The sequence below is a fragment of the Oncorhynchus mykiss genome, chromosome 13 (genome assembly GCF_013265735.2).
Source record: "Oncorhynchus mykiss isolate Arlee chromosome 13, USDA_OmykA_1.1, whole genome shotgun sequence".
Taxonomy (NCBI): Eukaryota; Metazoa; Chordata; class Actinopteri; order Salmoniformes; family Salmonidae; genus Oncorhynchus; species Oncorhynchus mykiss.
This window is the reverse complement of record NC_048577.1, coordinates 37558310-37619257: the sequence shown is the minus strand read 5'-3', so window position 1 is coordinate 37619257 and position 60948 is coordinate 37558310. Positions and strand designations below refer to the sequence as shown.

The 60948-nt window shown below is 43.8% G+C and overlaps 5 protein-coding genes across 8 annotated transcripts; 2 read left to right on the top strand and 3 right to left on the bottom strand.

The window, feature by feature from the left end:
• Positions 1–241: 241 nt before the first annotated feature.
• Positions 242–1171, bottom strand: LOC110485165 (CD63 antigen-like). The gene is made up of 4 exons (XM_021556229.1): positions 1034–1171; positions 801–875; positions 585–674; positions 242–502 (listed from the first exon to the last, which is right to left on the bottom strand). Exons 1-4 carry the CDS (start codon positions 1169–1171, stop codon positions 242–244), a joined length of 564 nt encoding a protein of 187 aa, XP_021411904.1.
• Positions 1172–1998: 827 nt separating this feature from the next.
• LOC110486268 lies at positions 1999–9994 on the top strand. 3 transcript variants are annotated; one of them, XM_036940967.1, is made up of 11 exons: positions 1999–2752; positions 2978–3153; positions 4062–5113; positions 5224–5294; positions 7395–7538; positions 7795–7869; positions 8224–8341; positions 8608–8723; positions 8913–9097; positions 9186–9311; positions 9396–9994. In XM_036940967.1, exons 2-11 carry the CDS (start codon positions 3127–3129, stop codon positions 9705–9707), a joined length of 2226 nt encoding a protein of 741 aa, XP_036796862.1. In that variant the 5' UTR covers positions 1999–2752; positions 2978–3126; the 3' UTR covers positions 9708–9994. The 3 variants fall into 3 exon arrangements, with proteins under 3 accessions (XP_036796862.1, XP_021413401.2, XP_021413402.2); XM_021557726.2 differs by having other exon boundaries at positions 2273–2752; positions 8608–8756; XM_021557727.2 differs by having other exon boundaries at positions 2274–2752; positions 8230–8341; positions 8608–8756.
• A 4735-nt stretch (positions 9995–14729) lies between these two features.
• On the top strand, positions 14730–30310 carry LOC110486267 (myosin light chain kinase, smooth muscle). 2 transcript variants are annotated; one of them, XM_021557724.2, is made up of 17 exons: positions 14730–15085; positions 18665–18820; positions 19434–19586; positions 19851–20030; positions 21982–22026; positions 23458–23582; positions 23721–23874; positions 23954–24271; positions 24673–24775; positions 26920–27123; positions 27292–27509; positions 27851–27974; positions 28159–28311; positions 28453–28582; positions 28705–28792; positions 29110–29250; positions 29546–30310. In XM_021557724.2, exons 1-17 carry the CDS (start codon positions 14926–14928, stop codon positions 29749–29751), a joined length of 2658 nt encoding a protein of 885 aa, XP_021413399.2. In that variant the 5' UTR covers positions 14730–14925; the 3' UTR covers positions 29752–30310. The 2 variants fall into 2 exon arrangements, with proteins under 2 accessions (XP_021413399.2, XP_021413400.2); XM_021557725.2 differs by lacking the exons at positions 14730–15085; positions 18665–18820 and adding an exon at positions 18899–18910.
• Positions 30311–33095: 2785 nt separating this feature from the next.
• Positions 33096–38510, bottom strand: LOC110486266 (coenzyme Q-binding protein COQ10 homolog, mitochondrial-like). The gene is made up of 5 exons (XM_036940966.1): positions 38062–38510; positions 36588–36740; positions 36126–36318; positions 34373–34474; positions 33096–33674 (listed from the first exon to the last, which is right to left on the bottom strand). The coding sequence occupies exons 1-5, from the start codon at positions 38163–38165 to the stop codon at positions 33510–33512; spliced, it is 717 nt and encodes a 238-aa protein (XP_036796861.1). The 5' UTR covers positions 38166–38510; the 3' UTR covers positions 33096–33509.
• A 13020-nt stretch (positions 38511–51530) lies between these two features.
• On the bottom strand, positions 51531–53627 carry LOC110487538 (estradiol 17-beta-dehydrogenase 1-like). Its single transcript, XM_021559452.2, has 6 exons — positions 53396–53627; positions 52859–53020; positions 52494–52673; positions 52257–52350; positions 51964–52147; positions 51531–51777 (listed from the first exon to the last, which is right to left on the bottom strand). The coding sequence occupies exons 1-6, from the start codon at positions 53490–53492 to the stop codon at positions 51610–51612; spliced, it is 885 nt and encodes a 294-aa protein (XP_021415127.2). The 5' UTR covers positions 53493–53627; the 3' UTR covers positions 51531–51609.
• Positions 53628–60948: the final 7321 nt, after the last annotated feature.

Genomic DNA, 60948 nt, shown 5'->3' with positions numbered 1-60948 from the left:
TCTCTTCCTGTGACTAAATGAGCTGTTAATGAACTGTCTGTCCTCCGGGGCCACAGTGTCTGCAGTCAGTCACTCAGAGAACCAGCTGATATATATTGACCGTGTTTAACTTTATCCCCTCAAGCCCCTGCTCGTCTTACTTGCTGAATTGCAGACCTCCAGGATCTGAGCTAAGCATGACTAAAAGCTTGTTATTATAGGTTTTAGTGAAAAGACTCAGGGCATTTTAGATAAAGCCTCATTACTCTTTAGGGCCCTTAAAACCTCTCATCATTGTCACAGAAATTTCCATGTAGGGAATCATGATCACCTTTCTGTTAACCTCATCTAAGGCCTTTGTAACCCCCTCGCACTTCCCTGTGCTGGTTAACATGTCTGTGGTGACGACATTCACACAGGCCACAGAATCCGCATGGCAACAGGAGTGTGACACAAAACTAATATTCTCATGAGAGCCCTGCAGGAGCCAGTCAGTGTAGTTCTCTGCACCACAACAACGAAACTGAAACACACATAAACAAACTTTGATAGTGTATCTCACAGAGGCCATTCCCCTGGTAAGGAGTGAATAGCACGCTACTCACTGCATGTTGTAGGTCATCGATGGCAACCTTATCTCTGGGGCTGTGCTGCATGATCGCCTCGTTAACTTTCAGGGTGATCCTTCTCTCCACCTGCAGAGGGTGCAGAGGACACAAAACGCATTTTCACCCTTGTCAATCAAGCAATACTAGTTGAATTCCCTGGAAAACATACCGTCTGCAGTAGATTGAGACAGCTGGGCAAAGAGTCATATTTACCTGGTTTCTGAAGACATAGAAAAGAATCCCAGACACTATCTGCAGGCTGAGGATCAGCATTAGGAAGTGTGTGAACTACAGAGTACAAACAACCAAGATGTTACTCTCCAAAAGCAAAAGGCAAATGTGGCAGACAGGTTATGATTTAGTATGTGAAGATGGAACACGGCATATTGACTGTTCTCCAAAACATAAAGCCCCCAAGTTACCATATCTCACATTGTACTACCCACCAATCCAAGGAGCAGACGGCTGTCAGACCACGCCCCAATGCTACCCAGGAAGGCCAGCAGGGAGACTATGATGCCCACCACTATGAGGAGGATGGAGGTGTGAGACAGGCCCTGGGATATGTGGGTGAAAGACTCCATTTCTGTGTAGGTTGGCCCCGACCAGGTCCAGGGCCAGCCAGACACCTGGTGGAACATTAACACATGCCATATAAATCACAGGTTAGTCAAACAATATAACCTTTAAACCTTTTTAATGGTTCACTCTAGAGCAATTGGAGTAAGCCAGGCACATATGAGTCAGCGGTCTAAATACCAGAGCACCTGCCCAAATTTGTTTTATGAAAGTGTCCAGGACAGGTAGTGGTGTATATTTGTGCGTGTAAGAGGTTAATTTTTTTAAACATTTATTTAACTAGGCAAGTCAGTTAAGAACAAATTATTATTTTCAATGATGGCCTAGTGGATTAACTGCCTGTTCAGGGGTAGAACAACAGAACACCTTGTCAGCTCTGGGATTTGAACTTGCAAACTTCCGGTTACTAGTCCAACACGCTAACCACTAGGCTACCCTGCCGCCCCAGATTAGAGTTTAGGAGGATAAAGAAGAACTTAACCATTCTTCAGAAATATTTTCTTCCAAACTGAAAAGTATACAGGAATTTTGAAGTCCACGTTCGATATTTCTCATTTTATAGTCACTTCTCGATATTTGTACAACTTTGCCTATACCTATATATTTTTCTGTACTATATCAGTTCGGTTAGGTACACGGGAACATTTTGGACTTCTTTGAATCGTTTTGACCAATATGCAGATCTAACTCTCCTGAAATTTGTACAAACACCTGGAATTCTTGAATAGGCGGCTCAATTAACACAGCATTTCTATAGCTCCAAATGTCAATATTACTTGTCAGAGCGAGAGAGACGCAAAATAAGTAGCAACACAAATCAGCAACACGATTTGGATCAAGCAAGTGGACTGTATCAGCTAGGCCTATCCTTGAAATGATCCGGTTGACATCACTACAATGAACTGTAAAACATACTGGATATGATGGGGATAGTTTCATGAGTTCATCCAGTTGTTGGGATACTGTAACCCTGTTACATGTCAGAGAGAGCTGAGTCTCGAGACGTTGATCTAATTGAATTGAATAGAAATAGAAGCAAACGGGAGCTGGGAAGGGTATTCAGGGTTCCCCTCGCTCTCATTTTTTCTCGGACTGTTATTTATGACGGACTTGTTTTTGTCAACGGTCCAACACTCGGACTGTCGAAACAAACAGTTTAGACCTGGTAAAGTTGACCCTAGACGTTGATCTTGGGTCAGTTTCGCATTTCCCCTGCTAATGATTAATGTTAGGACTGGGGAAGGGGGAGCTGTTGATCCTACACCAGCCACGTAGCCTACTGAGCGATGCAAAGAGCTTTTAAACAGTTTCACCCGGCAGTAAGTAAATCTGACTAAAACGGCAGAAAATAGCCGTACGAGATGCGGTGCGTCATTGTTGCTACTTGGGTCACAGTTGTTGCGCGTCATATTCCACACACACGGAGCAGTACTATTGGTTACATTTACACTTCGAAATTCCATCCTTTGTCCATTTGGTACATGGTGGAATTCGGGATCAGAGGCCCTGCCACCTCTGGTGCCTGAGGCTTGGCTCTTTTTCCATCTCTAGCCTATGGCCAATTGAGGATCATGCTCTTTTAAGAGGTTGGTTAAATCTATTTATTGTTTAACAATAATCTCCCTTGTTCCACAATAACATATTCGTTTACCATCTCCAAACATGTCTTCAAAGTATTATTTTGGTAAATTCAGGAATTTGTTTGGTAGTGGTATTGGGTTATGTGAGATTTTAATAAATTAGATCTCCCCCCCTCTTGTTTTACACCCATCTGACTGGATCCACCACCACTGTCTGGGTTACCAACTCAGTTCTTGATGCCTTCTTGCTTCATACCTATTCTCCAAGGGCACCACCTGAAGCCTTCCAGTTTAGTATAGGCCTATCACTTTTTTAGTCCAGCCCTCAGAGGCAGGTGCAGCTCACCTTTTTTTCTGCCAAGCAGTCATATCATCAAACAATGGAGGAAGACTGGAGCTGGAAAGAGGCAAGTCAAGTCACATACACCTGTAGGGCATGATAAATCACAAAGCTATGTAATAAGGATACAGTCACCATGATGTTTTCTACGTAATATCTCAATACCTTATTCTGGTATGGTTCTTACATTTACTTCTATCACCCATCTCCCTCGGCTATATTGATATATCAATGTTGTGTTTGGGTACATTTGACCAGTTGTGGAAAAAGTACTCAATTGTCATACTTGTGTAAAAGTAAAGATAAACCTAATAGAAAATTACTCAAGTAAAAGTGAAAGTCACCCAGTAAAATACTACTTGAGTAAAAGTCTAAAAGTATTTGGTTTTAAATATACTTAAGTGTCAAAAGTAAATGTAATTGCAAAAAAATATACTTAAGTATCAAAAGTAAAAGTCTAAAAGTATTTGGTTTTAAATATACTTAAGTGTCAAAAGTAAATGTAATTGCTCAAATATACTTAAGTATCAAAAGTAAAAGTATACATCGCTTCAAATTCCTTATAGTAAGCAAACCAGACGGCACCATTTTTGTTTTTAATTTTTTTAATTTACGGACAGCAAGGCGCACTCTCCAACACTCAGACATCATTTACAAACCAAGCATGTGTTTAATGAGTTCAGAAGCATTAGGGATGACCAGGCATGTTCTCTTGATAAGTGTGTGAATTAGACCATTTTCCTGTCCTGCTAAGCATTCAAAATGTAACGAGTACTTTAAGGTTTTAGGGAAAATGTATGGAGTAAAAAGCACATTATTTTCTTTAGGAATGTAGAGAAGTAAAAGTTGTCAAAAATATAAAGTACATTTACCTCAAAAAACGACATAGTATGTTCAAGTATTTTTACTTCAGTACTTTACACCACTGAGGTTTACTTTGCTAGTGACATTTATTGAAGGGGTTTGTTCTCTCAGGAGACCCAGAAGAAGGTGTCAAGGTTCCTAGTGAAGCTGAGGCTGAAGAATCCTTTGCAGATTACTGATAACAGGTACAGTTCGGAGTCAGAGCGAGCTAACGCTGAAGTTCGCCAGGGGGCAGTCATGCAGTCTTCAGTAGAGGGCAAAGCTCTCCGCAGCGCGCAAGGAATTATCCATAATAACTCACCTCAGCACTCCCCACCCACTGGCACTGATAAGAGTTGCAGAGGGGCAGAGGGATCTACATCCCCAGATAACATTGACAGCGACAGGAAGAAGATCAAGTTCCCACTCCTCTTCACCAAGACAGCCGTGGCTGGGACCACCACCAACCCCCTTCTCACTGAGAATGACCGGCCCAGCGGGAAGCTTTCTGCCAAGGCAGAAAAGGCCCATAAGACTGTGATGGTGGCCGGTATCCCAGAGGAGATTGGTGTTGGAGCTAAGGTCATGCAGAAGACCTTACCGGCCATATCCAAGTTCAGCTGGTCACGGCCCAGTCCAAGTGAAGAAGATGACAAAGTCCAGGGCAAAGTCGAAGACTTCCGCAAGACCAAACTAGGTGAACAGAAAGAAGATAACGTCCCGCCAATAGCCAAAGAACCCCGGAGAAAAGGGTCCTCCCATGGAGCAGAGCAAGGCAGAGGCAGGGACTATAGCAGGAGGAAGGCGCCCCTCTCCTACGACATACAGCACAGACTCAACCAAGCCATGACAGATTCAGACAGACTCAAAGCTAGAGAGATCACCAAGAGAAGCGGAACCATCCCCTGCGAGAATCTCCAGCAAAGGCCCAACCGACAGAAGCCAGAGTTGGAGCGATTCAAACCCAGGGATATCACCAAGAAGAGGGCCATCATTCCATGTGATGAGCTGCAGCAAAGGCCCCATCAGCCAATGCCAAAGCCAGATAAAGCTGCCCTGGTTAAACTCCCAGCGATTCCACGGTGGACGGGCTCCATCTCATATGAGGAGTACCAGAAGCTGAACCAGAAGATGCCAGACAAAACCATCAACACAGAGGACCTGGAGAAGTTCTTAAACTCACTGTCAGTACCTGCCCTCTGCTCCATACTTACCATTCATACCTATTCTGTTCCCCACAAATGTCACCGTTATCCCCTAACACCACTATCTGCTTGTGCCTGTTTGCCTGTAGGGGCATTACTCATATTGAAGACCTGGCAACTACGGTGCCTGACGATCCCCTGATCGATGCCCAGTCTGATGGTAAGTAGCATGCATACTGTTAGCCTGTCTTATATTGTCAACTAATATTACCTACCAATACAAACATTTTTTGTAATGAATTAATTGACGATCTTCTATTGTACATGCATTTTGAAGTTATGTTATGATCTTCTGTTGAATCTGACAATTAATCTTAATGGTTGTACAGTCGTCTCAAATAAAACTGTGAAGGACCTCGGCGTTACTCTGGACCCTGATCTCTCTTTTGAAGAACATATCAAGACCATTTCAAGGACAGCTTTTTTCCATCTACGTAACATTGCAAAAATCAGAAACTTTCTGTCCAAAAATGATGCAGAAAAATTAATCCATGCTTTTGTCACTTCTAGGTTAGACTACTGCAATGCTCTACTTTCCGGCTACCCGGATAAAGCACTAAATAAACTTCAGTTAGTGCTAAATACGGCTGCTAGAATCCTGACTAGAACCAAAAAGATTGATCATATTACTCCAGTGCTAGCCTCTCTACACTGGCTTCCTGTCAAAGCAAGGGCTGATTTCAAGGTTTTACTGCTAACCTACAAAGCATTACATGGGCTTGCTCCTACCTATCTCTCTGATTTGGTCCTGCCGTACATACCTACACGTACGCTACGGTCACAAGACGCAGGCCTCCTAATTGTCCCTAGAATTTCTAAGCAAACAGCTGGAGGCAGGGCTTTCTCCTATAGAGCTTCATTTTTATGGAACGGTCTGCCTACCCATGTCAGAGACGCAAACTCGGTCTCAACATTTAAGTCTCTACTGAAGACTCATCTCTTCAGTGGGTCATATGATTGAGTGTAGTCTGGCCCAGGAGTGGGAGGGTGAACGGAAAGGCTCTGGAGCAACGAACCGCCCTTGCTGTCTCTGCCTGGCCGGTTCCCCTCTTTCCACTGGGATTCTCTGCCTCTAACCCTATTACAGGGGCTGGGTCACTGGCTTACTGGGGCTCTCTCATGCTGTCCCTGGAGGGGGTGCGTCACCTGAGTGGGTTGAGTCACTGATGTGGTCCCCCCCCCCATGGGTTGTGCCGTGGCGGAGGTCTTTGTGGGCTATACTCAGCCTTGTCTCAGGATGGTAAGTTGGTGGTTGAAGATATCCCTCTAGTGGTGTGGGGGCTGTGCTTTGGCAAAGTGGGTGGGGTTATATCCTTCCTGTTTGGCCCTGTCCGGGGGTGTCCTCGGAGTGGGCCACAGTGTCTCCTGACCCCTCCTGTCTCAGCCTCCAGTATTTATGCTGCAGTAGTAGTTTATGTGTCGGGGGGCTAGGGTCAGTTTGTTATATCTGGAGTACTTCTCCTGTCCTATTCGGTGTCCTGTGTGAATCTAGGTGTGCGTTCTCTAATTCTCTCCTTCTCTAATTCTCTCCTTCTCTCTTTCTCTCTCTCGGAGGACCTGAGCCCTAGGACCATGCCCCAGGACTACCTGACATGATGACTCCTTGCTGTCCCCAGTCCACCTGGCTGTGCTGCTGCTCCAGTTTCAACTGTTCTGCCTTAATATTATTTGACCATGCTGGTCATTTATGAACATTTGAACATCTTGGCCATGTTCTGTTATAATCTCCACCCGGCACAGCCAGAAGAGGACTGGCCATCCCACATATGCTCTCTCTAATTCTCTCTTTCTTTCTCTCTCTCGGAGGACCTGAGCCCTAGGACCATGCCCCAGGAATACCTGACATGATGACTCCTTGCTGTCCCCAGTCCACCTGACTGTGCTGCTGCTCCAGTTTCAACTGTTCTGCCTTATTATTATTCGACCATGCTGGTCATTTATGAACATTTGAACATCTTGACCATGTTTCGTTATAATCTCCACCCGGCACTGCCAGAAGAGGACTGGCCACCCCACATAGCCTGGTTCCTCTCTAGGTTTCTTCCTAGGTTTTGGCCTTTCTAGGGAGTTTTTCCTAGCCACCGTGCTTCTACACCTGCATTGCTTGCTGTTTGGGGTTTTAGGCTGGGTTTCTGTACAGCACTTTGAGATATCAGCTGATGTACGAAGGGCTATATAAATACATTTGATTTGACTTGATTTGATTTTGATTTATGTTATGGGCAACAATCATATCTATTGTCTTTTCTGCCCCATGTAGCCTTCAAAGAAGTCTTTGAGCAGTTTGCAAAGAACAGCGATGGCTCTCTCAACGAGGAGGGCCTGGCGTCCACGCTGGACAGAGTGGGTATCAGTATCAGCCCAGAGGAGGTGAAGAAAGCCCTGCAGAAGGCTGACTACGATGGTATGTTTCTGCCTCAGTATCTGGAATTACCCCAAAATATAATAACGTGCTTTCCATCACAAACATGTTAGAACAGAATACATACAAATTGTTTGTGTCCCAAAATGACCCCCTGTTCCCTATATAGGGCGTGACATTTGTACCCATATAGGGCTCTGGTCAAAAGTAGTGCAAAAAAGTATAGATTGCCATTTGGGGTGCAGCCATACACATTCCCTTAGTTGACAGGCTGGCTGTTTTTGTTTCTTGGCTTCAGAGGACGGAGAGGTGGGGTTTCAAGATTTCCTGCATGTGATGGCGGACAGCCAGCGCTTCTCCAAGTGCTTGAAAGGTGAAGATCCCCGACTAATTTATTTTATTTGACCTTTATTTAACTAGGCAAGTCAGTTAAGAACAAATTCTTATTTTCAATGACGGCCTAGGAACAGTGGGTTAACTGCCTGTTCAGGGGCAGAACGACAGATTTGTACCTTGTCAGCTCGGGGATTTGAATTTGCAACCTTTTGGTTACTAGTCCAACTCTCTAACCACTAGGCTTCCCTGCCGCCCCAACTAAGATGTTGCCTTCACTAAACTTATCTGGATTCACATGTAAATATGAACATACGACTCACAGAGCTGCCATAGCGCTTGTGAGACTGTATTAAGATGGTGCTTCCTGTCCTCTCTCTCACTCCTTTCTGAGCTGAAGGAGCGGACCCATCCCAGTCTGTTGAGGTGTGTGAGACAGTGTTTTACAAGGCCCTGACCAGGATGCTGGCTGCTGGTATCCTGTCCAGTGGTACTACAACGGAGATCGTACAGTAAGCCATTCTAAGTCATGCTACTTTCTTCTCGTGTATGAATAGCCGGCCGACATCATGTGAAGCTACACATGAGTGTGTACTAACTGGATGTCGTCAAAGGTTATGTAGGGTTAACAAGACATTTTCAGGGATAAAACAAAGAAACAACTTTTCATTGCAGTGTCTTATGAATTTTCAATAAACGTTATCTGTTTACACAGAAATAATACATTCTTGTGGTCAGCTGTGTCAGCCATATTTGACTGTCCCCTACCTCTGACCAGGTACTACCATAAAAAGACTCTGAGGCTGATCCGGCGGGCCGTGCGACCAGACAGGGAGGACGGGGACCATGTTCTCACCTACTACACCAAGGGAGCTCATCTCATAGGCCTGAAGAGTAAGCAGCTCCTCAAGTACATCCAGCCAGTGGGTGAGCGAACACATGATAACACCCAGCACATACATTACTCCTTTCTCCCTCATCCTTATATTCATATTGAACTGCTTCAGCTTTCATACTCTCCTAGTCAAATTTATATTGATTGGCAGAGGAGTGATGAGGGACTGTTGTTGTTTTGATGTGCAGAGACAATTGCCCAGAGCCAGAAGGTGAAGGATAGCCCGTACTTGAGGTGTCCCAGCCTGAACGTGGCCTACACCTCCTGGGACCCCCGGCGCATGACCCTGAACCCTGCGCAGAGGGCCAAAATGGGCCGCGTGAAGTCTGTCAAGACCTGGAAGACCGCTGAGATCGAGGATCGCATCAGACAAGTAATTTTCGAAAAACATATGGAATTATGTGAGGAAATATAGAAAGGCAGCGAAAATATGTTTGCTAATCTTCTTGTATTTGTACCAGCTGTCAATCAAGCACCCCGGGATGGAGAAAATGGAGATGATCACGCCTGTGAAGATGAAGGTGAACATGTCCATGAAGGAGAGGGACCACCTCACTTACAATGAGATCTACCAGATAAAGCAGATGGTAAGACAGGATTTGAACTGAATGTCTGACAATATTGATGCAGTCAGTCCCACATTGAAGCTCTCTCTGTCTCCGTCTGTCCAGTCCAAATCAAGTCTGAAGGAGTACCTGAAGGACCTGACCCAGCTGAAGCGCAGGGACATGTGGAACTCCTGGGGCTCCCTTCAGTGTTACTGCGCCCTCCACAGCCGAAAGGACTTCCCCAAAACCTTCACCACCTACTCCTGGTCCTGGAGCGGCTGTCGCAACATGATGGAGACTGGAGACCTGGACGCTCCCTGTAGGTCCGCCCTACGCCCCCATGTAGCCAACCACTGGAGCCCTTCGCCAGGAAGCGGCGTGCCTCGTCCAATCAGGGAGGCTAAAAAGAGAAGACCCTGGCGGCAACCCCGTTGACAGGAAGAGCAGTACACTGTAGAAAAGAGGAATAACACCAATAGCAATCATAACAATACTGATACGATCAATTACTTTAACCACAAAGATCCCAGCCACTCCCACTTCCTCTGACCACAGTCTCCACTCCCCCACCCCTCCTGATCCCAGTCTTCGACCAGAGCGGCTGTAGTTATGAGTGCAACAACCCCCCATGTTATGTGTACAAACAGGACCGGCCCCCTAGCTGATCTGTTGCTCTGGGCCTAACTTACATTAGCCCGCCCCTGAGGCCCCATGAGAGGGGGGGGGGGGGGGGGGGGGTGGGGGGGGGGGGGGGGGGGGGGTGGAGGAGAGGACATGCAGTGTCTCCCTGCTCAGCAGAAATAAACCCATCATCCCTGAAAAAAATAGCAGAATGAGTCAAACGAGTGTCACTGGTTTGTTTGAAAACTGCACCGTGCAAAAGTGAGGAGGAGGGATAGGTAGGGAGGGATCTGGGGTCGATCTGCATGAAACCATGAAGGGAACCTAAAGAGTGTTATGGAAAGGGGGAAGTGGCAGTGCTTTATATGTTAAATAGAGCTAAATATATAAATAAATATATGTTGCCTGGATGATGTGTCCAAACAGTTATTTCCAATAACTCCCACATCAAAGAGCCACTTCTCCACTCTAGACAACCCATATTAACATCAGTCTATGAATAAATCTAAGGGTCCTACAAGGCCAAGGCATGGAGCCTAGGAGGAGAGCCAGGACTACTCATCCCCTTGGCCTGCTCCAACTGGCTGGGTTACACTATAGTCTGCCGATTAAGTCCCTGACTGGACCAGGTCCTGATAGGGTCCTCAACCCTGATATCAGGCCCAATTGAGGAAGGGATCAGCACCGGTCTGATCCATTCATTATGAACAGTCTCAGTCTGATGTTAACCAGACATGCCTGAGCACACACACACACACACACAAACACAGCGTACGTTAGCCCTCCGCCTGGCTCCCATTAAGAAGATGACAGGTAATAAAATAAACCACAGTGAAACAGGGAGCTCTGTTGTTAAAGCTGTTGTGCTTGCATGTGTCTGTGCATTTGGCGACAGTGAAACTGTTTACTCAGACTACGAGTACTTGGCCTGATGGCCCCTGTCATCCTGTAAACCAGATGCTTGAGCAGTTTCCTTCTCCTCTCTCGTGTTTACTGTATGCCGAGACCAGAGAAGCGCTATTATGGCAAACACAACAGTTTGGGCTCAATATTTTCTCAGCTAATTGGATAGTAGGACAATGGTCCTGTCTGGGAATCTCACCATCTTTTTCTCCAAACAAATCGATCATTGTTTGGAAATGTTAAACTAGGTAAGGCTGGCCTGTGTCTGTTTCTCTGGATGCCATGGGGAAAGAGAGAGGCCCCCCCTAGTGCCTTTGACTGGTTCCTAAAGGATTATTGTTGTTTGACTGAGACCGCCTCTCCAGATGGTTTACCACAAGGTGGTGCCAGTGTATCAGCCCTTATTGTCTGGTTCAGTCGCTTCACTTCCTCAGATCAGCTCGTTGACTTGATAATGACTTGAATTTGTCTCCGTCTTGTGATAAAGAAGACATATATTTGATGGTCTAATGAATCTACCCTTTAGTATAGTAGTTTATTACTGTTGATGTGAAGTTATAATATAAGTCATAATATACTGTAGTGGTCTTTAAAATGTTACGCTTCAAATTCCTGATGTCAGATCTGTCAATATCATGTCTGTAACATGATCGGAATGTTGTCAATGATGTTCACACCGGGCTTTTGGCTTCTGAAACCACTTCCTTATCCTCACCAGATCTTATTTCCACAGAGGAAACTTCTATTGATGTGTTGTTCACTAAATCAGAGGTGAAGTCCAAGCAACAGCAGCATTGTGCCGGGCTTCCGCCTATTCATCGGTCCTCTCTCAGCTTTCATTATTACATTCTGTATCTCCGATCTTTAGTATTAGTCTGTTTCTCTCATTCTCAGTTCTCTCTCTGTACCTATTTAGCGAGATCATTCTCTTTCAGTGGGTGTTCCATGACTTAGTAAATGGCGACGACGTATATCAGGTACACATTTCCAAAAATGTGAAAATGGCATGAAGGCCATTACCAGATTCTTAAACCTTCAGCTGCCGATCTGGCTTCTGTCTTTAGAGACGTTCCTTTCAAAGTGACCGAAAGCAGCTCCAGCTGCATGTTTATCTCCAGACACATCTAGATGATGTTTAGACAAAAGAGTCACACTCAGCCACCCCAGGGGAGATATAAAGGCCCTTTAGACATATCACTGGAACCGTACATTTAGATAGAGTGAACGTTAAGACCCCGCATGCCAGCTGGGTGAGAGAGAGTAGGCCTCACTAAGGACAGACAACAAATGTAAACCGTTTCAAAGTCATTAAGTCAATTGGTGTCATTGGTGCTGTAAAGTTTAGATTGTCTGTATGGATGCGGCTCCCTCCCATAAATTACCCAGGAGCCTCTCTGTCCTGTCTGTCGTTAGAGGCTCCCGCTGATGAATGAAGAATTATCACCCTCTTTCCTCGTAACGAGCTGCTTCCAGCATGACTTGCCAAATGTTTCCCCAACTCTGTACTGTATACTGTCCGTCTGTCAACACCGCTCTGATTCAAACTCCTGTGCAGGCTTTTGTTCGGAAGACAAATTTGGTTTGGGAGTACAAATTGTTTTTTTTTGTTTCCTGCATAATAGGGCCTATATGAATGGTCCTGTGTATTAGCAAAATTGAGCACTTCTCGCTCTAGCGTCTATTTCGGATGCCAAATTAGATGTGTGCACGGTCTACTCCGTGTGTGTGTGTGTGTGTGTTGTAGCTGTGTTGTTGGACGAGGTAATAGGTTTAGGCATGAGGTTATCTTATGGATTTATCAAAGAGCCCCTATTACCTGGTTGACTCACACTCTGGAATCTGCCTGCAATCTGGACTCAGGGGTAGACGTTACATAGTAAATGAAAATCCGGGACCCTCAAATGAATATGATATGTTACATTTGGTATGGTACGTATTCATTTGTGGATGTCCATCATCCATTTCGTATTGCATGTTACGAATTACATACAATTCATAATATATGTTACGGATTACAATTTGTGTGATGTGTTACGAATTGCAATTTGTATGATATGCTATGAATTGCAATTTGTACAATATGTTCAGAATTTGCCATACGTATATGTTATGAATTCCAATTGGTTGTGGCTAACGTTAGCTAGGTGGGTAGGTGGCTTACGCTAATGTTAGCTAGGCTAGGGTTAAGGTTAGGAGTTATGTTAAGGGTTAGCTAACATGCTAAGTAGTTGCAAAGTAGCTAAAATACTAATGTCCGTGATGAGATTCAAACACGCAACCTTTGGGTTACTAGGCGTCAGCGGTGTATACCAATCCATCCACCCCTATCAACCACCCTCCTTTCGTTTTTGCCTTAAGTAACCTTCCGTCTTATTTAGCCACACCAAACGTAACAAATCATACTAATTCTAGTGTCCCGGATATTCATTTACTATGTTACATCTAGTCTATTAGACCAGCCTGGGAATCTTTAGTGTCCTTCTAGTCAAGCGACAAAGCTTCATCCTCAAGTTGTCTTGTGAAATAAAACGACAGACTGCCTTATCTATGAGGACTGAGGACACAGTGTTGAGTAATGCCATTCATATTCATCTGGTAAAAGTCTAAATCCTAGTGGATCCCACTAGAAGGAATTCTAGGGAATCTACCTGCCTGTACACATGGTCTGTTTTTATTACATCACTGTCATTCTAGTAGAAATGTGATGGTTAACAGAGTAGTTTAGCATGCACCTCCTAGCAGCACACCTTGACACATGCAGACCATCCATAGTCTCTGCTTTATTTCAGTTACTGAACCAAGGGGTTGCACGCGGTGTAATTCCAATTTGTCTTAGGTTGTCAAAGTGTAATCTAGCAAAAATGTACTTATATCACAACATGGTAGCTAAACAACACCACCTCGCAATGTTTCTCTCTCTCTAATGCATTTGCTTTGATAATTCTTATCCCAGATTCTACAGAAACCCAAACAGCCCATCTCATCACAGACCTTGAACATGGCAGTCGTTCTGTGTGGTTAATGATGTGGAATTTGGGAGGGCTGGAGCAGGGATGGAAAGTGAGGGGAGCAGAGTGATATTGAGTGAATGATCTACTACAGTATCACTGCATAATGGTACCTGAAATCAGGGCAGTGAAACACAAATGCTCTGTGTGTGAGAGGGATGCAGAGGCATTAAGCTAGGTATTAATAAGTAACTCTATCCGTAAAGGTATCAACAGTTCAGTGAACAGTTTCAAGAACTACGATAGGCAAACGTCTAGTGTATTTGTTGGTGCCAGTGCAGCACACTGCGTCACAAGACTGGAACACAAGACTTACTGTCGCCGGGTTGACATAATGTGCTGTAGTGTACTGGCTTACTGTGCTGTGTGAGAGAACTGACTAGACCTACATAGGTCATACTACTATTACCAGGGATGCTCATAGTAATAGTGTGTACAGTAAATGTACTGTAAGGCTTCTTCTCTACTGAGCCTGAGGGAAGGGAACGCACCCACAGAGCTGCTGGTTGCTGCAGCAGCAGCCACTCGTTCTACGGTCTGTGTTACCATGGACACGGCTCACTGTGGAAAGATCTCTAGTGGCTGTCTCTCTCTGGGATTTATGTTAACTGTTATGGGGGCTTGGCTGTTGTGTTCAATGCTCTCACCCACCGGTGTGAAATTATACACACAGTACGTAACAGAGATGTCACACACATCCAAAGTTCAGTCTCTACACTGATAAGTGAACACTCAAACAGTAAGACAGGTGAATGTGAACAAATCAAACACTTGACAAAGCAACCTTTGGCTGTGTTTGTGCATGGATAAGCTCTCTCTTTCTGTATAAGTGTGTGTGTGTGTGTGTGTGTTTCTATTAGCTGTGGGGTTAGTGAGCATAGGGGGTGGGTGGGTGTGAGAAGGGGACAGAGATACACAGACACACTGATAGGGACAAAGTGAAAGGGAGAAAGAGAGAGCGAGGGGCATGAGGGAGGAGACTAACTATGACTGAACTATGAGTTGGCTGTGAGCATGAGAGAGCAACAGTGACCGAGATAGGGAGAGGATGTTTGATAAGCGGCTTGGGAAATGACTGTTTAAGTTTGTGCGTTGAATGCAGAGACATTGTGGAGCCGGACATGAGCAGTGACAGCAGCTCCAAGAAGCGCTATGTATCAACCCTCAGGATGTACATCGGCCCCACCAACACTTCCCCTGGGCAGGGAAAAAACATCCTGGCAGCCAGTATCACTTCTGCTACTGCCACTAGGACTGGGATAGACACAGCCTCTAGTACAGGTAAGAGTGTGTGTGTGTGTGTGTGTGTGTGTGTGTGTGTGTGTGTGTGTGTGTGTGTGTGTGTGTGTGTGTGTGTGTGTGTGTGTGTGTGTGTGTGTGTGTGTGTGTGTGTGTGTGTGTGTGTGTGTGTGTGTGTGTGTGTGTGTGTGTGTGTGTGTGCGTAATGTCTGTCAGTGTGTAGTGGTGTAGTATGTGGCAGTGATGGAGGGGTCTAGGAGTGTTGGCACTATTGGCATTGTTTTCTAGTTGTTCAGGTCAACATTGTAATAGACAAGTTAGAACAGACATTTATCCCAGTGGCTGCATAGCTGAGTGAACCCTAACCACACACCATGACAAAGCACTTCGCTTTCATTTACAGACAGTATATTTGCTTGTTTTACATGACAATGATAGTTATTGCTTTGGTTTCTGCTTGCCAGTTTGATATTGTAGATAACATGTTGTATTGTGTTTGGACTCTGTACTTCTTGACCACTGGCTTTTGTTTTGGCGTCGTTTATAGTTACCGTGTAAAACGTCCGCTGCCATCCTCCTAACAAAACACTTCAACTTGTATGTATCGAGATTTATTGTGTGTACTTCCTCGTACGTGCACCATCAAAGCGCACAGCATGTACAGCATTTCATGTATTTCCAGATTGCCCTAATTAGCATTGGCTTCATGCCCATTTACCAGAGAAGTGAAGGGTGCAGGAATCTACATGTCCAGTGGTTGTTTGTGAGTGCACTTAAAAGGCCATGTGGTTCTTGTTTTGAACAGCCTGAGGAAGGGGTTTGGAGAAAATAACATTAGTCCCCCCGCCCTCAGCCTCCTTTGTACATGTTTTGTGACTGTGTTTCTCTCAGAGTGCAGTATCCTAAACACCTGTAGTGTAGGATGACATTACTGTGACAGTTCCATCCGCACTGGAAAGTTAAAGAGGCGTGTAAAAGCAGAGTGAATTATATCGTGACGTTAGGGGGGGGGCTAACATTTTTACTTTACATTCATGAATCACGTGATAATCACAGCTAAATCAGTTCTAGAAGGCAGAAGGAGTTTGGAGGATCTGGAAGAGCTCACCAAATGGTCCAGAATGGAGTTCAAGCCTGAAAAAAGGGAAGTGTCCAGGAACGGTACCGATTCAAGATTGGAGAGGAGACCATCCCCACAGTCAGGATGGGTATGGTCCAGGGGAAGTGCTAAAGTTCTCTGGTCTAGAGTTACCAAGGTGGTCCACCTCGAGCCTGGGGAAGTGGGAAGAGCCTGGGGAAGTGGGAAGAGCCTGGGGAAGTGGGAAGAGCCTGGGGAAGTGGGAAGAGCCTGGGGAAGTGGGAAGAGCCTGGGGAAGTGGGAAGAGCCTGGGGAAGTGGGAAGAGCCTGGGGAAGTGGTACAGGGCTGAGCTCAATGACAGAGAGTGTGAAGGAGATGCTCTTGCAAGCTGACACGTGGATGACATCTCTGAAGAAGAGCGGCCTGCCAGGAAAGTTTAAGGGATGTGGCTACCAACACAGAGTACTTCCCAGACTCCTCTGGCCACTGCTTGCCTATGAGGTACCTCTTTCAACAGTGGAGGCACCAGAGGAAAATTAACAACTTCCTCGGGAGATGGCTGGCGGTCCCAAGAAGCTACTCCTTCATCTGCCTGTACAGCACAGACAGCAAGCTGCAGCTGCCAATAAAACATTTTTTTTGTAGAGGAGCACAAGGCAACAAAAGCACGTTAGGCTATGATGCTATGGGACAGCAAGGATGAGAGGGTTTGCCAGGCAGAGATCGAGGTCAGGAAAAAACAGGGCAGCTGGACATGCTGGAAGAGCGTGCAAGAGAGGGCACTCACCTGGCAAGACATCTGGAACATGGAAGTTTCTGCTTTTCTCTGTGTATGATGTGTTGCCCACACCAACAAACCTCCACACATGGGGGTTGGCAGAGAGCCCCAGCTGCACACTATGTGGATGACCAGCCAACCTGGAGCACGTGTCCTCTTGACAAACAGCTCTGACCAATGGAAAGTTCAGGTGTCAGCATTACCAAATACTGACTTGGGACTGGCCGCGGGACTGGAGCAAGCAGGGAGAAAGCCCAAACATCTCACCTAGGCCCCCTTTTTCATCCACTTCCTCAGGCCAGGAGAAAGCGCAGCAAAGGGAACAAGGACCAAAGGGATCCTTTTCACAGTAGGTGACTGGGAGATGTCGGCCAAGAGAAGATAGCCAGCACAAGCCTCAGACCAGATATCGTTCTCTGGTCTAGAGGACCAAGCAGGTGGTCCTCATCGAGCTCACAGTGCCCTGGGAGGAGAGGATAGAGGAGGCACATGAGTGGAAGCTCGAGAAATACCATGAGGTATTCTTGAGTCAGCAGAATGGATGGAGAGCCTGGAATCTGTCAGTTGAGGTCGGCTGCAGGAGCTTCGCAGGCCAATCACTCTAGAGAACCCAGGGGGTGCTCAGCATTGATGGAGACGCAAGGGAGAAGCTAGTGGCTGACGTCAGCAAGCAGACAGTGTCATCCTGTTGCATCTGGCTGAAGATTAATGCCAGGGATCAATGTTAAGATGCAAATAAAGATAGAAGTTTATTGTTGTCAATAAATATGTATTGTTGCATAACAAACAGATTTACAATTCAGATACTGTGAGATGTTTTAGTGCCAAGATGTTGGCTGTGTGCTACTGCACTCTTTATACTAATTTGGTGATCTGGTGGAGAAACAGAGGAAGTGTCTCAGTGTTTCTGCTGCAGATGTTTTGGTTCAGGCTTATTTTCCCAATATACATGTGTGGGTTTGGGCTATTTGTGTCTGTGTTGTAGACAATATAGTAGGTGTCACGGTATGCTGGAGTCTTTCCTGTAACAGGGAGAGCTGATAAATACTCTGCTAGATGAGAGATGTGGTTAGCACATTTAGAGCAGAGGAAGAACAGAAATACAAAAGCAGCGATAAGGAAACGTTGTCAGTAATGCAAGATGACAGGCCAGGCTGAACACCCCGCTGTTAGTGCCGGTAGGCTGACCAAAAGTGTTTTAGCAGTTGTTTTCCCCCAGGGTGAGAAAACAGAGTGGCCAAATTCCACCCAAAGTAGTAGTTCTACCGGTATCCAAGTGCTACAGTACATGTACAAATTACCTCGACTAACCTGCACCTCCGCACATTGACTCGGTACCGGTACCCCTTGTATATAGCCTCGCTATTGTTACTTTTTATAATTTTTTACTTTAGTTTGTTTGGTAAATATTTTCTTAACTCTTCTTGAACTACACTGTTAGTTAAGGGCTTGTAAAGTAAGCATTTCACGGTAAGGTCTACACTTGTTGTATTCGGCGCATGTGACAAATAAAGTTGGATTTGAGTGTTGATTGATTGATTAACTTCAGAGCACATGCACAAAGACGTTATATGTACGTGTGGTTGTTTCACATGCCAAAGCCACACAGCTATAGGAGCCTGCGTATACGGCTGTCATAGAACAGATGGCCTGCTGTATGAATTTCAAATGTCTTATGATACTCTCTGTCCCCTGACCCCTGACCCCCGTCCCACTCACCCCCTGTTACCCTGTCTCTCACCCCACCTGCACCATCTCATCCAGGGAGCAGCTGCCCCACACCTACCCCTCTCAGAGGTCTGGATCCACCCCTGTTCACAGAGCCATTGGAGGACTGCTCGGCGGATGAAGGAAGTGACATCACACTCCGAGGGGTTATCACAGGAAGTCAGCCAATCAGTGTGTCCTGGCTGCACAATGGTGAGCTGAGGACTGGCCTTATTCTCCATGTCTTGCACAGTTTGGCTCTATGCCATTTAGAATTCAGCATTATGTCCTGGCTGCACAATGGTGAGCTGAGGACAGGCCTTATTCTCCATGTCCTGCACAGTTTGGCTCTATGCCATTTAGAATTCAACACTATGAATTTGAATAGAAAATGTCTTCATTAAAATCAATTTCCACTATGACATTTTATATCCATTGCTTTATATCCATTGCCAAATGGACTTGAACGCCCAAACAACAAGGTAAATAAAAAGCACATTTGTGTCACTCTGCTGCCTATATTGAAAATTAGTACTACCTTGTGATGTTTTTTAGTTCCTTATATATCACCACGTTAGAAGGATAAGAAACTGCTTTCAAGTGATACTGCTCACGCTCCTCCGTTAACGCCTTAATTCAATTTTCATTTCAGGGTAGTGGGTGTTCACCCTCCCACACACTCAGTTTTTCTCCCTTTATGCCGGTCTCTCTCTTTCACATTCACACTCTCTGAGACACACACACACACTGAAGCTGAGGACCAGTGTCAGTGGCCTGAGCTCTGAGAGAGTTTCATGTGGCTGTATATGGGTGTTCCCGTGGGCAGGTGAGGCAGTGTTTTTTGGGGAGCCCCTCTTCGATGGCAGTGAGACGAGGCTGGTGGTGAGGGAATGCCTACCTGAGGACGCGGGCGCCTACACCTGTGTGGCAGAGAACCGAGCGGGCAAGACCTCCAGCAGCGCAGCTGTGTGTGTGAGAGGTAAGACGACACACACACACACAATGCTGAAGTGAGCTCAGATCACTGGTGTACCACACACAGGTCAGCGAAACTTTAGGATGTCACTTGCTCAGATGATACAGCCTGTGGCTTTATTTTGCATGAACACCAACAACACAAAGGGTTAATTAACTGCACTCCAGTAAAAGTTTAGATTCTGATTGTTGTGTTTTTTTTTTCTTCTTTTGTCCCTTCTGTTACGGGATACGAAACTGAAATTGTCCCCTGATGGAAACAATGCAGACTTCGAGACTATCTGCGGAGTCCTGAACGCAACTTCACACACTTCCCCTCCCCTCAACAACAGCATTATGGAGAACAGAGGCTCAAAGTTACTACTGTCATCCAACAATGACAGTGTGTTCAGACAACCCAGCTCCCCAAGAAGCTCTAACACCCCGAGCCCAGGAGGACCCCGAAAAGGTAGAACATGAACTCATTATAGACTATCTCTTATACCCTGAGTGTACAAAACATTAGGAACACCTTCCTAAAATTGAGTTGCACCCCCTTTTGCTCTCAGAACTGCCTCAGTTTGTTGGGGCATGGACTCTATAAGGTTTTGAAAGCGTTCCACAGAAATGCCGGCCCGTGTTGACTCAAATGCGTCCAACAGTTGTGTCAAGTTAACTGGTGGACCATTCTTGATACACCCGGGAAACTGTTGAGCGTGAAAAACCCAGCAGTGTTGCAGTTCTTGACACATTCAAACTGGTGCACCTACTACCATACCATGTTCAAAGGCACTCAAATATTTTGTCTTGCCCAGTCACCCTCTGAATGGCACACACACACAATCCATGTCTCAAGGCTTAAAAATCATTCTTTAACCTGCCTCCTCCCCTTCCTCTACACTGATTGAAGTGGATTTAGCACGTGGCATCAATAAGGGATCATAGCTTTCACCGGGATTCACCTGGTTAGTCTATGTCATGAAAAGAGCAGGTGTTTTTAATGTTTTGGACACTCAGTGTATATCTATTTCATATTGTATACAACTCTTTAAAGCAGGCAAGGTTATTTCTGCAAAAATGATCAATTTACTTTTGGCTCATTTCCAAAGACATTAATATGTTTTCTGTCCAGCACACTATGGGTTATTATGGACACCTGGTTATTTTCTCGTCATTCAGATGAACCACATCAGTCATATTTGGCATTAATCACTTCAACCAATCAAGGCTTAGTTCAACAACGGGAGTGTCTGCATGGACGTCTCATCCTGCTGACTGCCTTTGTACCGTGTCCCTTGTTCTGTAGATGAATGCTGCTTTGTTCTGCTCTCTGTCCAGCACCATGTATGGGAAGACACAGTCCACAGTAGCATAGCTAAACCTAGAGACAGGTGGGTGTGTCCAAATACCCATACTAGCGTACTACAAAGTAAAACTGCATAGTCATTTTGGCATTTCAACTAGTAGGCAGGTAGCCTAGTGGTTAGCGTGTTGGACTAGTAACCGAAAGGTTGCAAGATCAAATCCCTGCGCTGACAAGGAACAACTCTGTCAGTCTGCCCCTGAACAAGGCAGTTAACCCACTGTTCCTAGGCTGTCATTGAAAATAAGAATTTGTTCTTAACTGACTTGCCAGGGAAAAATAAATAAAAACATGAACTCGTCTTTTCCAACTCATGTGTTTGACAACAACTGATAATCAGATAACTTGATCTGCTGTACCAAAATGAACGAATGACAAGAGTCAACGCAATCGCGCATTAGATGACGAAATTTCACATACTATAAAACGTTATTTTTTTTGCATACTATTTAGTACTCTGGTTTTCAGACCATTTTGTCAACAGAAACTGTAATTATTAATTTGCTATGTGAGGCTTATATGATCGAATAGAAGTTTTGCAATTGTTAGGTTGTTACGAATGCTCTGATAAGTGGACACGTGTCATTTTCGGCAATTTACCCCCAAAATACTTTATATTGGAGTTGTTCCTGTTGTCATAGAGATAAAGGACTCATCATGGATATAACCCGTTTTAGCATGGATGTTGCCATTGAGGGCTTCCACCATTTTAAACTAGTCAACCAGGTGGAGATTCCAATGAGTTGGGAGCAATCAGCCAATGATGAAGGAAATTTACTACTTTAAAATGGAGAAGCCCATGCTGTCACAGACACTATAATGGCACAGATAAAAATATGAGCCCTCTCATTGGCTAGAATGGTCTGACCTGATCTAGCTTGCCTTCCATATTTGAGGACATGTATTTCCATTGTTAGAGCTTTCACTTGAATATCTTGTCAATATAATAGACCATCTTTGTTTATGGTCCAGAGAGAGCTTAGCCACGCCCTCCCACACCCCTATCACTAACTACCTGCACCTGTGATCTCATCTCACATCACCTCCGTTCCACCAGTCTCCACAGAAGTCACGCCAAAGAAGAGAGCCAGCTCAGGGACAGGTAAAGATACACACTAGTCTTTCTCTCTCCCTTCCTCTGTGAACAAGCCAAGAGCTGCACCCGTCTCTCTTTCAATGCATTTATTCTGTATATCATGTCCAGTTGTTGTCCTTGCTTTCATCTATTGTGTTAATATCAACCCATCGCTTTTGAATCCTATTGTCGTCCAGCCTCAGATACTAGAGCTACACATTTAGTTTGACCCTTTGTACTCTTCTGTATTGCAAGTGTGTATTGTGCTGCTGTGGTGAGGGACTTTGCTCTGGTCTGGGTAAGGCTAGAGTGTTATTGTGTATGAACTGGGTAAGGCTAGAGTGTTATTGTGTATGAACTGGGTAAGGCTAGAGTGTTATTGTGTATGAACTGGGTAAGGCTAGAGTGTTATTGTGTATGAACTGGGTAAGGCTAGAGTGTTATTGTGTATGAACTGGGTAAGGGTGTTACCAGGTAGAACCATAAAAGGATGTATAGTTCACACGGGCCACCAGTTGCCCATCCCTGACTTAATTGCATACTTTTGTGTAGGTAACTTGTAACTTTGTCATTAGATTTAGGCTTACATCGTTCTGTGGATTGCCCAGAATCTGATTTGTCATAATTTAATGTATGCTGGCTGTCCAGTCTTATCAGTTGCCTCTAATCTGTGTGTAAGAAAGAGGAAAGTTGTTTACAATTAGGCCAGTAAATGAATAATTTTATTCAATTTGAAATGGAGTGATTTTTAAAATAGGGCTGTTTGTTAGGCTAGACGGGCATCAGTTGAATGCATTCCATGGGAGGTTTTGTGACGTCAGTCCCTCTCGTCTCAAAGAGAAAGTGCTTTAATACACTCACGCCAATTAGAACAGAAGTGCAGCTTTATCACAGTGGTTTTAGTCAAATGTACCATACCGATTTGACTACTGACCAGAAAGAGGCCGTGTCCACAAAGCCCTTTGGGTATTTGCTCTTAAAATGAATTCTCTTCTGTAATATAATGTCAGGGTTATAAGGAAGTCATCTGTCCCTGGTTATAAATGATATCTAACCATTTCTATCTTCAGCATACTGGATAACAGTATTGGCATTTCATTTACATTGAAAATGAATGTTTGGTCTGTATGCTTTACCATGTTATGTACTGGTGTGTGTGTGTGTGGACGTTTTGTAGTTTAACTTGTTGGATCCTCATGGTTTCATAAGGACTGCTCCTGCTTGTGTGGTATGTCATCTGTGTTTGGTCATGAAAGCCTCCCTGCAGACCCGCACACTTAAACCCATACACACAAACACAACATCCGTACAAACAAACAACCAGAACCACTCATACACACACCATAACACTTACATGTACAAGAACGCACACAGTTCTCACACGCAGTTAATAGTGTTTTGTAAACAAATAATTATTGTGGACTCTAGTCAAAACTGGGTTTACCCTGTCTTTCACAGCCTCGTTGCAGTTTAAGGATCCCCCATCCCACATTGAGGCACGGCTAGGAGAGACAGCCCGTCTGACGTGTGTGTTCTGTGGAAGTCCCCCTGTGGTGTCCTGCTGGATACGAAATAAAGAACCGGTACCAATATTATTTTCTGAAGAGTAAACAAGTATCACTAGCCTTCTTTTCAAAGCCTTCTGAGCATGTGAGTGTACAGTTTGTCTTTTTGCCTCTCTCTTTCTCTCTCTCTCTGTCTCTGTCTCTGTGTGTGTGTAGGTTGTAGATGGGTCTGAGTTGTGGGTAGAGAGCAGTGATCAGAGCAGTACGTTGGTGATAGCAGAGCCAGGACCTGAGCACTCAGGACGCTACACCATTGTAGTACGAGACCGCAAGAGCTCGGCGCAGCACACCCTCGCTCTTTCTGTCATAGGTAAATAACACTTGCAAAATATTTCTGTGTTTTTGTGCCGAACCTGTTTGTAACCTGTGCCGTGTCTTCCTGGTCCCAGAGCGGCCCCAGTCCCCAGCCTCCAGCCCTGTGGTGTCTCTCCTCTCTGTCTCTCCTCTCTGTTTGGTCCTGTCCTGGTCTGGGCCCTGCTACGACGGAGGCAGTGCTGTCCTGGGCTACGTGGTGGAGGTGAGGAGGAAAGGCCCCGCTGAGTCTGGGGGCTGGAGTGAGCTCACAGCCCATTGCAAGAGTACTTCTTACAAGGTGCGCGCCGGGCTTGAGCCTCAGGGGGAGTACTGCTTCCGGGTGAGGGCCTACAACGTGGTGGGGGTGAGCGAGCCCAGTGAGGAGTCTCAGCTTATCAAGATGGAGCAGATAGGTGAGCCATGTCGGTGTCTAGTTGATTGGTTCCAGCAGGAGTCGTATACTGTGAACTTCATCATGTGTGGCTGTATATTGTGTGGCTCAGTTGGGAGAGCATGGCGCTTGCAACGCCAGGGTTGTGGGATCGATTTCCGCGGGGGACCAGTACAAAAAAATGTATCCACTCACTACTGTAAGTCGTTCTGGATAAGAGTGATTGCTAAATTACTCAAATGTAAAATGTTAATCGAGTTTGTTTGTTACATGGACTTCACGCCAGCTGCAGAGAGGAACACATTTCAACAAGACTTCAACTCAATCTGTTTCCTATAGATTAGAAATCAATAGCGTGCATTAGATGCATCGTATCGGATGACTGACAGCTCACATGTCTGTCTCTGTGTGTGTGATCTGTAGCTGAGCCACAAGAGGAGGAGTCTCCTCGGACATATGAGGACGTCACCATCGACTCCACCCACAAGGTCACTGATCACTACAATGTACTGGAGAAACTGGGAGTGTGAGTATCTCCCATGAAGCATTACACAAAACACACACATGCCTGTGTATAATGCCGTGTTGATAACAAAATGAGTTCAACTCACTGCCACCAGATCAGCAGGTTTAGCGATAACCTCTCTTATCCTCTGGTAGGTTGACATGAACAAAGATGTCTGTTCATCTAGACAAGGGACACTCACTATCTCGTTTCATGCCAGCTCTTGTTCACAAATGTTTTTCAAGTGGGGAAAAAAAAAGTTCCCTCCCCTCTGAAATGTCAAAGACATGACTGATCTAGCCTTGACAAAAACACTTGTTGGTTCAGTGTTTAGTCAACAGAGAGGGGAATATTGCATCACAGAGGAGAGAGAAGTGTTCAAACAGCAACCCTGATCAACTCTGTTTAGTCAGAATAAGGGATGTGGTTTAATTTTCTGACCCACTCACTCTACCATGTCTTTTACACGTGTAAGTATCTCTACTGACACCTAGCTCTCCCTCCTCTGAACTCGTACAGTATGAAGGCAGAGAGTTGTCTAAGTGATTTAGTCGTTAGGACCATAGAATATAATATTTTAATTCTAGCACTGTAGTTAGAACACTGAGTTTTTCCTGACCATGAAGTCCCTAGTGAAACCCCCAGAGTTTTTCTTGGTCAGGTCTTATGGTCAGGTATAACTTGGAGACAGCAATCCTTCCTTTACATTCCTGGTCAGATCTCCAGATGGAGAAAGTTGTTCTGGAGCCATGATTAAACAGACGGTTTGGCACCGATTACCATTGCATTATTGTCCATGGGGTTCGCAGCTCTGTGTGTCTATGTACTGTATGTCTATAGCAGGGGTGGGCAAAGTACAGATCCATCCCACGAGGCCATTCGATCCGGCCTGCGGGAGGTTTGAGAATTTATACATTTTTGGGGGAAATTCTGATTATTATAGGTAAAAAAAAAAAAACACTCCAGGCAACTCTTGAACATCTATAACTAGATATAAAGTTTGTAGAAATGATAATGGACTGATATAACTGCCCTTTTTCTGGCCCGCAAATTTATTTTGACAAACAAATCGGTCCCCCAAAAAATCTGCGGGGCCCTTTGTTTAATTTTTAAATCCAGATGTTTGCCCGCCCCCCTACACGCATTAATGTAATCATAGACTGATTCTGATTTGTATGGACAAAAGTGTCTCATCAATCCATTGCATGGATGGTAATATTAATGCAAAGCAACTCTATTCGCTCTGTTTATGTGTAAAGCACATACTTGGCCATACTTATTCTTCCGCTGCCACCTGTAGGGCCAAAACCGTAAAAGCTACCAACACCAAAACAACTTTCAAATGTGCAGGCTGACCCTCTTGCAGTGTGCTTGGAAAAAAACTTTTTGATACCACTTATACTTTTCAGCTCCATAGGCTTGAACCATTTAAAACTACCAACACCAAAACAACTAACATTTGCAGTGGTACTGTTGGTAAAAAATAAAACTGTTTTGATATTACATATACGTTTCACACTACCACACTATTTGCATGAATCCCAATGGATTTCAGGGGTCATAGACTTGAATGGGAAAAATGACTACTAGTCCTCCACCGTTTTAAGCTAGAAACGCCATTGAAAGTTTAAAACGTGCAGACCAGTCTGGAATAGGTTGCTTGTATACTGACCACAACCACGCAACTACTGACCACAACGACTGACCACCGCTACAAACCCCACCCTGACGTTGACATGTGCAGACTGGCTCAATATAGATCCCTTCAACACAACTTGTTGCTATCATTCCTACTTCACAAACTATAAAGCTGGTTGTATCCCCGTTCATTTCAATGGCGGAATGCAGGCTTCGACATTAACTGATATCAGTGCCACAACATGTTGAGAGCTTAAAAACACTTTATATGGCTTATGATGATATACTGTAGTGCACTCTCTACCCTACTATAGCAGCCCACAATAACCCATTATAGTAACTCCACACCTACAGCCAATCTAAAATAGGTCACCATCACTAACCTGTAGCCTATGAAAAACATATTACTACCATTATTACTACAGCCGCCACTACCACATCTTTCATTCCTGTGAAAAACACCTAAAGAGGAGCAAGCAAACCACACTTTCTAGTTAATGACGTCGATCCCCTGTGACACTCCGCAGGGGGAAGTTTGGCCAGGTGTTCAAACTGACTCACAAGCAGACGGGCCGTGTGTGTGCCGGAAAGTTCTACAAGGGCCGGCGGGCCAAGGAGAGGGAGGCGGCCCGTAAAGAGATAGAGCTGATGAACTACCTGCACCACCCCAAACTGGTCCAGTGTCTGGGGGCCTATGATCTCAAGCCAGAGATGGTCATGGTCATGGAGTTGTAAGTATAGAATCTAGACAACAACCATTGACCACAATACATGGCAGTGGAGGCCATGGAGCCCTGTAGAAGTAAATGCATGAGGTCCCCTGTCACTGATGTGAATTGAGTTGGATTGAAGCAAGTTGAAAATACAACCTCATTGACCCTGTGATTGTATGTGTGCAGCATTGCCGGAGGTGAGCTGTTTGAGCGTATAGTGGACGACAGCTTTGTGCACACAGAGCCGGCCAGTGTGCACTACATGCAGCAGATCGTGGAGGGGATGGGCTACATGCACCAGCAGAACATCATCCACCTGGACCTGAAGCCTGAAAACATAGTGTGTGTTGACCACACTGGCACGCGCATCAAGATCATTGACTTTGGCCTGGCCAGCAAGCTGGGTGAGTGTGGGGATGGCTGGGGGACAGAGCACTATACAGAGCCCTATGAATGGTGCTGCAGGTTTTGGAAGCATTGTTGGTTTGCATTGCAACACCTGGAAAATGAATGTCTCCCTCTGTGTTCACTGTGATATATGGGCTGTGTCTTAAATGGTACCCTATTACCTATATAGGGAATAATTTTTGATCAGGGCCCATAGGGCTGTGTTTAAAAAGGCCCTGGTCCAAATTAGTGCACTATGTAGGGAATAGGGTGTCATTTGGGACTTAACCACTATGTAGGATATAGGGTGTCATTTGGGATTCATCCTCATTACCCTGAGGTGTTGTCTCTCCTCCAGACCCCTCCACTCCCCTGAAGGTGATGCACGGGACACCAGAGTTTGTGGCTCCAGAGGTGATTGGCTATGAGCCTGTTAGCTTAGCTACAGACATGTGGAGCATTGGAGTCATCTGCTATATATTGTGAGTACTAAGGCAATTTTCTGTTTCATTTGTTCTCAATTAGACATTCTTCTCTACCTACAGCAGGACTTGACAAAATGTAGCTTTTCTGCCACCTAGTGGCCACACATTGCTATTGCTCATAAATCAAGTTCAAATGCGTGTGTCTGCATACGTGTGTGTCTGCATGCGTGCGTGTGTTCAGACTGAGTGGCGAGTCTCCCTTCCAGGGTAATAGTGAAGCAGAGACCCTGGCCTTGGTGACTGGTGCTCAGTGGGAGTTTGATGAGGAGAGCTTTGAAGAGATCACTGACCAGGCCAAAGACTTCATCAGCTCCCTGCTCAACAAGGAACCAAGGTCTGGGACAACACCATATTCCATATATACCTGTACCAATATATATATAGTCTCTGAGTGACTGTCTATGGATGAGCCTAGCTCTGTCTCCCCTCTAACCCTCCCCATCTGTCCTCTAACCCTCTCTCTGTTCCCAACCAGGCGCAGGATATCCTGTGACGAGGCTCTGGTCCACTCCTGGATAGCTGAGCCCATCTCGGCAGACCCCAGCACCACCAAGTGTCTCTCCAAGGAGAAGATGAAGAGGTACCTCGCCAAGCAGAAGTGGAAGGTAGGTAGTGGGTTCCCCACCAAGATGACACTTTGTATTTTACTTTTCAGTTCTTTCATTCTTCCATCATCCCCCAGTTGGTGTGTGAAACTGACTGAAGCCTCTCTGTGTATCTCCTGTAGAAAACAGGGAAAGCCCTGCTGGCGCTGAAGAGGATGGCTCTCCTGTCTAAAGCCGATGGGCCTGGCTCTCCCACCACCCCTGCAGAAGGTGAGACCTCCCTCCATACTTCCAAAACCTGCCATACCCAATACAAACCATGGCAGTTTCTCATAACCCTACCATTCCCCACACACACACACACACAGTTTTATAATTGGAAAGTGATACAAATTGAGGCAACGGTATGCTTTAGGACCATGCAGACCCACTTCTAAAACCAAAGTTGGGCCCCTAGTGACATATGACCCTGTTAGCCCGGTCAACCAGATGAGCGCTACGTATACCATTGGTTGACCTGTCCTCAGTCTGGCTGACCAGGCTATGACTCTGTTGTGAGCCTTGACCCTGTGTCTGACCCCTGACAGACAGCCCCCTGAGTCCTGAGGCAGAGCAGGCCTTGCAGTCTCTAGAGGTCAAACTCCAGGGGGTGCCCCAGTTCTCCCTGACCCCAACGGACCAGACTGTCTCCCAGGGCTCCACCGCCCGCCTCTCCTGTCACCTCACAGGTACCTACCTATACACTGCATTCCACTACAAACTGCTTCCATCTCAATCGTTTTGTTAGACACGTTTGGTTGACCGAATTACACATTCAGCTGGGGCTTGTAAGGATTTTAAAGGCTTTGTTTGAAAGTTGGACATGGATGAAGAGCCATCTTGCCTTACTAAGTCCCTTGCTCAAGGACACACCTCTGCATCCTGCGGTGTAAAACACGTTAAGCTTTTTAGTTCAAGTGTGTAACTACATTCCATTCCTGAGCTCTTGTCATTGGATGTTTCCTCTCTCACGCCTCCTTTCAGGGTATCCTGACCCAGAGGTGGTGTGGTTGAGGGGGGAGGGGCCTCTGGAGGAGTCATCCCGGGTGCAGATAGAGTATGAAGAGGATGGGCTCTGCACCCTGGTCCTGTCCCAGGTCGGGCCAGAGGACTCGGATGTTTACACCTGTCGGGCCACCAACGACCATGGGAAGGCACTGTGTTCAGCCAAACTCATAGTAAAGGAATAGGTTTGTTCAGAACTGTGAATATGTATTGAAACACAAACGAGCAAATGTGCAGAAATTCAGACGCCCATGTTTGTGAAGTGTCTTTCAATCGTTCCAGAAAATGGTGTGTAGCGCTTGAACCACTAACTCGGTACATTACGGCTCTGGTGAAACAACTCTTTGATTTCTGATCGAAAACCTCTAAGTCCTGCTAGTTATTTTGGACATGGGTATGAAAATGGTAATCCTGTGAATTAAGACTACTATTAAGACACTGGCTCTATTGACAGTAAATGAATCTTTTTGCACCAGGTATGATTGTTAAACATTTGCCAGATGTAAGTTTAATGTGATGTATTGTAACTGCTATGAATTTGGAATCATGTCTTTTTCCCAGTGAACCGTTACTGTACAAACATTTTATAGTTGCCTCGAAGACCAATGGCTTTTAATTTTTTACAGTTATGTCCACCAGATGACAGCATCTTCTTTTGACAAAGAGTTTGTCTTGTGGTGGAACAGCAGCCTTGTGGAAAGTGTGACAATAAAAGACAGGAAGCATAATTCCACAGCATTGTAACCCCACTGTGTTACAGATGACTATGTTGTGTCTACTAACTTAACTGGATTCAGATTCTTTGAAACTTTAAAGGCGATTTCCAATTGAGGTGGTTTGCTGTAAATGCAGTTGCCACTGACATTGCCTTTTTAAATGTCAATCGGGCTACAACGTGGAACTTCTGCGATACGGATTGAATACAACCCTTATATAAAGTCATTTCAACAATTTAGCTGTGTTGAAATGTGTTCCATGTTTACACGGGGAAGAGCAGGAATCCGCTGAAGGTGTTGTAGTACATGGTGTTGTCATAGACCAGCCTGTTATCCTGTAACTCAACATGGACATGATCTCCCACCTCCAGAGGAATGCCCACTGAGTTGCTGCCACTGTCATGGGCATCGGTTCCTACAGTGTCCCAGACAGACACCAGCCTCTGGCCATTCTTGGTCAAGCACACCACAGAATTAGGAGGGGTGTTCAGGTTGTTCATCATCGTGAAACAGAAGTAGTAAATTCCTTTGACAGTGGCAGTGAAGATACCTGTAGGGACATAGCATTTACTAAACACAACACATGATGCAACACACACACAGAGAATATCTAGTACCCGTGGCAGGGTTGTAGGTTTGAGAAGACCTTGTACTGCAGGGGCATGGGAGCGGTGAGAGGTCCAGTGTCCCCTGTGCCTGTCTCCCGGAGAGAGATACAGGATGGATGAGATTATCTATCTTGAACTGTCAGTTGTATTAATGTCGTCAAAGATCAGAGGCTGTTAGAAAGTTAAATATAGGATAATCCCTGTAATAGAGGCAATGGGGGGATAGGAGGTTGGTGACATGTGAAAAGCGCTATATTACCTCCAGTTAGTCTCTTCAGCTCCTCCACTTCATTCGCACTGTTTTTTAACCGGCTCTCCATGAGTCTTGTTATCCCCCATAGTTCCCAGTTTCTCCCCCAAGGCTCCTAGTTTCTCTCCAATAGAGATCAGTTCTTTCATCAGAGAACCAGTGTCAGATGGGAAGCATGCTTTCTGGTCCTTGTGGTCTCCCTGACCCTGTCAAACAGACAGCATAGTGCCAGCAAAAAGACTGCAATACCCTTCATTCTCAAAGCCTTCTGAAACCTTTCCTGCAGCATCGTTCTGTATTGTTTCTCAGCCCAGTCTTCCTCTGTATATTGTGCACTTGTCAAATATTGCACAAGATGCTGGAAACTTTGAGGTGGTTAACAGAGGGAAAATACAGACTTGCGCAAAAAGACAAATGAAAAGTAGTCTGTCCTCGTGCTCCTAGACCTTAGTGCTGCTTTTGATACCGTCGATCACATTCTTTTGGAGAGCTGGGAAACCGAAATTGGTCTACACGGACAAGTTCTGGCCTGGTTTAGATCTTATCTGTCGGAAAGATATCAGTTTGTGTCTTGATGGTTTGTCCTCTGACAAATCAACTGTAAATGTCAGTGTTCCTCAAGGTTCTGTTTTAGGACCACTGTTTTCACTATATATTTTACCTCTTGGGGATGTCATTCGAAAACATATGTTAACTTTCACTGCTATGCGGATGACACACAGCTCTACATTTTGATGAAACATGGTGAAGCCCCAAAATTGCCCTCGCTGGAAGCCTGTGCTTCAGACATAGTGGGGCAAAAAAGTATTTAGTCAGCCACCAATTGTGCAAGTTCTCCCACTTAAAAAGACGAGGCCTGTAATTTTCATCATAGGTACACTTCAACTATGACAGACAAAATTAGAGAAAAAAATCCAGAAAATCTCACTGTAGGAATTTTAATGAATTTATTTGCAAATTATGGTGGAAAATAAGTATTTGGTCACCTACAAATAAGCAAGATTTCTGGCTCTCACAGACCTGTAACTTCTTTAAGAGGCTCCTCTGTCCTCCACTCGTTACCTGTATTAATGGCACCTGTTTGAACTTATCAGTATAAAAGACCTGTCCACAACCCCATAGAAAATCTTGGAGTTGAAAGTCCGTGTTGCCCAGCAACAGCCCCAAAACATCACTGCTCTCGAGGAGATCTGCATGGAGGAATGGGCCAAAATACCAGCAAGTGTGAAAACCTTGAAGACTTACAGAAAATATTTGACCTTTACATTTATATACCCTTTGTTGGCAATGACATTGAGAAACTTTTGTTATTGACCAAATACTTAATTAGCAAATAAATTCATTAATTTATTTACTTTCTCCTATAGAGCTCCATTTTTATGGAATGGTCTGCCTACCCATGTGAGAGACGCAGACTGTCTCAACCTTTAAGTCTTTATTGAAGACTCATCTCTTCAGTAGGTCCTATGATTGAGTGTAGTCTGGCCCAGGAGTGTGAAGGTGAACGGAAAGGCACTGGCGCAACGAACTGCCCTTGCTGTCTCTGCCTGGCCGGTTCCCCTCTCTCTACTGGGATTATCCCTATTACAGGGGCTGAGTCACTGGGGGGGGGACCACATCAGCAAATAGCCTAAAAGTGTCAGGTCAGTTTACAATCAGTCTTCAGGGTTTTTCTGTTCCTTCCTGGCTCTTACGCAACTAATTCTCAAGTCATGTGCCTTCCTGGAACGGTCCTGATGGAACAGAACATTGGTAGACAGTAGGAAAACAGGTTACTACAGGACAACTTTCTCTTAATGGAGCCGAGTTGTTCTCTTGGCTGTTGAAACAATACTTTCTACTCATCTGTAATCCTACCAACTTTAACCTAGCTCCATCTTGACGATTACAGTAATCAACAATAAACAGAAGACACGCAGTTGACAACATACAAAATAAATGCATGAGGCACAGAGTATCAAAATACGAGCTTTTTAATTTCAGTCACACACCAAAAAAGTTGTATTAGTGTCGGAAGAAAAAGCTGACCGCTCAGATGTTTTTGAACACCGCAAAGGAGTCACTACATCTTCTGTAACGCATATAAGAATGTCCCTTTCAAACATGAACATTTATAACATCCACTTCCATCCCAAATAAAAATAGGATGTACAGTCAAGTAAATTAAAGTTTCTGTAATGCAAATAAATAGGTGCTTTTGTGTACATAACAAAATCCAAAAGAGAAGACCCAGTCTCTTGCATAAGGCATTCCATGTTGAAATTGAGTGGTGAGGAGTTTCAGGTGGTGAGGGTTTTCAGGTGGTGGTGGTAGGAGGGAGTGGGACTTAGTCCATGTGTCGGTGAGTGAGGGGCCAGGTAGGTGTCTTCTCATGCTGCTCGCCTCCTTGTTGGCACCTCCTGGAGGGGACCGCGGTGGCCCCCATATAGTTTGGCTGCCCGCGACTCAAAGGCATTCACCATCTGCTTCACCACCTCGTCAAAGAACAGGGTGGCCAGCTGGGAGTGCAGCGGGGACCTGAACTCGAAGGATATCTGAAGAGAGAAGGGGAGAACATAAGTACACTCAAACACCATAACCATGCTGCTGACCCAAGTCTACATATCCATCTGAGGAGTATTGTTCCCTTTGAGGACAGTGCTCATATCCAAACGAGGGACCACCATCTGTATTCCTGATTTAAATGGCCGGCTGACAGACACACAATGAACTCATTCCATACTATTCATTATTCCTGCCAAAAGGCCTTTCTTAAATGAGGCCGTCCAAAAAGACAGTCCGTCCTCCCATCTCCCAAATCCCTCACCCCATTTCCACTACAGGTAACCTGTCCCAATATCTGGGTCATGAGGTAGAGAGGGAGAGATATCGCTATGACCTCTCTGGCCAGATATATGAAGAGACTAGGAACACTAACAACTGTACTGGATATAAATAAAACCCTAATTGCCTTTACTCAACTACTTCCACCAAAAAAAAGTATATTTATAGGTTGAGAGAAATGCAAGGCCTGGTGTAAAACTAGCCCCCTGGCAGGCAATTTGAGCTCAAGCTCTAAAGTTCATTAGTAATCACTCATGTTCGCGTGAGTAGACCGACGTAACTTTCAGAAATGTTAACACTAAGACGACGTGTACTTCAGTGGGCTATTATCTAACCTCGCTGACTTTTAGTCTCAGGCTGACACCAAATGAAAGTGAACTGTTCTGGTGGACAAAATGGTGGTACTCACGTGGAAGTCGATGTTGCAGGAGTCTGGTTGGTCCTCGGCCGCAGGGGCAAACCTCCATATCGTCTCCAGGTGGCTGAAGAGGGATCCGTCTGTACACACGGCCTGTGTGACAACATGCACACTCATCATTACACACGGCTCTTGTCCAGGACATGGCCGACAAAGCCTCTCTAATCCTTGCTCTATGGACGTAGGAGCACAATGTTAGCAGCTAGGTGATAAAAAACGACTTAGTATTTATCCCCTAGGAGGATCTAATAAATGTATTAGAGACGATTTAACTCATTAATCCAGACCCATAGTACATTTGAATCCCCTCAGGTTAGAGTACTGAAACACCCCTTGACTGTTTCCACATTTTGTTGTGTTACAGCCTGAATTGAAAATGAATTACATTGGGATTGTGTCACTGGCCAACATACAATACCCCATAATGTCAAAGTAGAATTACGTTTTTAGAAATGTGTACAAATGTATAAAAACGTAAAGCTTTAATGTCTTGAGTTAATAAGTATTCAACCCCTTTGTTACAGCAAGCCTAAATAAGTTCAGGAGTAAAACGGTTGCTAAACAAGTCACATAAGTTGCATGGACTCACTGTGTGCCATAATGTTTAAGGGAACCTTTTGGATTGATAAGCAGACATTGAATGTCCCTTTGAGCATGGTTTTGTTATCAATTACATTTGGGATGGCGTATCAATACACCCAGTCACTACAAAGATACAGGTGTCCTTCCTAACTCAGTTGCCAGAGAGGAAGAAAACTGCTCAGGGATTTCACCATGAGTCTAATGGCTGTGATAGGAGAAAACAGACAATGGATCAACAACAGTGTAGTTACTCCACAATATTAACATCATTGACAGAGTAAAAATAAGGAAGCCTGTACAAAATAAAATATTCCAAAACTTGCATCCTGTTTGCAATTAAGGCACTAAAGTAAAACTGCAAAAAGTGGCAAAGAAATCAATTTTATGTCCTGAATACAAAGTGTGTTGGATTTGCCCCAAAACATAACACGTCACTGTACCACTCCATATTTTCAAGCATGGTGGTGGCTGCATTATGTTATGAGTATGCTTGTCATTGGCATGGACTAGTGAGTTTTAGGATAAAAATAAACAGAATAGAGCTAAGCACAGACAAAATCCTAGAGGAAAACCTGGTTCAGTCTGCTTCCCAACAGACACGGGGAAAAAAAGAAAAAAAATCTAAATTCAGCATGACAATAGCATAAAACGCAAGGCCAAAGAAGACAGTGAATATTCCTGAGCATCAAAGTTACAGTTTGACTTAAATAGTCTTGAAAATCTATGGCAAAACTTGGAAATGGCTGTCTAGCAATGATCAACAACCAACTTGACAGAGCTTGAAGAATTAAAAAAAGAATGTGCAAATATTGTACAATCCAGGTGTGCAAAGCGCTTAGATTTACCCAGAAAGACTCACAGCTGTAATCACTGCCAAAAACAATTCTAACATATATATATATATATATTTTAAGTCAACATTTCTGTATTTAATAAATTAGCTAAAATATAATGTTTTCACTTTGTTATTATGGGATATTCTGTGTAGATGGGTAAGAATTATTATTTTTATCCGTTTTGAATTCAGGGTGTAACAAAATGTGGAATAAGTCAAGGGGTATGAATACTTTCTGAAGGCACTCTAAATAGGGCACAATTTCCATACAGGATGTCTACCCTCTCCGTGCTATAAACCATGTTGTACAATGTTATCGGGGCTTACCCTGACTTGGTGGTTTGGGACAACCGTGACCTCCGAGGTGTAACGCTCCACGATGGGAGGGAACCCAATCTCCAGCTGGGCCCGGACATCCCCGTTCTTTCCCTTCACGACCCGGGACTTCTTACACCAAGGGACAAAGTGCTGGTACTGGTCCACACTGGCCACCACACTGTACATCTGCTCTGGAGTGTACCTGGATGGGGAAGGAGAGGGGGATCCATCAAGAAGATGCTCAAAGGACTACCCATGTACACTTCAAAAATACTAAGTCAGGAGTAAACATTGGACTGTGATATAGGAAAGATACAATATGCTCCGGTCTATTTCAAGCCAACCACATGTTAACTGAAGTGTATTGAAGTTGAGAATAGGAAAGTGGGGCTTTTAGAGTCACCTCTGGTCAACAGGGGCTGACAAGACAGAGGGGCAGAGAGGAGTTGTGGGTGTGTGATGAAGTCTCACCCTAGTGTGCGGCTCTCAGAGTACTCCATCCTGCGGGCAGTGATGGAGGCAGCCAGGTTAATGAAGCTGCGGAAGGGTGTGGTTCGGAGGAGGGGGGAGGATAGCGGAAGGGCGGCACGCCATGCTGACAGGACCCCACAGCTGCCCAGGTGTCTGGGAGGAGGAGAAGAGGGAGAAAATGTGTTAATCTTTGGTAAAGCACACTGGTGTTAAAAAAGTAATCACAGAAGGTGACTAAACCGGTTTGATAGTCAATCTTTACAAACTCCAGAATAAAAAAAATAACAGTTTTAAAGTATCATAACAAAGACGATCTAAATGATTGTCCCAGTTTGGTGAAAATAGCCTGGTTGTGTGCTTAAATCCCAGACTTAAAAACAATGAGATCAGATCAAACCCTTTCAAAAAGCTCTATAGCTTCCACTATGTAGTAGGCCTACCTACTGAACTCAGACGAATTTGACGGATAAAGTAAAACACCTGAGGGTTATGAACAGAGCATGTTGACTGCACCTTGTGTAGGAGCCTAGAAGACCTGCCAGAGGGACCTCCTTCCTCTCGCAGTCCTGTGACTCAACATTTCAATACAACATCTCACATTGCTTCAAAAATGAAACACCCAGCTTCTAGCCAAATTGATAGGCTTTCCTACATAATCACCTAGGCCAGTCCTTCCTGAACTTTTTCACCCCATAGCCACGGGAAGATGTTTGCGGTGGTGGCGTAAGCTGCAGATGGCTGTATCGCACCCCTAATACAGGAGTAGTAAAAGGCCTAAATATATTTTAAGGGGGCCCTACTTCCCACGGGTATGCATGCCCCCCTTTCATCATGAGGGAACATTTCCTGCCCCCCACAATTCTAGCCTTCAAATTTGTATTCTAAACATAATACAGAGGAATGATTGATTCTGCTGGTCAGAGTCCGGGAGACAGGTAGGCTGCCTCTTACTGGGGAGAGAAAGACATTTGAGCCTACTGCCTGACATTCAGAGAAACAGACATGTTCTAATTATGTAGCCTAATGTACGCCAATATAGGATAAACCGTTATCAAGCGCGAGATGTGCATCTTGTCACTTCGCAATATAAACTTTCTCCATTTGGATTTTTTTTTCTCCATAATTCTTAACATGTTCAATTGTACTGCACTATTATTTGTTCCAAATTAGCTCAGGATTTTACCAACCTTAATTGTAACCGGACATCTAGCTAACTTCTCTAAATTTTTTTGGTTTTGTTTCTTATTTTGTTAGTTTATCATCTACCTCTCTGCTGCCCACCTGCAAACCCTAGGGGGAGCGTCTCAGATTTAAAACATTATTTTATGTACATTTAATTTTAATTTTATTGCCGTTATAGTCAACCATTGTGAAAAATAAATAAGCTACAGTTGGTGAATGATCAAAATAGCCTACACGTCGCCGGTTTTTGCAAACTTGCTGGAGGATCGCTCACCGGCATTTTTACACTTACCTGATACTTGCTCTGTTGGGATTTCCTCGTACAACTTTTGAAGAGTGTACTTCAGACATCTCAACCAGTGCCCGGAAAAGAAGAGGGGTGGTTTTGATGGCCATGCTTTAGGTTTGTGGGAATGCAAATTCTCAAAAGTTTGAAGAGAAGCGTTCGTTTACTCCCTGCGTAGCCCGGCTTTGTTCAAGGTCTGCTATAAAATCATGTGTCACTCCGGTTGCATAAAATGGACCAATAATGTTTGACCAGGGGCGGGGGGGGGGGGACTCTCAATCCAGTTGCACGAACTCTCAATCCAGTTGTCGACTGCGCGATGAGTTTTCGATATCGCTCATTTGCACTTCACGTCAATGATATCATGTCACCGTGTGGGACTGTGGGTCAATTAACCTTGACGGAGTGGGCGCCCTGAGTCTAGTTTGTGAGGGTCTTCCACTCAGAAGTACGAGATGGGGAGGGGGGACGAGGGCAGGTTGACCTCAGGTCTCCCCACTGGAAGCCCGAGGTAGGGGGAGCAGGGGAATCTATCAAATAGCGCGCCTCTAACTAGCGCGTCACACTAGGAAATGCAACCAAATAAACCACAATTCATTCATAGTACTGTGAATATATAGTTCCACAGACATATTGTTGCATTTTTTTTCTGGTTTGTGTGAAATCTTTAAGAATAATATAAAACCAGTCTGCACACCACCAAGGTGAACTGGTTTAGTCTTGACTCTTGGTTGACAGTGTTGGAGGATGGGAAATGTATTGATGCTCCAGTGCAAATCAACAACAATTTGCTTATATTTGTCTTTGTTATTTCTTTTTGTTATTAGTCTTATTTTTGTATATATTTTTATATTTATATAGTTTTAAATGATATTATTTATTTGTGTTGTTCCAAATGTCTGAATAAAAATTACAGTTAGTGCAGAATGGTGCTGAAGGGGGAGGGGGGTTCGCCCAGGGAGCCATACAAACTAGAACCTTCACTGGGCTGGACATAAGTAAAAGTGGCTGTGCCAACATTTTCCAGTAATAATACAGTACAAATTCCCCCCCAACATATTTAAGTGAAAATGTGTACAATCACATTACATAATTTAACACACAACACAGGATAAATGTGACCAGGAAACATCACAAATTTCCCTTGACAGACGAGCACGTTATTATTGCAAAGTAGTCCGCGCAAGTGCACAACTGCGTAACTACACAACCGCTTACAACATAATGAAATATACAACGTGTCTATCCCCTACATATTCAGAGAGAGAGAAGAGGAGGAGAGAAGAATGGGAAGGAAGGAAGAATAGAAAGCCCTGAAGGTGTTTTCATTCAGCCCTTTTGAGCACCATTTTTACCATTTGAAAACAGCCACACACAATACAATACAAAGCCTATAGGGTTACACCTTGAACTGTATGGCAGGTATGAAATGACTAGCTCACTTGAATCAGCAAACATAAACTTGGCCTACCAAGGCAGGCATGAAAACATGAAATCATCATACATGGCCTAATATCGGGTATGAATTGTCACAACCTGATCTGTTTCACCTGGCCTTGTGCTTGTCTCCACCCCCTCCCTGACCCTGAGCCTGCCTGCCGTCCTGTACCTTTACCTCCTCTGGATTACTGACTCCTGACTGCTCTTGACCTGTCTTTTGCCTGCCCCTGTTGGATTAGTAAACTGTTGTTTATTCGACGTTGTCTGCATCTGGGTCTTACCTTCAAACCTGATAGTACGAACTGGACATGACTGATCCAGCAGACCTGGACCAGCTGTGCAACACCATCTCCTCCCAAGGAGCCACCATCGGTAGGCACGAAGAATTGCTTCGTGGTCTTATGGAGGAGGTTCAAACGTTGGCTGAACGTCATGACCGGGCATTGGACATTTTGCTGCCGCAATTCCGCTGGTTGTCTGGGAGGCAGCCTACCACAGTGGTAACCCCACAGCCCCTCTGTAACTCAGCTGTTAGCAGCGCCATCTCATCAGTCACTCGAAACGCTTCAATGGAGAGTCGAGCACCTGTCTGGCGTTTCTAGCTCAATGTTCCCTCATCTGTGAGCTTCGGCCCTCCTTCCCCTCGGATCGCTCCAAGATAGCCTACCTCATCAACCTGATGTCAGGGAGGGCTCTCATCTGTGCTACTGCTGTATGGAAACAACAGCCGGCCATATGCGTTAGTGTGGAGGGGTTCGTGGGAGAGGTGAAGAAGGTTTTTGATGCCCCGTTCTCTGGGAGGGAAGCTGCACGTAAACTAATCCAGCTTCAGCAGGACTCCCGCAGTGTGGCCGACTATGCGGTGGATTTCCGCACGTTGGCAGCAGCGAGTGCTTGGAACCAGGACGCGCTGTTCGATATGATCCTATACGGCGTCTCGGAGGAGTTACCTACGGATCTCGATTCCCTTATCGCTTTGACCATCCGAATGGCCAGGCAATTACGGGAATGACGGAAGGAGAGGCAATTCGATGAAGCTCGCTCGTCCAGGGATTCCACCTTGCCTCAGAGTCATCCCGGAAGTCCCCGACGATCCCTTTGCCGAGAGTCACCAAAGACTGCTGAGTCACCGCTTCCCAAGTCTATGCAATTAGGCAGAGCTGGGCTGTTATCAGCGGAATGTTAACACAGGATCAACACAAAGAGTTGTCTGTATTGCGGGACGCTGGGTCATTTTGTGGCCTCTTGTCCTTTAAAAGACCAGGCTCACCAGTAGGAGCGAGTACTCTGGTGGGTCAAATGGGAAACTTTTCTGCTTCCCTTGCTCGCACCCCTTTTCAGGCCATTCTGCTGTGGGAAATCCAGTCTAAATCTATCCGGGTCCTCATTGACTCTGGGGCCGATGAGAGATTTTTGGACGCTACCCTGTCTTCCAAGCTGAACATCCCCACTCAGCCCCTCTCCATTCCCATGGATGTTAGAGCTCTGGATGGGTGCTCTATAGGCTGGGTCACTCATAATACCACTCCCATAAACCTATGGGTGTCAGGGAATCACAGCGAGACTATTCAATTTCTGCTTAAGTCTCCTCAGATTCCCGTGGTTTTTGGATTCTCCTGGCTCCAGCGACACAATCCCCTCATCATCTGGTCTACGGGTGCCATCATGGGCCTGAGTCCGTTCTGCCACGCCCATTGTCTGAAGTCAGTGCAGCATGCCCCGTGACGACTTCCTGTGGGCTCGGAAGGTGCCCGGACCTCTCCACCATCCCCGCGGAATACCAGGACCTCCGGGAGGTGTTCAGCAAAGCCTGGGCCACGTCGCTTCCGCCGCACCGACCCTATGACTGCGGGGTTGACCTTCTCCCTAGCACCACGTCACCCCAGGTATGTCTGTACTCTCTGTCGGTACCGGAGACTAAGGCTATGGAGACCTACATTGGGGACTCCCTATCTGCTGAATTTATCCATCCCTCTTCCTCTCCCGCAGGCGCAGGGTTCTTCTTCGTGGAGAAAAAGGACAAGACTCTGCGCCCATGCATTGACTACCAGGGACTCAATGACATTACGGTTAAGAACCGTTACCCGCCACCACTCATTTCCTCGTCCTTTGAGCTGCTCCAGTTGGCCACTGTGTTTTACAAGCTGGATCTACGGAACGCCTACCACTTGGTGCGGACACGAGAGGAGGATGAGTGGAAGACTGCCTTCAAGATGGCCAGCCGCCACTACGAGTGTCTGGCCATGCCCTTAGGCCTCACCAACGCCCCTCCTGTGTTCCAGGCTCTGGTAAATTATGTTCTCCGCGACCTATTGAACCAGTTCGTCTTCGTCTACATTGATGACATCCTCGTCTTCTCCTAGAGAAGAGAGATGCAAGATGTGCCCTGCTGTTTACCCGGTTCAACTTTTCCCTCTTACCGGCTGGGGTTCAAGAACGTGAAGCCGGTCTCGCTGCTATAGCCCCACGGTTACCACACTGGAGCCCGAGACAATCCTTCCCACCTCATGATGGCAATCAGCTGGGGTACAGGGAAACAGGAGGCGCAGCGGTCGCAGCCAAACCCTTGGGGGGGCCCAGATAACCGGATGTTTGTGCCTGATGCTGTCTGCTCCGTAGTCCTGGAGTGGGCCCATTCCTCCAGGCTTGCCTGCCTGCTCCCATCGGACCTTGACCTCCGTGCGACAATGCTTTTGGTGGCCTATCATGGTTCCGGATGTCACCGCGTTTGTCGTGGTCTGCGCTCAGAACAAGACTCCTCGACAAGCTCCGGCTGGCCTTCTGCGACCACTGCCTGGCCTACCAAGTCAGGCATGAAAACATTAGGCTAAATCATAAATAAACAGTATTCAGGTTGACCTTTCTTGTGTTTCACGTTTTACAGCATAAGGCGTAGATGCCTAGGCTTGGTGTTGAAAATTGAGATTATTTAATCATACTGTAGTCCAAAGAGTCCTTTCAAAGGACAACAGAGCAGTCAGCATGCAAGATACGGCCTGGAGTGGAGAAGAGTCTCTCAACACTTCATGAAGTCATAGGAAGGGTGATGATGACCCTGAGTAGTCTATTGAAGTTAGGGGAAAATGTCAGGGCTGCAGCTATCCAAAACTTAAATAAGGAATTGTAATTCCTGACCTCCCCACAATCCAGCATCCTCAACAGAGATATGACAGTGATTACATGGGGTCAGCAGTGATTATTTCAGTGCATAAGTCCTATACCCTATCAGGCAGGCCACTGCTGCTTTCAATAGTCCATACTGATCCTCCTGGAACCAGGTGTGCAGCTCAGTCAGACCATTTAGAATTTGTTGATCATATTTCGATATGAATTTATAAAAATCCCTATCCTTGGCTTTTTGAAAAGTTTACATAACTTATGAATAGCTAGCTCTAGAATTTCAGGGGGGGGTACCATATTTCAGGGGGGGGTACCATATTTCAGGGGGGGGTACCATATGCCTCTGCCCAGACAGGCCCTGCCTTGGCTTTGCCTATGGTCTATGAGGGGGGGGGGGGGGGGGGGGGGGTACCATATGAGGGGGGGGGGGGGGGGGGTACCATATTTCAAGGGGGGGGGGGGGGGTACCATATGCCTCTGCCCAGACAGGCCCTGCCTTGGCTTTGCCTATGGTCTCTGCGCTCCGCCCCCAATTGAATGGTCAAATTCCAATGCAGTGTCCTCAACACTGTCACAGTGTTGCTCTTGTGGAGATTCAAAGTCCAAACCCACCATGCATGATGTGGGTGGGTGGGTGGGTGTTTCGTGACGGAGGGGATGACTGAGACAAGATGACGACCTGTCTGGTTATGATGCAAACCTGAACTTTAGTACGCTGTCTGGTACGCTATCTCCAACTGTGGGTTCAAACAAACTCAGGGCAACTTGCAAATGATAGCAGGTTGACATGGGTCACATGACATGACCTACTGTACTGCAGGCTAGAAAAAAACATCCATATTGGTATTACCAAATTCAAAGGCCATAGGCCTATGTGCTATAAGTGGCATTCAGAATAACATTGCTTTAATCCACTGTTTGATAAAAATAATTGTGGCTATGCTGTGTGTTGACCTCCCGCATTAATTCAAGTCCTATTGCTCAGGCTACTATGGTAGGTTAGGTCAGAGGCCATAGCTCGCTCTGTGCTGTAATTGTATGTTAGGTCAGAGGCCATAGCTCGCTCTGTGCTGTAATGGTAGGTTAGGTCAGAGGCCATAGCTCGCTCTGTGCTGTAATTGTATGTTAGGTCAGAGGCCATAACTTACTCTGTGCTGTAATGGTAGGTTAGGTCAGAGGCCATAGCTCGCTCTGTGCTGTAATTGTATGTTAGGTCAGAGGCCATAGCTCGCTCTGTGCTGTAATTGTATGTTAGGTCAGAGGCCATAGCTCGCTCTGTGCTGTAATGGTAGGTTAGGTCAGAGGCCATAGCTCGCTCTGTGCTGTAATGATAGGTTAGGTCAGAGGCCATAGCTCACTCTGTGCTGTAATTGTATGTTAGGTCAGAGGCCATAGCTCGCTCTGTGATGTAATTGTATGTTAGGTCAGAGGCCATAGCTCGCTCTGTGCTGTAATGGTAGGTTAGGTCAGAGGCCATAGCTCGCTCTGTGCTGTAATGGTAGGTTAGGTCAGAGGCCATAGCTCGCTCTGTGCTGTAATTGTAGGTTAGGTCAGAGGCCATAGTTCGCTTTGTGCTGTAATGGTAGGTTAGGTCAGAGGCCATAACTTGCTCTGTGCTGTAATGGTAGGTTCTTAGACTAGCGTTTGGCTCTTGGGTGTTAGAACCTCACACTGTATTTTACATAACCCTCAGAGCGTAAAATAAGACCTAGTTACAATTTTGTTTCTGGTGTCCTTTGACAGCTCTTTGGTCTTGGCCATAGTGGAGTTTGGAGTGTGATTGTTTGAGGTTGTGGACAGGTGTCTTTTATACTGATAACAAGTTCAAACAGGTGCCATTAATACAGGTAACGAGTGGAGGACAGAGGAGCCTCTTAAAGAAGAAGTTAAAGGTCTGTGAGAGCCAGAAATCTTGCTTGTTTGTAGGTGACCAAATACTTATTTTCCACCATAATTTGCAAATAAATTCATAAGAAATCCTACAATATGATTTTCTGGATTTTCTTTCTCATTTTGTCTGTCATAGTTGAAGTGTACCTATGATGAAAATTACAGGCCTCTCTCGTCTTTTTAAGTGGAAGAACTTGCACAATTGGTGGCTGACTAAATACTTTTTTGCCCCACTGTATATATGACCTTCACAAAGGAGACAAAACAAACCACCACTTACAGGGACGTCTTTACGCTTTAGAGACATCATCATCAGTCACCTGGCTGTTAAATAATTGTCACAACTACGTATGTTTTATGTTTAGTTGTGACAATTATTGAACTTTAAAGGCTTACCCCTCATTCAAATCAGGAACTGTATCAACAATCCAACACGATGGATAGGATTACAGTATATGTCACCTGGTGGACAAAATAAAGAACATCTGTTGACTCATGTTGGATTGTGTGAGAAACACTTCAGTAATATTTACAGTAAATCAGTGGATAACGTAGATTACAACACATGAACAGGTTAAACAGGGATGTTGATGAGGAGCTTGTATGTGGTCTCTTGGAGGTTGAAATCTCCTCCTCCAAACTGAAATACTCTTCATCAGATTTCACGAGTCACAACATAGACCTTAACCAGAACCACAGAGACTGAAATGGACCTCCTTAGGAACAGAACATATGTGTGTGCGTGTGTGTGCGCACAGACGTTCATATGCTTTGTTTGTGTTCAACTGTTTGTCACTTTGTAGCAATGTTTGGAGAGGAAAGACTGAGAACCTCTTCTGTTTTTCCTCTGGGTTAGAGGTATTTCAAACATATCCATGAAACAGGTCACAGAGCGAGAAAATCACATGAGGAAGAAAGTCTGTACATAGTTCAATGTCAGAACGTTGTGAGCTGGCAGGGAAAACATACTGTGTTGGGGAGTAGTGAACTACATTTAGTTCAACTAGTTCAAATTACATTTTGCAGTAGCTTGGTGGTACTTGAATTGAATTCAAATATTGGTAGTGTTATTGACTGTTTTTTACCATGTGGTGGTGTAGCAACTGTAACTACTGTAAACTACACACTACTTCTTCTGCAAAAACACAATTATATATGGGTTCAGTAGGCAAGAATTTCCTTTGTTTTTCAACATCAGACCTGTCTAATTCTCACTTGAAACATAGTTTTGTGTAAAATACACTAAATTAGACATTCTGTTGTGACTGATTTGTCATCTATGACATTTAGATATGATAATTTTTCGCAAAGTAGTTTGGATGCAGTGAACTACTTTTTCACAGTAACTTTTGTTAAGTAAAATATATATTTTTTAACGGTGGCTTAACTTCTTCCAGTGTGAAGTAATTGTTTGCTCAACACTACTAATGATTGACACAATCAAATGAAATACAAGAACAGTTTCACTCATACAGTGTCACGACTTCCGCCGAAGTCGGTCCCTCTCCTTGTTTGGGCGGCGTTCGTCGGTCGACGTCACCGGTCTTCTAGCCATCGCCGATCCACATTTCATTTTCCAATTGTTTTGTCTTGTCTTCCCACACAGCTGGTTTCAATTCCATCATTACATGTTGTGTATTTAACCTTCTGTTCCCCCCATGTCCTTGTCCGGAATTGTTTATTGTAGTGCTTGTGCACGTTATGCTGGTGTGTAACAGGTTTAGTTTACCCATTAATTTATTGTTCTGTTTACGGTGGTTTTATTTATTAAACTGCGCCGTTGTAAATTAGATTTTGCTCTCCTGCGCCTGACTTCTCTGCCGCCAGTATGCACCCTCTACATACAGACAGAACATGATAACTGCCTTGCTTGTCAAACCAATCTTTGTCTTGGAATGAAAGCTCTCCCTGACATCTGCCTGACATCTCACTCTCCCCCAAAATTATGCTCAAAGGGAATATTCTGCAAGCGAAATGTTGGTATGTTTTGACGAGTGCCAGACAGACAGGGCCTGATAATCTGATCTGAGTCCTTGAGTGAAGGCCTGGCAGGCGACTGGGGGTATAGTGTATCACAGCTGGAGTAGGGCTGGTTGAACTTAACACACACACACACATGGGGGTACACATGGAGGGCACACACAGGCATGCGGGCACACACACGTTTGTGAGATAGTGACCCAAGAAGTAAATTGTTGGGTCGAATAATACCCATGACAGTTTCATATCCCTGCCATGCCCTTGAGAATTTTATCACACCCATGAAACACCTGTCAGCAACAGAGGCTTGTGGGAGGGCAAAGTACCAGCAATGTGCACCATAATAAAAGATATGAACCCAAACACAAATACAGTATAAGTGCAAAATATTATTATATATATTTTTTAATTTAAACATCTAATCATGGATTCGGAGGTTAAAAAAAACCAAGAAAAACAAATTTAATTCCAAAACGCTATATATCCATTTCAGAAATGTTGGTAAATTAGCTTTTATTGTTTAAAGAATTTATTAAACAGATTGGTGTGATTTTTTCACTATCTAATCATGTCATTGGGTTGCTCAATGACAGACATGAATTTGTTTAAAATCTATCTAATAATTTCATTTCAGAGAGCAGGGATTCTTGAAAGTCGGGACAAAAACTTCATTTTTAAAGTTGAAAAGGGGAATTTTGTTTCAATATTTGATCTTAAAAATGACATTTAGTGGAATTCTATTGGGGAAAATATGTGTTTTTGTAATTTTCCAAACATTTTAAATTGTATTAATTTCCATGTGGGCTCTCTGGCCGGAAATGCACAAAAGATCACAATTTCAAACTCCACCAAAACTCCACCAGCCAGTGAAAGTGCAGGGCGCCAAATTCAAACAACAGAATTCTCATAATTAAAATTCCTCAAACATACAAGTATTATCCACCACTTGTTGTTAGTGTCCGATTTCAAAAAGGCTTTACGACGAAAGCATACCATGCGATTGATTATGTTAGGTCAGCGCCAAGTCACAGAAAAAAACAGCCATTTTTCCAGCCAAAGAGAGGAGTCACAAAAAGCAGAAATAGAGATAAAATAAATCACTAACCTTTGATGATCTTCATCAGATGACACTCATAGGACTTCATGTTACACAATACATGTATGTTTTGTTCGATAAAGTTCATATTTATATCAAAAAATGTCAGTTTACATTGGCGCGTTATGTTCAGTAATGTTTTGCAGAGAGCCACATGAATTTACAGAAATACTCATCATAAATGTTGATGAAAATACAAGTGTTATACATGGAATTAAAGATATACTTCTCCTTAATGCAACCGCTGTGTCAGATTTCAAAAAACCTTTACGGAAAAAGCACACCATGCAATAATCTGAGTACAGCGCTCAGAGACCAAAACAAGCCATTCAGATACCCGTCATGTTGTGGAGTCAATAGAAGTCCGAAATAGCATTATAAATATTCACTTACCTTTGATGATCTTCATCGGAATGCACTCCCAGGAATCGCAGTTCCACAATAAATGTTTGTTTTGTTCGATAAAGTCCATCATTTATGTCCAAATACCACCTTTATATTCGCACGTTTAGTTCACAAATCCAAATTCAAGAGGCGCAGGCACTTAGTCTAGATGAAAAGTCAAAAAAGTGATATTACAGTTCGTAGAAACATGTCAAACGATGTATAGAATCAATCTTTAGGATGTTTTTAACATAAATCTTCAATAATATTCCAACCGGACAATTCCTTTGTCTTTAGAAAGGAAAAGGAACGCAGCTAACTCTCACGGGCGCGCGCCTGACTGAGCTCATGGTATTCTGACAGACACCTGACTCAAACAGCTCTTATTCTCTCCCCCTGTTGACATCTGATGGGAGCCTTAGGAAGTGCAATCGGACCAAATTTGACACTGTATATTGGATAGGCAAAGACTTGAAAACCTACAAACCTCAGATTTCCCACTTCCTGGTTGGATTTTTTCTCAGGTTTTTGCTTGCCATATGAGTTCTGTTATACTCACAGACATCATTCAAACAGTTTTAGAAACATCAGAGTGTTTTCTATCCAAATCAACTAATACTATGCAGAACTTAGCTTCTGGGCCTGAGTAGCAGGCCGTTTACTCTGGGCACCTTATTCATCCAAGCTACTCAATACTGTCCCCCAGCCAGAAGAAGAAGTTAACTGAAAAGTATCACATGTCGTTTCTTGCAATAGCCATCTCTGCCTTTAAGGAATATTTCTCTAAAAACTGTGATTCCTACAAAACGTGTCCAGAGTTTTGGTCAACTCCGTCAGATTTGTCTAAAATCCTAAATGAATCCGATTTTAACAGAGTCAGCTTTACCATGGTATTCCCTTCTTCATCTCCTGATTAACTGTAGTGTGACAAGACCACCCATGATCTGAAAGGTTTTCTAGTTTTGATAGATTTCAACAAACAATATTGATATCACCATGGTCACAACCATAACCTGTCAACTCCATCTCCATTATATATTAAGATAGAATATGAATTTTGGTTGAAATACGTAGACTTTGGAGTCATAAAGTAACTGAGAAAAAACTAAATTGGTATTTTGTATAACACTTGAATGAAGAAGAAAAGAAGCCATAACTCCTTAAAATGTCAATTCTGTCTGATTTTTTGTCTAACATCAACTCTGTCAGAGTGCTGAAATGGTAGAATGGTTATATATTTGTTGTGGATTGTTAAATCAATTATTTACTATATTTTACAAATGTTTGTATTCAACTTATATTTTTAAAGACAAGAACATGTCTGTTTTGAGTTTCCGTTGTCAACTCTGTCAGTGGCTTGTCAACTCCGATTTTTTTGTTGTAAATATTCTGAAAAATATATATTCATTGTCCTGCAATATATGTCAACTATTGAAGTACAGTACTTTCTGTGCTAGACATCCTTTATAAATCTGGTTTTATGTTCTGAATTTAGAAAAACGTGCCAAAATGCTAAAACAATTAGCCTTGGAACATTATACAGTAGTTTAAAACAGAACAAAAATAGATTTGGAGATTTGTGTTACATATTTGAATAATCTCATTTTAGAATGAAACAATCAAGGCCCTTAAACGCTTGTTGGACAATAAATACACAAATTAAATGCCTTTTAAGGTGTCTGACTAAGTTGAGATAAATCCAGTTAGGTGCATTTTATGAAAAAGGTTTTAGTTAGGTTGTTCCTATATATTGTGTGGTAGCCGATACTTTGGTTTATAAACAGTTATATTTCAAATGTTGTTAATATTAAGAAAAATACTTGTAAAAGAAAAGTTGAGATTGTCTCGTCTTTCAAGAATCCCTGAGAGACAAATTCACCTCACACTCAGATAAAGGAGGTTTTACACAGTCAAATGTAACAATAACTACATTTTTAATAAAGAACTGTACGAATGATACATCAACATTTAAAATATATATTTTAAAAGGCATTCAATACAATAATATGAGATCCACATATTTTACATTTGAATAATTTAGCAGATGCTCTTACCCAGAGCAACTTACAGTAAAAGTGCCTTCATCTTAAGATAGCTAGGTGAGACAACCACACATCACAGTCAAATATACAGGATACAATAATTTCATTCCATGCTAAACAAAGGATATATAGAGTTTTGCAAAAACATACACATTTTCATACACATACACTAAAATCTAAGAACAGTAACATCTTGGACACACATGAAGGTACCCATTAGCAATCATTTCTGATGAAAAACATTGGCGGATATAGAGTTTTAGAAATAAACTCTTCAAATGTATCAAAACTTGTGACATAATAGCAAAGCCTCCACCTGGAAGTTGGTGGTTGAACATTGTGTGTAAAGAAGATGATTTTGGCCAACCATGTTGTTTGCTGAAATGATGTGCTTGTGTGTGGCTCCCAATGCAAATCATGTGTATAACCTATGTACAGCCAAAAGCTTGGTCACACCTACTCATTCAAGGGTTTTTCTTTATTTGTACTATTTTCTACATTGTAGAATAATAGTGAAGACATCACCACTATGTAATAACACATATGGAATCATGTAGTAAACAAAAAAAGTGTTAAACAAATCAAAATATATTTTATATTTGAGATTCTTCAAATACCCACCCTTTGCCTTGATGGCAGCTTTCTCTCAACCAGCTTCATGGGGTAGTCTCAATTCTCAATTTCTCTCAATTCTCTCAACCAGCTTCATGGGGTAGTCACCTGGAATGCACTTCAATTAACAGGTGTGCCTTGTTAAAAGTTAATTTGTTGAATTTCTTTCCTTCTTACTGCGTTTGAGCCAATCAGTTGTGTTGTGACAAGGTAGGGGTGGTATACAGAAGGTTAGCCCTATTTGGTAAAAGACCAAGTCCATGTTATGGCAAGAACAGCTCAAATAAGCAAAAATAAACGACAATCCATCATTACTTTAAGACATGAAGGTCAGTTAATGTGGAAAATTTCAAGAACTTTCAACTTTCAAACTTTCAAAAATTCAAGGCACACTTAACCAGCATGACTACCACAGCATTCTGCAATGATACACTATCCCATCTGGTTTGTGCTTAGTGGGACTATCATTTATTTTTCAACAGAACTATGACCCAAAACATACCTCCAGGCTTTGTAAGGGCTATTTGACCAAGTTGAATGATGGAGTACTGCATCAAATGACCTGGCCTCCTCAATGAACCGATCTCAACCTAATTGAGATGGTTTGGGATGAGTTGGACTGCAGAGTGAAGGAAAATCAGCCAACAAGTGCTCAGCATATGTGGGAACACCTTCAAGACTGTTGGAAAAACATTCCTCATGAAGCTGGTTGAGAGAATGCCAAGAGTGTGCAAAGCTGTCATCAAGGCAAAGGGTGGCTACTTTGAAGAATCTCAAATATAAAATATATTTTGATTTGTTTAAGACCTTTTTGGTTACTACATGATTCCATATGTGTTATTTCATAGTTTTGACGTCTTCACTATAATTATACAATGTAGAAAATAGTAAAAATAAAGAAAAACCCTTGAATGGATAGGTGTTCTAAAAATGTTGACTGGTACTGTATGTATAAAGTAAAGGGTTATATTATATTCTATAGTTTGATGGCTATTTTTGTTCCCCTTTCCCATTGGTTGAGAAGATGATCTTGCTCATATTTCTGATGTACTGGGACCCGTCCAGCGCTGAGATCTTAGGGCTGCTGAGCGGAATGAGGGCATTGTTGGTGTAGTATCTGAATGCAGGGTTCGATGACTGGATGGCATCCAGAAATACCTGTATTGAGAGGGGTCCAGCTATTAAATCTACTCATCAGTACTACTTACACTTCCATAGAAAATCTATAAATATCTAGTATCATATACATACGTGTGTACATTCAGTATGCACTGGAGACAGGGAGGAGCACCTTTATCAGATCAGCTAAATAACTAATAGATGTCAAGTAAGCAGTACCTGTACCTTCACAATATCCTCTGTGTCCTGAGCTGCGTTCTGGAACACCATCCCACAGTGTTGCAGGTACGTGTCATAGAGGCTGCGTGTGTGGGCGTCGACCTGCTGCAGCGAAGAGTCCCCTGGCTCTGCCCTCTGCAGATTGTCCAGGAAATCCGTGTTGACAGGGCCGCACTCAATAAGACTTACACTGCACGACGGTGGATGGAGTCAATCAGTACCAACACAGATGCAGTGCACATCTAAAATGAAACACTGACAAAGGCATACATGAGCTGAGGACCTCTGTCTGGACTCACTGGATGTTGAAGTGCTGCAGGAGAATGGCCAGACTCTCACAGGCGCCCTCTACTGCGAACTTACTGGCACAGTACACCTCATTAAAGGGGAGTCCTACAATACAATAATCACAGATATGTGATTATCATGGCAATAAATACTAAACAAACCCCCAAATCTGACCTCAGAGCAGTGTCTACGGGTAATTTCATCCCATTCCCCCTCCTGTCACCCCAGCCCTGCTCTCTCTCTCTCACCCTGTAGCCCACCGATGCTGCCAGTGACCAGGACGCGTCCATGACCCTGGGCCTTCATCCCTGGTAGGAAGGCCTGGATGGTGCTGATGGTGCCCAGGAGGTTGACCTCCAGGATCCGCCTCATGGTGGCCAGGGACTGGGCCTCCAGCGGCCCCATCAACCCCACATCAGCATTACACACTGCCAACATGAATACCACAGACAAACAGAAAGCCAGAGCACATGACATCCTGTATGCTGTACACATGTAAAGAAATTGTCGTTGATGTAAAAATGTGAAGGACATCTGTTCTTCTGTTTCGCACACACAACCACACACACACACGATATAACACTATTGCTGTAAGTCATGACTCTGGTCATACCCAGAATGTTCACCCTCTTCTCCCTGACCCTGTCCCTGGCATCCAGAATGGACTGCTGGTCAGTGATGTCCATCTGGAGGATGTCCAGGGTGTCCTTGTGCAGGCCTTTCACACAGTCCAGCAGACGCTCCTTCTTGGCAAGATTCCTCATGGTGGCATAGACTAAACAGAGTTGATATCAGTGGTCAAGGACATCAGAGATTTCCCCATCAGAGATTTACCATTAAACATGTACGAAACAAAACGGATGAAATACAGAGCTTGACATTGACATTATGTTGTCACCATAGTTTCCAAAACTAGAATTTTCTGTAATTACATTGTGATGCAGATAAACCAACCAAAACATGTTTTCTAATATGTGGATGCCATGTGGTAAACAGGCATAATACCCAGAGAGAGCTTACTGCTTCAAATCCCTCATGCAACAAACACGCCACGTATTGTACCCATACTGTTTATTGCATGATCTTATGGCACTGAACAAAATAAACACTTTCTGTACAGTGATGTCCTTGCACGTCTGTCACTGCTTACCTTTGTACATTTTCGCTGGATCCGAGGCCAGCCGGACGGCCAGACTGAGGCCTATCCCCGAGGAGCATCCTGTGATCAGCACCACTGTCTGCTCCATTGGGCTGCTGTGTCCACACGTCCTCTGGGTCTGCTAGCTAACGGAGAGATGAGGTCTGAGGGAAGGAGACCAGGAGATACACGGAGCAGCTCAGTAGGGCTTGATGAGGGGTGTGAGGTGAGATGGTATGGGAAGAGATCCAGTTTGTGTTGTTTTCTGATGCTCAAAGTCATGTTTTCACTGTCATCCCTATCACAAGGTCCCTAGAATGTAAACATGCTCTCATTTCCCAGCCCAGGATGAAGTTTTGCAAGGCCAGGTGTTCCCACGAGGTCTGTCTGTGGCCATCAACCCATGATCCGAGCCCTTTCACTCCCTATTTGGTTCAAAACATTTTCTAAGACCTAAACCTCACCTGGAGTTGTGGAGCATTGAGCAAGTTGAGGAAGCTAAACTCCTAGGTATAACATTGGATGGTCACTTGTCATGATCAAGTCACACTGACAAAGTTGTTGTGAGGATGGGGAGGGTTATGTCTCTTATAAAAATATGTTCTGCGTTTTTGACACAAAAATCAACTGTACTAGTTGTCCAGGCTCTGGTCTTGTACCATCTTGATTACTGTCCGGTAATATGGTCAAGTGCAGCAAAGGAAGACCTAGCAAAGCTGCAGCTGGCTCAAAACAGAAGGGTTGACGAGAGATTAACTGCTTCTCTTCTAGTTTTTATGAGAAATATTACTGTGATGAAAATTCCTGATTGCCTGCATAATCAAATAACATTCAGCTCAGACAACCATACATACCCCACAAGACATAACAACAGGGGTCTCTTCACAGTCCCCAAGTCCAAAATGAATTCACGGCAACGCACAGTTTTATACAGCACCATGATCGCATGGATCTCCCTTCCATCTCCAATTACTCAAGCAAACAACAAAATCACCTTTAAAAAACAGATTAAACAACATCTCTCAGAACGGCAGGGACTGTGAGTGCACACACAGACACACTCTAACACACACACTATTTTTTTGTTGTATTGTTTGTATTATTTTTGTTGTTGTATGGTTTGTGTATATAGTTGTATTTAAAATGTGTGTGTCTATCCTTGTCTATCAGTCTATCAGTGTTTTGCTGCTTGTCATGTTTTGTCCTCAGTGTCAGCCAAACTATCACATGATTTGAAGAAAAAAAACTGCCAAACCTGAGGACAATTATCTGGAACAATAAAGAAACCTACAGCAGTTAGTTACTTTAACCAGGAGATGGAAGCACTGTCATTATCAATGTGCGCAGCACAGGAGCCCTAGCCAGTTGGCCCTCTGGTCAGTATCGGGTCACACTCAAACCCACGCTGACCACACATTCTCCTAGAATACACAGTGGACCACTAACACTCCACCTAAAACAATAATGTTGAGAACAGCCAGTGAAGAACACAAGAGGATCTTGGATAAAAGGAAGAATAGAGACATTTTGGAGTATAATTAGTCTCTCGTTGGCTATACTGGCCAACTGACACCCACAAATACCAGCTGAAATGACTACATAGCCAGTAATGTAAAGCCTGTAAACCCCTGGTTGGATAGTTATAGAGCTCGTAGTGAGTGTCATGTGGATGCTCTTTGTTTTGGAAAGCTGCAGTCTAGTGCTAGACTGAAACATTGTTTCAAATCCATCCTAAGAACTGTGCCATTTTAAGTCCAGACCTCTAGCCAGAGGAACTAAGTTATAGTACAAATGTTAAAATATAGGCCTATGCATTATCTTGCTGGAATAGATAGCCAGAGGCCAGTGCTATAACCTTGACATTTGACTTCTGAGAACTTATGCAGCAGGTTAGGAGAATTAGGTTAAGTTTAGGAAAAGGGTTAGGGTTAGTTCGGAAAAATTGAAAGTATGCATCTTAGAAATAGTTTTCACATACAAACATTATATGTCTGAACTCAAATAGGCTTCCAAATAATAACATGGTGTGGTAGAACATTTATTTTTATTGGAGAATTTCTGCATGGCTCCAGAGAGGCGCAGTGGTCTACGGCACTGCAGCTCAGTGCTTGAGGCGTCACTACAGACCCTGGTTTGATCCCGGGCTGTATCACAACTGGCCCAGCGACGTCTGGGTTAGGGGAGGGGTTAGCCGGGGTAGGCCGTCATTGTAAAAAAAGAACTGACTTGCTAGCGGCCATGGCTGAATTCAAACTTGAGTTGGTTTTGGGGTGTGGTTTGATGTGGGTGTCGCTTGTGTGTGTTCGCAGGTGGGAAGAGTTAGCCAAATTATTTCACCAATTAACTTCAGCTGGCTGGTGTGCGACTTGTGGCAAAATTGGTTTCCCTTTGGATAGCCTGGCTCCGGGGTTTGTTAGGGACCGTCAATAAATTGCACAATGTAAATGGACAATATTTTCATGTTGCACACCTTTTAGTCTTTCTATTAAATGCTTTTAATATTTGTATATGAATTTCTACAATTTACAGTTGGTTTGAGATTTTTAAGTAATTGAAATTTGTTATTGGAATTTTTTAACCATATTGTCCCATGTACATTGTGTAATTTACCGATGGTCTCTAACTAGCCCCATTGGGATGTCCAAAGTTAACCCAAATTTACCACAGGCATTACGATTGGATCGCATGCAGTTGCACTCCGAATTGATGATTACTTATGTGCTGCCAACTGTGGCATGTGGGTGGGTTTGAAAAAACCCAACCTTCATGTGCATTGTGCACAGTCAGGAACACAAGTCTCACAAAACTCAGTTTTGGATGAGACTGGTGTAGGTTGTGGGTTCTTTCAGTGGTGGATGGATGACTCTCTATGTGGATACAAATAGGATGGAGACTGATTACTCTTTTGTAGATTTAATCATCAACTGACCATTGTTACAGCCACTGAGGTTTAAAAAACATTGCAGACATTGGATGAATATAAAATGTAAATGTCTTCGGCTGCGGGTAATGAAAAAAATCTGTTTCAGTGACAATTTAAATAATTCAGTGGATGTTTAGTGCACAAATGTGATGACTAAAGTGTCTTATTAGGAACTTCTCTATGTGTCGTCTATGGAAATTGTCTTTCTGGGCCGGGTGTCAGTTAAACTGCAATAACGAAAAAAGACTGTAGGAGCAGTCAACTTTGCTTCTAGAACCAGAAATCTGGCACCTTGCTTACAGCCTGAACTGCCCAATGTCCTGTTCTCTTTTCAACAAGTAACAAACATCTGACCAATCAGAATATAACAAAGTAGGGGACAGGTAGAAAATCTATCATTCCAATTCCAAACAACTGATTCACCAAATTTTAAAACTAACAACAGTGGCTTAGAAAATATTTATCATAAAATAATCCTACACTGACTTTATGATCCTATTTACACATTGTAGATAATTTTGACAATAGAATACATGTTTCTGACTCATATCAATGCCACATATAGGCTGTTTTCTAAGCGAGAAGTTGTTTTTTAGTGCAGTTGTTCTTTAATCATTTAGAGTATTCGCAATAATTGTAGGCTTAGTATTTTTATCTACTATGTGCCTGCGCCCGGTCACCTGACATTTGAGTTTGTCCTACATTTGCATTTGGAGTCAGAAGGGCATGGGAAAAGGTGATGAAGGTCAGTATTAAATATGGTATTCAGATCAGTGGCGCCTGGCCCAGTAATAATTTAACGTAAGTGCACCATTATAATTCAATGCAAATAAACCAGGGGCTCAATCCATCACGCAAATATTCGCATGGTGGTGACGGTGACCTCATCCCCAATGGTCGTCTCCAGTCAACTCCTCTGGGTAAAAGAGAAATGGGGTTTGTTCATCTGCCAAGAAGGCGTCTGTCCAGACAGCCCTTGATTTCCTCTGATATAGATATCTTCCCCCCACGGCCATCCCAAATTCCAGGGCGCTCACAAGCCCATGCTCGACCACTGTCAGCAGCCCTCCCTAAAGTCACAAGTGGCCGTAGATTAAAACGCATTCATTTTTAGTGCGAATATTTGCTGATTGGATCTGCATGCCAAGTGCAATAATCTCCCCCTATCAGAAATTTGTACAGTACAGGCCATGTCTCCAGAGATGGGTAGTATTTCTGTTGCATGTATTTGAAATATGTATTTCAATTACTTCTAAGTATTTTGTCATTTGTATTACACTGGGCTAAACTACACTTCAATGTATTTTGTAACAAGATATTTTCAAGAGCTGTAATTTGTATTTTCAAAGTACCAAATACTTTTCTTTACAATTTGTTTTTATAGTGGTTCACCATTTTGTGGCCCCTTTCACCCTGCATTGGTATCAGAAATGTGATGACACTTTGGTTTGATAAGAGCGTCTGCTAAATTAACTAAATATAAATGTGTATGTAAAAATTGACAATTGCAAAGCATGCTGAGTATTATTCTAATGAGCTTAGCCCTGAAACAAGGTTTTGTCTAGAAGGGATACCGTTTTTGTCAACATTGACTTTTCGTACCAGGTTTAGGAGAATTTACGCAGCAGGTTAGGAGAATTAGGTTAAACTGTGTCCCATCTAGACATGACCCTGAAACAAGGCCAATAATAATACCCAGTGTCCAGAGTGACTTATTGACAGTGCATTCACCTAATGTAGATAAACAACACATATCACCGTCGTAGCAAGGAACAGTTACTGAGAATGTTGTTAGTGTTCAGGCTACTTGCAAATGTAGTTCTGTGTTTTATAATACAAAATATGTGTATTTTAAATACATTTCAAAATACAAGTATTTTGTAGTTTATTTTGATACATTGATCTTTATGGTATTTTGTCATTTTTGCCCATCCCTGTTTGTCTGCCAGCAACAAGAGTGCCCCAGTGATACATAGTGATATTATTAGGCTGCTATGCTGTTCTGTGCGTGCTTTGAGGTATAGAGTGAGTCCTAAGGTATGTAGGCCTAATAGATGCATCAGGTCATGCATAGTGTGTAGTGTGTGTTTAGAAAGACCTCCCATGGAGTGCTTGCATAGTGGTGTTTGTGTCCCCGAGGGCAAACGCACAATGTGATTTGCCCTCGACACTGTCACAGGCTTTCTCCTCACCTTCACGAGAGAAGCCTGGTAGCCGAGACTAGGTTTGCCCAATGTTCAGTGTTGTCTGTCTCTGTCTGTGTGTATTATGTCTGTGTGTCCTACCATAGACGTTATAAATACTCACTAGGTGGTGATAAAGCCTCAGTTTCCAGTACAGTATTAATTGTCTTTCACTGGATAGACCTACCTGGTTGTCCCATTTTCAAGAATTACATTTTTTTTAATGATTATGATCTGTGTTTGTGGCTGGCTGATTGAAGATTAGATTGCACTGTGTCATTTGTAAGGATTTGTTTTCCATATAATCAGATGATGCTGTTTGTATTGTGCAATGGGGTGCACCATTAGGCCTATGTGACTCCCGAGAAGTTCATGTATTAAAGATGTGCTTTGATATGGTAATAGTGACCACATACACCACTAGGTATTTTCCTATTTTTCCTTTACAAGGTTGTGCCCTCTCTTTCTTTCTCTACGGAGAGCTGAATTCCTCTTGACCAGCCCATGGTCCCTGGCTGCATGTTTATACAATGGCCTGATTGTGATTGAGTGCATAGCAACCCAAAAGTGATAGGGATTTAACTTGTTAGGATACAAATGTCTTGCTACTGGCGTAGGGGAAGTGACATTGACTGTGTACAGTGTGTTGTCTGTGGAACATGTTGGGGTGCATGTGATTTGACAGTAGCATTGGTGAATACAGCATCTCTTTACATACCACATGTCCTGATTTTGTGACCCATGTCCTGATTTTGGGAACCAGTGGGGGAACCTTCATCTGCTGCCCTCATCACATCCCCTGGTGCGGTGCCTGTGTTTTCTCACACACTTTCGGCCAATTAGCTTGTCCCCATGTGTTTCTCTCAGTAGAAATGTGAGTGAGTGAATTTGGAGGATGTTATGGAGATGTACAATAAATGTCCATCTGGCACACTGTGGAAAGAGTCCCTGTCATTGGTCTATGAGCAGTATGGAGATGGGGCTAAGCCACAGAGAGTTTGGCTAATCAAACGAAGCTAAACGCATTGAATGCATAAACGAAAGAGAAAAGTCTACATTTGAAGACAGCAGCACACGCTCAATAGGATGTCCCATGGGAGAAAGATGAGCAGAAGTGAAACAACTGCAGACGTGTTGTGGTGACTGAGCTTGAACTGAAATGTCAAGTTACCCATACCATTATAGATAGCAGTGAGAGTGTGATTCTCATCTGCACTCTCACAGTGAGAGGTTCCTTAAGGTGAGACTGAACATTCTTGCACTGCAACTAATTCGAAGTGTGAGGAAGTCCTCATGCTATATCGATTCTCATTGCATCATCTCTCATCCCAATCCTTTATATCTTTAAGGTCCACATACCTTCACAGTATAAGGCTTTACATGCTGCACTGTTATATCAATACGACTTTTATAACACTCTTATAACATACAGTCTTCCCTGCTAACTTTACCAACGGCCCAACCCTCTTGCTTACATGCGTAAAACCAAAACCTGCTCTGCTGTCATCAACAGCATGTTCCTCCTTTCTCAGCTCATTGTGGCTGTTTGTCTTGTCTGGGATTGGCTGATAGGGGCCGTGCAGGTGGCTTTGTGTCACCTGGGTAGTGTGAGAGGAAGGAGATAGGGGCTTGTTTAGTAAGGGTTTCACATGGAGATAATGCCTCTGCTTGATTCCACTGTGATCGTGTGATAGGATGATTATATCCACAACTAAATCTCTTTCCTAAACAATGAAGATGCTGGTGGCACCACTGACCATAAACAATTTTTAAAAAGTGTTAAATTCTTTTGCTACTGAAGCTAACTGTGTGATAGTAAAAAATAAATGACAAATATATTTTATTGCAACATGCACTGTATAGGTGCAGTGAAATGTGTTGTTTTACAGGGTCAGCCATGGTAGTACAGCACCTCTGGAGCAAATTAGGGTTAAGTGCCTCACTTAAGGGTACATTGACAGATTTTTCACCTTTCGTATTGAATATTAAAACCAGCAACCTTTCGGTTACTGGCCGAACATTCTAACTGACATTGATTTTCCTCTGACTGTGACAAGGTAATAGGCACAGTATGGCACAGTACAGACAATGAATGCAAGGTCCAGACATTACTTTTTGAGTTTCGATAAACATATACAATCTATATCAGTGTGAAGATTTTAGAAATAAGAATTCATCCCGTATGATGCATTTTGCATCATGTGATGCTGCGTTTTGCATCATATGGGTATGATTTCTGTATTTTGAAAATGACATATCTTGAAAACTTGATTGCTGACAAGCAAAACACACTGGGACAATGTCAACAATGGACTATTGAAACAAATATCAAAATATAGTTTTGGGGTGGACTTTTCCATTAACGGTTGCTAATTTTTGTAATAAGAAAATGACCTCAGGTTTGTCTCATCCGGTTGAGACGTTATCCTCTAGTGATGTTTACTGAAACTGACAGACAG

Coding starts and splice junctions, on each gene's coding strand:
- LOC110485165 (XM_021556229.1), bottom strand. CDS start 1,171: ATGGAGTCTTTCACCCACATATCCCAGGGCCTGTCTCACACCTCCATC. Junction 876..1,033: donor GCCGTCTGCTCCTTGGATTG/GTGGGTAGTACA, acceptor TGTACTCTGTAG/TTCACACACTTCCTAATGCT. Junction 503..584: donor TCGATGACCTACAACATGCA/GTGAGTAGCGTG, acceptor TGTGTGTTTCAG/TTTCGTTGTTGTGGTGCAGA.
- LOC110486268 (XM_021557726.2), top strand. CDS start 3,127: ATGGAGGAAGACTGGAGCTGGAAAGAG. Junction 7,870..8,223: donor CTTCTCCAAGTGCTTGAAAG/GTGAAGATCCCC, acceptor CTCCTTTCTGAG/CTGAAGGAGCGGACCCATCC. Junction 8,342..8,607: donor ACTACAACGGAGATCGTACA/GTAAGCCATTCT, acceptor ACCTCTGACCAG/GTACTACCATAAAAAGACTC.
- LOC110486267 (XM_021557724.2), top strand. CDS start 14,926: ATGAGCAGTGACAGCAGCTCCAAGAAGCGCTATGTATCAACCCTCAGG. Junction 19,587..19,850: donor CGCAGCTGTGTGTGTGAGAG/GTAAGACGACAC, acceptor GAAACAATGCAG/ACTTCGAGACTATCTGCGGA. Junction 27,975..28,158: donor GGAGTCATCTGCTATATATT/GTGAGTACTAAG, acceptor GCGTGTGTTCAG/ACTGAGTGGCGAGTCTCCCT.
- LOC110486266 (XM_036940966.1), bottom strand. CDS start 38,165: ATGGCCATCAAAACCACCCCTCTTCTTTTCCGGGCACTGGTTGAGATG. Junction 36,741..38,061: donor CCCAACAGAGCAAGTATCAG/GTAAGTGTAAAA, acceptor TCCTCCTCCCAG/ACACCTGGGCAGCTGTGGGG. Junction 34,475..36,125: donor TCCCAAACCACCAAGTCAGG/GTAAGCCCCGAT, acceptor GTTGTCACACAG/GCCGTGTGTACAGACGGATC.
- LOC110487538 (XM_021559452.2), bottom strand. CDS start 53,492: ATGGAGCAGACAGTGGTGCTGATCACAGGATGCTCCTCGGGGATAGGC. Junction 52,674..52,858: donor GAAGAGGGTGAACATTCTGG/GTATGACCAGAG, acceptor TCATGTTGGCAG/TGTGTAATGCTGATGTGGGG. Junction 52,351..52,493: donor CAGCATCGGTGGGCTACAGG/GTGAGAGAGAGA, acceptor ATTGTATTGTAG/GACTCCCCTTTAATGAGGTG.